We start from the raw sequence: 69,646 nt of genomic DNA on the forward strand, positions 1-69,646 counted from the left end.
ATATACAAGTTTGATATGAATAACCAATAATTAAAATGTGCTAATATATTAGAAGTTTCTTCAGTTTGACATCTTAATTATGATCAACAAGCTTTGGTTTGGTTTACACAATACCAAAGTCATTGTCCAAAATTTTTTTATTGAGTGATTCAGTATGAAATTAGTGTGCGATATATACTTAGAGAAGAAAATAACAGCCGAAAACCCAGTGTCGTCTCCAAATCAAGACTTAAACTCAATATGAAACTAGTGTTGAATATGATTTCTTCCATTAATTACACTAAGTGGTAGTGGAAAAAGGTGCGTCTTGCATAAAATTGAAAGATTATGACATTTTCTTTTCTTGACTCGTGAACGATTTGACTAATCTAATGATTATTTGAAGAGTATTTCTTGCTTTCAAGTGACAACGCTCTTAATTAATAACTTTACCACACCACCAATACCTTCATACATAAGCAAACTTAGTTTGTTGAACTAATTCAAACATCAATCACCAGATCTACATTGTAAACGTCCACGTTCGAAACTCTTCCATCACTTAAATCTCTGAAACTTTTATTTTCAAAAATTTGGAAAGTCAGTGGATTAGGTGAAATTAGCTCCTCCAGAAGCATGGCATATTCAGAGAAACCTCTTATAACACTACCTGGAAACCACAACATGAAGTAGAGATTCTTTGAAAACCAGTTCTGAGTTTTGCTACATTCAGTTTTAGTGCACGTTCTCAAACAATTTAAACCAGTGACTTGCTCATTTTTCTTGAAGCTCTGTAGAGCTCAAACCCCTCAAGAAATGCTTGACTGCCCCTGGAGTAGTTATTTATCTTACAGTCTAGAATAATTGGTTAAATGGTCCAAAAAAACCAGAAATTTTTTATTAATAGCCATCCCCGTTGCTTCCATGGTAACAAGTTAGCTGAAATTCACATTATTATCATGGGAAATTCATTTCAATAGCCAGCCATAAGTATTTCTTTGGTTAGTCAAAGCACACTTCACTGGGTGCATATAAGTGCAGCAGAAAGCCATTGCCTTTGCCTCCTGCCATCACAAGGAGACGAGACTAAACCCCGAGTGTGTACTCGGTACTCCTAGTCCTCTTGTTGGTTGAAGAAGTTAAGAGCCATACTCCATTAACTGGGGAACTTATTCACTGGCTAAACTTAGCATTCATAACATTCTCAGTGACCTTGCAACAGAGAGCAACTCAAACTCCCCGAGGCTCAACAAACACAGATGTTGTCCTCGCAGGCACAGTAAAGCATTCTGAGCCTGTGTCATAAGTTGATCTCTTCACTATCTCGTCATTTGATTTAACCTGCACCAGGTTCATCATAAGGAGCCATGAGAAAAGAAAACACTCGACTATCTGAAGCAACTTCAACTCTTCAAGAGATATGAGAAGAGGATCAAACAAATTTCTGATTGAGAAGCTTGACACTCGTCACCATATTTTCCCCGAAAACTCTACAATGCTTCCTTTGATGGCTCGAAATTGAGCAATTTTCAGTCTACCATTAAGTGTACACAAAATACAATTACCTGTACAGGATGCAACTGGAGGGTCCTAGCCCAAATAGAAGAACTTGTAAATGACACCTCAGTTGGGCGAGCATTGACAATAACCACGATATATGAGTAGCTGCGCACCAAAAAGTTTACAAATGCATTATTCATTCCATCTTGGCATCATCAGAACTAATAATTACAATGTAAGTATACCGACATTGGATCCAGTTGAGATAACCCGGGTAGTCCTTCATGCCCGTCTTCAATGCTCATTAGTATGAGACCAGGGACTGATGAAGGCCCAGTATTGTGGAAACGTATGCGTTCCTAGAAAGTAAATATCTGGGGGTAAATTTGGTTTGTCTCTTATTGTTTGAAACTGGTCAAGTACTTGATAACAGTTGAAGCCCCAATGCAAATAAAAGGTAGAATATACTAAAAAGGAGATTACAAAGAAACAAATGATGATTATGGATTTATGGGTGAAAAAGAGCCTCTCAAGTCTCACCTGAATAGCATTTGCTGTCCTCAGACGGAAAAGTGGTGAAGAGTACCTAATACGTAACAAATCTGAAAAATTTTCTACAGCAGCTTGGATGTGACTCTTATGAGGCTTGAAGGATGGGTCTGCTAATCTTGGTTTCATTCTGGAAAGAGAATCAACAGGATATTATCAGTTGCCATATAATTCTACAGAATGAGAAGCACCTCTCGGAAGGGTCTTTCCACCACATTTCAACATAAATAAGATAGATATATAGGATCAAACGATTGTGGAGTACATCCGTTCTTACAGTGGCCAGCTCTTTTCATTTTTCTCTTTTGGAGGAAGGCCTACACCCCAATTGTTGGAACTATAAGTGAAGTCAATCCTAGAAATGAAAACAATCAAATGTTAAAATGGAGAGAAACCCTCTTACATCTAGCAATTATTCCTTATTCAGACATGATGATTTAGGAGTAAAATATCCATTATTGACCACACAAGTGTTCGACCTGGTAAATCAAAACTAATATTGTCATAGAGAAGATCACATACTCATTTACTCATTCTACCAGTTAAATTATGATTGTGCAAAGTCTGACTTGAATTAAATACTGAGTGAGACTATTAATAATACCTGTTGAACCAATCACCGGAATTATAGGAGTCGCGATCAAGTGATTTGGACCTGAGAATCTCATCGCCACAATGGAAAAATGGTATACCCTGTAATTTTGAAAATCATTTCAATAATGTTATACCAAAAATTAGTTGTATGACATTACAATTATTAAACATTATAATAGTAATAAAACCAATAGCCTATGAATGCAGGAATTGAGAGGTCAATGTTCCAAGTTTCTAGCCAAGTTCGGTCAAACTTGTTAAAAAACAGTGAATTAATGGATTTCAGAAATAGTTAGTTTGAGGGTTATTTTACAAGTGTTGGAGCAATTTCACAACATGTGAAGCAAAGCCTAAACAATGGATCCCTCCATTAATTAACACAAATAAACAAACTCAATAATCATCTATTACTTATCCTCCGCAATGCGGTAGAAGATAATGACCTTGATAAAAATATGAATCCTGAAAGAAAAACAGTTCAGAAGATATGAACTTCATTTGTAGATTGCTAGACCCAACATATTTGGTCCATTTTTGCACAATTGCACTATCTTATTGATCTCTAATAGATATAAAGTGTACATACAATAAAGGAAAAATGCAAGTCTCTCCTGATTTGATTTTGAGAAGACTTGGTCCATTTTGAAAATGCAAAGAGATGCTCTCGGCCTACTCAGAAAAGAACAACATTATCATGCTGTAAGAAAACTCTCTTGTAAGTTGTAACCGGTCATAAGAATATAGGATAAACTCCCTCCCTTGTCACAAGTCAGTTTGTAAATGCATTACATAACCTTCATAATCTATAGTGATTGGAATTGTATAAACAAACACACTTAGAGAAGAATGAAAGAGTACATGAAGAGCTCTTATCAAATAATAGTATGTGATACCTGTGATAGAGCAATTATACTTGTCGCCAGAAGATTTATCCTGCATCTGTCTTCTACAGAAATTTCAAATGGAGTCTACGTGTATTGGATAAAAATTAATCAGAGGTTAGAAATCTGAAATAAATGAAGACACTGTAGAAGTATGTAGACATACCTTCAAACTCACGATGTCAAATAGAGTTTCGTTGTCATGAGCAGAAGCATAATTAACCTGAAAAGCAACAAAAGTTGCCAATTCCATGGCTTTTCCAAGTCAAGTTTGTTATTCTAACTCTAAAGGATTAGTGTCTACATCAGTAATAACAATGTCAACCAATGAAATCAACATGTCGACTAAAAGAATCCTAAATATAACAAATCCGAGTAACAAATATAGTGTCCAGAGTTGGGTTTGTTAAGAGGCCATTTGTGCATTAATTCATGATCCCTTTAGAGCTTCATGATCTCTCAAACCTCAACTAGGAGAAGTTGCAATCATTTTTCAAGTAAGGTACTCCTGCAATTTCCACATCTTTAAATGTATAAATATGGGACTGTTGATGTAACACTAGTTCTTCTGGGATCTGTATGCCCAAGGATTTCTCAATTCGAGCCTGATCATCAATGTTTCCATTTCTCACCAGCTAGCATCAAATTACACTCTCAACTTCCTAACCCACTCAACAACCACTGGCACTCAAACACTTTGAAATGTCTAATTCAAACATTCCACTTGTTGCCAGAGGGCATTAAAGTGTGGCTCAAGATATATCATCCTCAATGGAAATAAAAAGCTCATTAGAACTGGTGTCATACAAACAAAAAAGGTCATATAAACAAAAAAGTCACAAGTACCAAACTTGTGAAGTCTAATTTAGATCCTTACTGTTTCAGCAGGATCTAAAGCATATGCTACACTTGCCCCACCATATGTCAATACTTCTGATCCTTTTACCTGAGAAAAATATCATATAAAACTGCCAACGTTATACATTTTAAGCTAAAATTCAATTTACCTAACACTTTCTCTTGTTAATTTCTACATAAGTGCGTTGTAATTTCAAGTAGTCATTGATACTAGAGATAGCTATACAAAGTGTGTTGCCCATTCATTCCTATTGCATAATCAATGCTTAAAAAGGAACCAACCAAGCTAAGATATACCAGCTGTATAATTTTGATGAATATATAGTTGAAATTGATGTTTCAGTAAATGCTCAAGTTGCAGCCTGGATCAGACCATTACAAATGCAAAGAGCAACTTTAGATGTGTAAACAACCACACTAGAATTATCCTATAGAATCAAGGTATACCTCTTTCCCTTCACAATTGGTTATCACAAAGTCCCTCAAGTTTGCAGCCATGCCGACCTGAATTATTGCACTCCAATCAACATTAATCCCAGAAAAGAAGAAACCAAAAGAAAAGGAGAGATAGGATGCAGATCTATTAGTTACATTATATCTAATAAATGGCTGACAGATAAGCCAACTATAAGCAATGCAGTTAATGACATGATGAAGAAAATTCAAACATTTACAGAGAACATTGTTACTTATAAACTATAGTCCCTAACAAAGCCTAGAAGAACTGGCATAAATTTGACAGGCGATACTGCATCCAGGGCAGAGATATTCCCAATCTCAGTTTTATTTGCATCAATAATGTTTTCACAACTGATATGCAAAATGGACCAGGGAAGATAAGGTGTCCAGTGTCTGACTATGTGTATGCCCAAAGGTAAGCACTATAAATACAAGAATGCATCAAAAACCTGAATGTGATCCTTTGATTCAGCAAGCATGCGTTCTGCAACAACTTCTGGGCCATGATCGTAGCCGTTAGGCTATAAAAGAAAGAATAGATCCTTTATCCCAAGAATAAAAGATTGAATAAATCAACAAAATCAGAGGTCCCATATGCAACAAAGAAACCTTCCCCTTAATGATAGTCAAAACAAGTAATATACAGATTACAACGTCACCAATACAAAGTTTTACAATAGTTTCACCGTAGTACTTAACAGCTTTAGGCAACAAAAAGGTACTGGAAGACTTACTTGCATATCAATTATAAAGAAACAATCAGCTTATATATAAAGAAGTCCTTTGAAATTAGATATCACATACCTGTAATAGTAGACCAGTCACAAATCCTTGCTGAAGAGGATGGCCAAAGGGAGAACCACCCAGAATCGCATCCCGTATACGATCATTAAAACTGCATTAAATTTCCATTTATTCACAGAAGTTATCCCAATAAATCACCCAGAATAAAAATGAAGCCCTTTGCTAAGGTGATTCTCTCAAAGATAACTTCTAATTGTAGGCAGTAAAACAAAGATACAGAAGAATGGGAAAAGTCAATACACAGTTTCCTCACATTCATTTGATTAAGATTGCTTGAGTGAAATTGTAGTTTAAGTGTGTGATGTGTATCTATTCCAATGTGTCGAGTATTTGGAAAAGTAAATTAATTGGAAGCAGGTGAACTAGTCTTCAATAGTAAAACAATGAAACTAAAAACTTGATGAATGGTTTCAGAAGCTTAGACTATAATTGAGCATAGAAATAAGATTCTGCAGTATTGACATTTTTATTTTGGTTACAAGGAGGCCAAAAACGGCATGAGAAAGAAACCTCCCAAGAGAAGACAAGAGTTTGGACCAATGATGATGCTACTGTGGCCACAATATAGATATTAAGACTCCATAAGATGGAAAAGAAAAGGATTACCTCCCAATTCCAGTACCACAAATATTGAACTGCGAAGCATTTACTCCACGCCCATTGTTGGCAACTTCACCAAAATCCCATCCTTCACCATATCTAGATAATAGGGGACAAAAGGGAACATTGTGCCAAAACCATACTAAAATGTAAGTAGAATAGGCAGAACAGCAACTCTACAAATCAATATCCAAAGATGTAATAATAGTCTCTTAAACAAATTGCTCAGCATCTCCAAACTCACATATACATCCTTGAGCCATCAACTCCATCCTTATCCTTTGCAAGGCTGCAAAGTGCATCTTTTGCTTTCACCTGTACGCATATTAGTAATTTTAGGCAAATGGCTAATGTATTTCGCCTCAGTACGGCATGCAAAATAGCCAAGAGTTACATACCATTGTTCTTTTCATTATATGACCCATAAGGTCAAACCGGAATCCATCAACCTAGCAAAATAGCCATAATATTGTCAGTAAGGGAAACATCCCAGCTCCAACCTAAAAGCGTATCTTCATTAATCCACCATTGAATCTGTAAAAATTATAAAGATGACAAAATGCCATATTTCCGATCAAAGGGATTGGAAGGGAAATAAATATTCACTGTTAAGATTGCCGGGGGGGGGGGGGGGGTTTAAATTTGGACCTATTCCCACAAACAGAAGAGAAGAACACGGCCAGTTGGTACAAGTTTCAATTTCAAATGTGACTTTAAGAGACTGGTTTGAGGTATTCAAAGCACAAATTAGAAGAGTATTATTACCTTATAATTAATTGCCCAGTGCAAAAGATCATCAAGAATTAAACGCTCAACCATAAAATGCTCGCTAGCAGTGTTGTTCACACATGTACTGTTCTCGATAAAACCATCATTGTTTCTTCTCAAGTAGTATCCTGGAACAATCTGAAACCAAACATTAAGTCGCAACATTCAAGAAGACATAAGATAGGCAAGCCACTCAGGCTGGCAGTAAGATAGGACCGCTTTCTATCTATAGTGGGATCTTATAAACAAGAATAACAAACCATGACCTTATCAAGAACTGAATTTGCATCAAATGGCCCACTTCCATGCAAATGATTGTAGACAACATCCAAGACAACACGAAGGCCCATACGATTAAGTGCCTGCAACCGATGTAACATGAAGTCATTAGTAACTCAAGTAGACAAAGGGCCACCAATAAAAAAGCACATGAAAGTTCGGGGGGAGAGAGAGAGAGAGAGAGAGAGAGAGAGAGAGAGTAAAAGAGCATTATCATCTTATATATGTAGCTCTCACACGACATACTATAAACAAGATACTTGAAACCTAATAGTAAAGTGATAGTACAATTCCAGACCTGAACCATCTTCCTAAACTCAATTGCACGGTACAAACCATTTGCATTACTTGCATAGCTTCCTTTAGGGACACCCCAGAGGACAGGGTTGTACCTTTAAACACAAAATAAAAGAATGAAACAAAATAAATATTATGCCAAAACAAAATAGCTGAAAATGATGATGTAAGAAAAATCAGTAGGATCATACCCCCAGTTATAGCCATCATCATTTTGGATAGCTGTAATGAGAGCTTGTTGCTCGGAGGAATCTGGAGGAAACTTTTCAAGAGTCTGTGAATCTGGCCATGTGTTATACACACATATGAGGTGACCAAACAAATAACAATTCAGCCACTTTCAGTCTAAACAATTTAAACAGTATGAATATTTACACACACACCCAAAATCAGTTATACTACCCATGCAGCATCACAGATAATAGCATACTGTATCACACATTAGTATGTGCCACCGTATGATATCACCAACTCTGAAGTCGGACAAAATAATTTCTAAGAGTATTGTACTGATGTAATTGTATCAAGGCGCAAAACATTTCTACAAATCTACAAAGAAAATAACCTTGGTCTGTTTCTTTTTCTTTTCTTTTTTTCCTTTCAGGCAATAGAAAGCATGAGTGAGAGACAACAGTGAAATCTAGTTTTATTCTCTTACCTACGCACTTCCAGTTTGCCTTCTCATCATCGACACCTGCAAATTGGAAGGCCGGCAGTAGATGGACATGAGTGATACCAGCATTTGATAATTGCTTCAAATGAGATACACCAGCTGAGTCCTGTGAAACAAACATGGATATATATATGATACTCTCAACACTTTTTTTTATGTACTATCTATAGAGGAGCGTGCAACTAAAAAGAAGATTTTAAAGAAGATCAATCTGCAGCAATACATATGCTTTTACAAGATACAGAAATCTAGGAAAGTAAGCATTATAAGTTCTGGAATAAAATGGTTTCGCATTAGAATACCGCGCACGAAAAATGTTCGTATGAATTTGAACTTCAAATCTTAAATTTGGAAAACTTAAGTGACATTTAATTGGGGCTCTCTTTTAGTATCTTACCTGTACAGTGAATGCCAGATATCCACCACGAAATTCAGGAGGCACTGTCTCGTCATTGGCACTGTAACGACAAATCAGAATAGACTCGGTGCAATACCCAGAATATAACCATTTATAAAAAAAAATTATAAAAAAAAAGAGCACATGCTACTCGTAAGAGTTGAACAAAAATTATATCAGTTAGAGCTCCCTTTAGCAAAGGGAACAAGTGGAATTTTATACATCTCAGGATTTAATGTGGCAGCAAAAGCATGGGACGAAGAGAGACATTGAGAAGAGATACAACAGCTTAAAGTTTCTAATGGATGAGCATAGTCTCATGTGAGACTTCTCCCTAATGCAAAAACTCTATTTAAGTATTTAGTATCTTCACACTACGTATAAATCATATAATGTGTAATCTATAATTCTGTGTATTGCTTCAGGCTTTATGTTAAAACAAGAACTGAAGATAAATTCTCCCTAACACTATCAACAGTGAAACTAGTCATTACCTAAAATCTCTTATGTGCAACTCGTAAATACTTATGTCCGAAGGAGAAAGTATTTTGGGTTTCTCATCCACCAATTTATCCCATCCTTCTGGTTTTATATAGTCAGAGTCAAGATTGATGAACAACGTCCGCCCGCCATCTGATGAGAGCCTACTCCAGAAAAATAAAAATAGAAAAGTTAATCATGGGAAGTGTTGACATAAACTAATGTATTATTTGTACATAGATATCCAAGATTAAAAGTATACTAGCAGACGGTAGGGCGGCATAGCTTAGACATGGAAACACCTTAGCTATTTTCGGTAACTGTTGGCTAAATGAGACAACCGGCATACCCTCTAGCATATGGATCATTTGCGTAGCATTTTTCAATTTTTAAGGTGCTAGGATGGTATACAGACACTTCATACACATAGTAGCATCCTTCCCAACTTTTTGGTCCTCTAGTATTCCAAACGCCATTAACTTCCTCAAGCTGCACAATTTCTAAGGGATGTCCACCCAATGGCTCCTTATAGATCAAAACAGATACTGCCTGCTTTGAAAATATGCATGGGATTAGACAATTAGAAATCAGAAAGCATGGCTAGTAGATAATATTAAATACCTGAGAAGTAGGAGCCCAAAGGTAAAGTGACACGGCTTCCTTTGAATACACTGCACCAAGGGGACCTTCATACGAGAATAATTCGTCTAGAATGCCCGGTAACTGCAGACCAGTAGCATCGCTGCACCTTCCATCAGCTGTACAACACAAAAGCAGACAAACCACATAATCATTGACTAATTCAAAAACATATGACTCCTTAATCCAACTGCATTAATCATAATCCAAGAGCAACAGCATTCTTACAACTGAAAGCAGCAACTGCCAATTGGGATTTCAGAAGAGATTTGACATCCAGATCAGTGGAGACCCTGAATGCTTTGTAGTCTTTGATATGAGGAAACTTTTCTTTCACCTAAAAACATTCATTCCAATGCATGATCAGTTCCAACCAAACACAACAGTAACAATCATCGGTAGAACCAAAACAAATAGAAGAAAAAGGTTCACATTGCTCCCTACATTTTGCGGTAACCCATGTCTATCTTCTTGAAGCTCAACTTTCACATCCCCACCTGTCATTACACAACTCACATTATCTTCAACTCTCATACATCTACATAGAATCAGAACTCAGAGAAATGAGTTCATAATACTATACCGGACACTCCATCACTAGTTAATGACAGCGCCGCAGTTTTACTTGCAAATAAGTAACACGAATCAATTCCCTCATCCACATTCCAAGCTATGATTGATTCACTAACCCAGAATGCCCTTGATTTCAACAGGCTACCCTCCACCTGTCACACATTGATCACAAATTTCAAGGACCTTTCATCATACAAAATGACTCCTATGATTCCTAAACACACCAAAGCAAATCTAAGCCATACAATCTTTCATCCCCCATTAAAAAATTCAATCTTTATCAATAATCTTAGTAAAGTTCGAATCTTTAACCCAAAATCACCTTTTTAAACAGATTCGACATTTAAACATTGCAAGTAAAGTTTTGATTTTTTTTTTCAAGATCAAAAATTGAAACGCAGTGTTTGATTATTGAAATTTGAAACCTGGGGTGGTGAGGTTGAAGAAGAGTCCTGCTTGGCAGACATGGCAGGCAATGACGACGAGCATTGGAGTCTGGATGACTTGGCGGAATTTGGCGGGAATAAGGAGAAGGTGGGTTTGCGTTGGGAGGTGAAATGACGGCGTATGGAAGATGAAGAAAAGGCGTGGCGGCGGTTGACCGTTGGAGGAGGAGGAAGAAGAAGCGAAGTAGAAGTATATAAACTCATCGGAAAACCAAATGCTTTGTGTTCAGATCCTTTCTGCTGCTCCACCTCAGTGTTACTCTAATATATCTTGTTGTTACTTTGTTGTTTGAGGGCTGATCTCTTCGTACGTGGTCCAATAATGACATGACATGTGTTAATGTGTTTTTTACTGCATTCACTCTAGTATAAGTATTAAGTAGTATTAGCCTCAGTTACACAGCTTACACTGGACATGTCCATCGTTAGCCTCACTTGCCGGCCACCCCTACCTTTAGCCATCTCTCACGGCTAAGACAACATCTGCTTTACTCTCTATGAAGTCTAAGCCAACCGTAGTGAACTTTGTACCATCATGCATACTTGATCTTGCAAATGGGAACTTTGATTCTTGCTGAATCTAATTTGGTGGTTTATGAAGGGCTTGATCATAAATGTTATTAGGTGCACCTTAAGAGCATTATAGCCAGACACTCATTGTGAATGGTAGGTATGCATGCTTCACAAAAGGGAAGTCTCTCTGGGTAGATTTATGATTGTTTTTCATGCTCTTACTTTAACAATCATTATGCTACTTTTATGGCAGAACAAAATCAACAAAGCAGGAATGAATAGCATGAGCACAATTATGGCTTCCAATTAAATCATACCAACTCTATAGAAATTATGAAAAAGGAGATCTTAAGTCTGCATCTGATGATCCGACTAATGCTATAGAAGTTAGGATTTCAATTCTAAGACTTCGGTGCAGTCTGAACATTTCTAGCTCATAGTAGTATTCCTCCATTTCTCGCTGATACTTTTGCTTGTTTGATAGTAAGAAAGAAATGGGGAGCCTTAGAAAATCATGTACACATGCATTAGTAGCATAATTGGTCAATAGAGAACAATCTTTTGATACTTGGTCTTGGGTGAAGAATCAGAATTAGAACCAGAACCATCACTATGCACCAACAGGCTTCTTTTGCTTCCGAAACTAGTGTTGCTACTAGTACTAATGCAGGAGTCCTGGTGCTGCAGAAGTTGTGGTGTTGGAGGAGAAATAGTCACTGGTGGAATCTCAGTTGACTTGAGCTGGGGAGGTGGATGTTGCCATTGAGGAAGAGATCCGGCCAGCAGAAGAGTTTGAAGGAGCGGTCCGGCATCAATTACTGCTTGTAAAAGCTTCCCTTTCTCTGGCAATGCCTTCTGATCAACTAATAGTTGTGCTAAGACATCTTGTGACATAACTGGCTCTGCTGCATCTGGAGATGAAATGATGTTCTCATCGGAGTCGGAAAAAGCTGCAGCAAAGTAGTGCCTGCTAGAGTCACTGCCTTTCGACTCATCCTCATGATTTTGAGGAGCAAACACTTCTTGTTCTTGTTGTTTTTGCGGTTGTTGTTGGAGCATGAGCTTCTCCAACACTAGCCTTTGGCATATGGCTTTGGCCTCATCTCTCTCTTTGATGACTCTACTTAGGAGATCTTTGAGATGAACAACTTCTTCGTCTCTCCTTGAAATCTTCTCTTTTGCTGATGCAATTGTTGTCTCAAGCTCCAAGGTTGTGTACAGAAGAGAATGCCTTAAATGATCTTCCATTCCCTGCCAAGAGTTCAAAATTGACATCAGAAACTAGAAGCCATGCCACATGAAAAATTAAGCAGTACCTGAATTTACTTGAAAAATAAATATGCCTACCTCTTCCTCATAGCAAAAATCCCAGCTGAAAGGATTGCACTGATCTTCCATCACTTGCTGAGTGTTGAAATGGCAAAGACTCAAAGGCTAAGGCTAATGATTTGGGAACCTTGCAGGCTTACAAGTACTTTTGGTGTACGTCTAGCTACGTCTTTCTCTTGTTCTCTCCTTGTCTTTCTATTCCTTCATGTAACTTTAGGATGTACATTCTAAACAGAAAAGGCCTAAAGCATTTATAGAAGGTCAAATTGGCGCCAAGTAAAACTTTATGCAATTGGAATCTGACAAGTTATACCTTGTAGGAGGGAATGGGAAATCTGCAATGGTGTTCATTAGTCTTCTTCTACTGCCACCCTTTTCTGCAACATGTGACCGTATGAGACAGATTCAAAAGAAGTAGGACAGTATCGAAATAAGCCTAATTCGATCTATTGTGTTACATTCACAAATTTAGACAAAGGAAAAAAGTCATGTTTGAGGAAATATTAAAGCCGTATGATCTATATCACTTTGTTCTCTTTAAAGTTGAGCTCAGGTGGTCTTTTTGACTCTTAAGGTGGAAATTTGATTGGTTATATATGTACTTAAATTCCATATATGCGCGTTATAGTAAACTTGACAGGATTTAGTCTTGTCTCTTTTACTTTGGCCGCAACATTGTCAAGCCTCAAAGTTTGATTCTACTAACTTGAAGTGATAATCAAGAATATATTGTGTGGATTAGGTATTTAGGTTGTGTTTGTTTCATAGAAACATGTCCAGAAAAATATAAGGTTGTGGACATTCGTTGCAGTATCAAATATCCTACCAAATTAGGTTAGAAATGGAACCCAATTGACACTTCCAGAATCAGAAGTTCAGAACGATGAGATGCATGTTTTTACAATTTAAAGTTTTAATCGTTTTCTCTTACTAATGTTGTTTAGATGAGCAATGAGTTGCTCTCATCAATCTCTAACCATATATATTATATAGTTTAGACTTTAATCCAGATAGTGAGATAGGTATGCCTTATGTCATATATATGCCATACAACTAGATCAAGTTTTTCTTTTCTCTGCTAGATGACAATGTGTGCTTGCAGATCTTCTGTGTCTTCCTCCTCTAGCTAGTTCATATTTACAGTCAGAGAAGGGAGCATAAAAGATCTTCAGAAAATGGCCAAAGAAGATAATGGTAGGGTCCTAGAGACCACTCTTTAGGGGAACAAGTTCATATCTATTCTTTGAAAAGATAGGAGCATATATTGTTTCCAAATTTCTAATTTGTTAATTTGGAGAGTGGTCCATCATGTGGGTCTTCATGTAATGATGAATCTACCATCTTCAATTCCTCATGCATATTCTTCAATTCACATGCAGAACAGAAGGTTGGATAATGTGTTCTTGATTTCCAAATTGTATTTTTCTTCTCAATATTAGATCAATCGTCGAAATTAAAAAGTATTTTATGTGCAAAAGTTGTGGTTTTTTTTTCTTATAATATAATGCAAATTTTGTTCACTGTTTAACCTTTCATGGCACCAAATCTAGAAGATTATGAAATTGAATCGAAGATAGCAAGCTTTTAGCATTGGCTAGAACCTCACACATTGAAGCAACTTTGAAAATGTGAAAACAAACTTAAACAAGTCTCTGTAATATAGCATTCATGGTTTAAATGTGCAATGCTCAAGTCAAGATGGTACTCACAATTCCGGAATCTAAAGCAAACTTAATGTCAAATCCAAGCTTGTTTTCTTCCTCTAGTTGGTGTTGGTCACAAATTTGTTCGTGCAGTAACGCGGCATTCGAGTTGTAAAGGATGAATAAGATGTGAGAATCGACCTCTTTTGTCATTTGCTTCTCCTTCTGCATGTGAGAATGAGAAAGTGATCGGTGCTGCTGGGCCATAGCCTCGCATTCTCTCCTAACATTTCTTTGAATAAGATCTCTTACAAAAAGTTCGATACTTGTCTAACATGAATTTTTAATTAGTCCAACCATCGAGCTTAACAGTTAGGCTAACAGTGATCTTATCTTATCGAGCTGGATACGATCACTGTTAGCCGCTTCCGGGGGCGCACAAGGGTTCATCGAAACACCTTGTTGGATTGAAGAAATGGGAAAGAAGGAAACTATTTTTGACCGAGAACCCAGGTAGTAGTAATCAAGAACATGCCTTTATTTTGTTATTATTGAGATTGCCACTAAGATATGCACATGCAAAGGAAGAAGTGCTTGCAAATAATTCTAGCTCAGTGCTTCAGTCATGACTCATGAACATGCAGAATCTTATCATTAAAGACAAATAAACAGCAATATGTCACAGATTGAAATTATTGTAAAACATAGAGTAGGCTAGATGCTGATACTGTGATGAGAATTTTGTGTTTTCTTTATAGCTGTAGAACTATAACTACAAATCAAACAGATTTCACAGTGCCACTTCAAGTTGTCAAGCAACGTTGGTTCTTCAGGCAGACTGGATAAAACCAAACCTAACTGCAGTTATATAATGCTTTTACAAAATTACTCCGACATGTTTTACTATGAACAGCTCAAAAAGGCGAAAAGAAAGTACATGAACCGTTAATCAGTTCAGGTAATAACCTACGCCCCTAATTGTTGTATGACATAGGACTCCTGCTGGAATTATTAGTGACCAGTTAGTGCCAGTTCCAACTATACAACACAAGATAAAGATCACAGATACAGACAATTATAAAGTTTGGCATAGTGATAACAAGGATTGTCTTCATCCTGTAGCATGAATGCAACTAAGGTTAGGCATCCATGTCCCCAAGTTTATCTTTCAAAGGCTGGCCAACGTAGCTCAGATCTAATTCAAGCACACACACACTGATGAAAAGTAGTTCTATAACAGTAGCGTATTTAGAAAAAAAAATAGAAAGCTTAGAACACGTGTGTATGCACCCCATGAATTCAAATATCGGAAACCAACATAAAGAGTTGCTCGTGATATCAAAACGTATTCATTTTAATTTTTCAAACAATAAATAGATCAATGCTATCGGATAATAAATTTCTACTATTCACAGTGAAACACGTCCAAATTACCACAAATCACCATAAGCAATTCACAATAATGATATCATTTCGACTTTCCAGTAACTATGGAATAGATTAGGCAATAAACAATCATGAGAGAGAGAAAGATCATAGAAATTCATACTCAGATGTATAATAACTAAGTTGTTTTCTCGGTGCTTAGCTTTTACAACGTTATGAATGAACAAATCATCTCTCAACTATCATCTTCAATCTTTACGTTGTTAGAAGCATCTGTCCTTTCAAGGATTTATTTGTATAATGCAGCTACACAAAAAACACATAGAACAGGACTTGTAAATTGACTACTTACCTTCTCAGCTGCCAATTAATGTCGTCAGATTGTCACCTCGGCGCATCTTCACATTGATTGGAATTTCCTTGTATGACTTAACCTTCTCAGCTGCTCGGCGCAGTGGCCTTGTAGATGATTTTTGAGATTCTTGTTCTTCAGATCTTTCCCCATCCTCAGTTTTCACTAATGAAAGTGTCGAGTCACTTACATGAACCACATCACCACACAAAGGAGAGACAAGAAAATTGTCATCATTGATCTCACATAAGCCCTCAGTAACTTTTGTTTCTTCAATTACTTCTGGCTTTTCAGTTTTAAACCTTGCAGATTGCCTTCTCAAAATTCTATTCAGACATGACAAAGAACATGTAAGTAAAACAACTCACTAAAAAAATGTACTTGCAGAGAGAAATTAAACACACACACTAACCTTATGTTCTCATTTTTACTCTCAGACAAGTCTTCAGTTGCTTGTGGTTCTTCGGTTTTAGCACTTGCCAATTGCCTTCTCAACCGTCTGTCAGGAAACCATAATGCACAGTAAAGTGAAAACTAACTGACAACACATAACTGCATGCAGTGAATTAGCCTATACACATACCTTTTATTGTCATCTTTTATCTCGAATGAGTCTACAGTTGTTTCCTGGTCTTCCATTTCAAAGATTGCAGATTGCCTTCTCGTTCGTCTATTAGGGACCCAGAATTGCACATCAGCACATGTAAAGTAAAAATCCAAAGAAATAATGAGAAAACTTGTAGCAACGAAGAAATTAAAGATAGAAAAAGAGATAACCTTTTGTTGTCAGCCTTCTCGTTGTTTTGGATGGCTTCAACAATAGGAGGGCCTAATGCTGCATGCAGATCAAACAGAGTTCTGTTGGTCAGTATACGTGAAACATAGAAGGGGGAGCACCAAAAATTTAAAGATAATGTCATGTTATAATTATTACCTAGATTTTGTGGTTGCCATTTCCTGTTAGTATTAAAATTTTCATTGATAGCTTGTGCATATTCATCTGGTTCAACACACTTAGCTGAACCTACCTGAAAGTGTAAAACAAAATATGTAAAAATACAAAAAGTTAGGAAACATACCACGCCATCCAAATATTATAAGAAATCACATAGGATATCGGCATAAGTACCTCCACATTTGTCATATATTGATTTCTTACTCGTTTGGTTTTTGCCTACATTATCGAGTTTAGAAATCAACAACAAAGTCTTATTTGATTACCATATGGACTTGTACACTAATGAAGTAAAAAGTAGCCAAACCTTTTCCTCCACTTTCTTCACTTTGAGCAAGGCATTTTGGCATCCAAGTGCATGTTGAAGTACCCTTAGCTGAAAAGACACAAAACATGGTTGATTGTTCATGTCAGTTCCCTTATATTAGAAATGGCACTTTTCCAACTTCATCGGTAGAAACTAGTACTTACCCTATCTCGACTTGAAGTGACTTCCTACAAAATTGAAGAAGAATGTTAAAAAAAAAAAAAAAAGCTGCTACAAGTTATCAGTCATCTAGAAATTTGTGAAAAATTAGCAAATAAATCTAGCGAAAGCATACCGCTAACATTTGGCTGTTAGCATAAGCAAGTTGAGAATTCTGTTGCTGCACTTTCTCAAGATTGGCTCTCAAGTTCTGTAACTCTGTTCTGCTCAGTTCAATAACTTTACTATCAACTATTAAGAAAAACGTCCAGGCCAAATAAATGCTTAACGAACAAAATCAACCACAAAAGGATACTTTCTGTCTGAAAGAAGTTTCATCAGTGCCATATTTTCCTGAGAACAGATACAAAACGCCCAATTAAGCTCAACCAACTAGTAATTAATTACAAATACTTCAAGCATAAAGGGAAAGACTAGAAACTAATAACATGCCTTGGTCAGATTCTCAACATACTTCTTCGTGGTAAGTGAATCAAACTCCTGCTTTACATGCTGGATAGCTAGTTTATTTTGGCGCTGCTGAATGTTACTTATATCACCAAGTGTCTTCCTCGCACTCCCAGCTAGACACCCCTTTCCCTTCTTCTCCTTCTTAGTTGTAGCACCTGATACCAACACCAAAATCCTAATCACTCAACACAGCCTATAACCTTACAAACTAACCACATTCCAAATCGGCAGCCCGATAAACCAATACACAAGTAAAAGAAAGCATCTGAATCACATAAAGCTACCGAAAACTACGAAGTTCCACTACTTTTACCACATTTCCTAAGCAATCGAGCACAGTGCATAACTCGACTTTCTAATTCAATCTCTCAGAAATTGGAGAGGACCTTAATCTGTATATAACAAGCTTCTCAAAACCGTTACAAACCCTAGCTACCTAAACCCCAATCAACACCACAGTTTCGTCAGAAACCCTAACCCCCAAATCGATGCCACACAATCAATAGCGAAATTGATTCAATCAACACGAAATTGAGCTGGTTATGGACTTTAATTAATCTAATATCGACCGAAATGACGAATCAAATGGAGGAAAATTGAAAACGAATTCTCTGAAGGATTCAAAATGAGAGAGGAAGGTTACCTCCAGCTCCGCTGTTCTCCGATTCATCGAATAAGAAAGCGTCCATGGCGAAACCCTAGCTCGCCTCCGCCGGCAGGAGCTTCTCTCTCGCTCTAGAACCTCAGTGGCTCTGAGATGAGTGAAGAAGAAGAAGCGGTGTTGCTGGAAATTGAAATGAGGAGGGAAAGAGAGAATGAGTGGCTACTGTGAGGGTATAATCGTAAATTCGAGCGACATCCGAAGCTGATCCTAACCTCTTTGAAGCATGTAAGAGTGAGTCCAGTTAGTTTGGATGAAAAACTCGAACCTGCCCCATTTGGGCTCAAATTTCCTGTGTTAAGTTAAAATGTGTTAAAAGTAGGATTTAGTTGAGCACTTGGGCCTAATCCTAGCTTTATAATTTTATGATGTGAATTGCTTTAGAGTTTTGTTTAATATTAAAGAGTTGTGAGTTCAATATGCTATGCTATGCTGCAAAGTTGAAACTTTACATTCCCTCTATTAAGTCTAATCATCCGGTTCTAAGGCCCCGGCCCGCCCTAATGCAAGACAGTCTCAAGCTTTTTTCGAGTAGGACAGGGTAAAAGTTGTTCAATTAAAGCCCGGTCTTATCCTACGGCGCAGTCCTAATGAGCTTTTTAGGACTAAGTCCAGACCGGCCCTAAAAACCCGTCCTTTTGGGCCTAATAATAACATATATTTTTTCTATTTTTTAAATATGTTTCTTCTATTATATATACAATACAACTTATCTTTATTTTGTTATTGATTTTATAGGTTTTATTTATATTTATGTTTTGTTAAATAACCATTGATTTTGAATGAAAGTTTATTAAATATATGAATATAAGTATTTTGGCTTATATTTATAAATCTCTTAAGCTAAATCAATTATATCTATGTATGTAAAATATGATTATAGATTAAAAAGAAGAGTCTTACATTATCTATATAATTATATAGCTAAATTTTGAGGAAAAAAAACTTTAATGTATTTAAATCAATTGTTTTATAAACCTAATGCGAAATTTGGCCCCTTTTTAGCCTTATATGGATGGCCGGCCCTATTAGCCCTAAAAGAATGAGCCGTTAGGGCAGGCCGAGGGATTGCATATTGTGGCCTTAACTCGGCCCTACCCTAAGTCCTAAATTTTAGTGTAGGGCTAGCCCAAGCCCGGCCTGTGATGACCCATACCCTCTACGTTGTATATTATATAAATAAACAAAATGTTTATTGGATTAAGTTCACGCAATCCAATTTTATTTGTTTTATTTAAACGCAATCACAATCCACAACTAGACGCGTAATAATATAGGAAATTACACATATCATTACCATTCATGATCTACTTATAGGCCTAACATCTTTATTAGTACATTGTAAGTTGGGTTAGGTTCCGATATTATACAGTCTTAGTTGCGTTTAGTTTTTTGGTTCCAACCGCAAAAGCCTACACGTTATTGTTTTGATTTTCACCTCCAAATACATTGCTAATAGAAAACGAGTATGATGTTTATCTACAACGTGAGATGTGATACACATAATTAGTATGACCATTATGACGTATCGTAGGTATAGCATCCGTCCAAGCTAGATGGAACAAATTGTATTTTGATACACAAGTTGTTGAAAAAAATGTGCGATAGGGCACAAAATAGGTCATCTCGGGGGCCATCCGAACCTTAACCTAAATTTGACTCTAGCTTTGTTGTGGCCAACTTGGCCGGATAATCAAGAATATTTTTGCATAATTTCAATTCTTTTGGGGATTCGGATAGTTTATCCAAGCATGACAATATCTTTCCTTTGCTCGTTGGTTTAGAATCTTCCCATTTCAAAAGGCCAATAGTTTCGATCATATCTCCCACGGATAGGCTTCTATTCCCTTCGTTTTCTAACTCAAACTAGTCCATTTCATGAGCTAATCAATTTGTCACAAAAGCTTTGTTTTTTTGGTGTTTTATTATGTGGCTTGGATTGAAAAGCAGTTTGATTTCTCCTTAATTTCATGGGAAATAAGCTTTAACCGAGTCATATATGCAATGGATCGTACCTTTTCTTCCTATTAAGACAAATGCAAGTATGGGTTAGGCACAACTTGCACATTAATTAATCTTTACTTATCCCAAAGACGAATTGCATTTTCTCCTTTTATGATTAAACCGAATTTTGCATCCATACATTAAAACATTCATTGAGTAAGTATCGAGCTGTATATATATAAGAACAGTTTCATACTCTCGATTGATCGTTCAGTTTGACCAACAAAGCGGTTTCAATAAATTGACTGTGGAAATTAAAATTTCAAATCTTCCACGGTTGGCATAATTTCATGTAAGGTTTTTAGGATGCCCCCTTATAACAACGATAAGGCAACAACGACGTTTTCGTGTCCACGATTAACATAACATTATCTCTACATATATATTGATCCATCACGAGATCACGTACATGCATTTTCTATGAGCTTTCATTTTTAGTCAGCATAATTCCAAGATGTGATTAAGGTAATGTTAATATGAGTTGAATATTTCCGCAATTTTGGGATTGGAAAAGAAAACGAACGTGTAACGATTACAACAATATAAGAATAATAGTTTGTGTGTATAAGTAGAAGTACTGTAGAACAATTAAAAGTAGCCGTCTTTGATGTATTTAGTTGAGCAATATTCCATCTTTATTAAAAGATAACGTCTCTCCTATTTGATCACGGAAAGCACTTATTCAAAAGAAGCATTTTCTTTGCTGGTATATACTAATCGAGGACAGAAAATCTAGCTAAAAGATTAACTTAAATACGTAATCGGATATAAAGAATGCAATTTCTTCATCTATACTCTTTCATAGTATAGGATGCTTTACTCATTTTCTCTCTTAAAGTCGGCTTTTTTATGACTAGTTTCTGAATTAATTAGCTCCATCTTTATGACAAAAAGATTTTGATGGAAAATAACGTTCATTTCTTGTGAGAAAGGGGGCATGGCTAATATTAGCTAAAGGTCTAGTTTTCGTTGCATGCATGCATTAGTACTGAGGCTGCTGGGCCGGCTTGCACTAGCTAGCTAGCTGCTCTATAGTCGCTATCACAGTTCAACGCTCACTTAACTTGACTCATAATCTTGACATTAACATAAGAGCTAGACATTTAAAATGACATGCACCGAGAGCTGTTTTAGAGAATTACCAGCTCGCGATGCGATCGATCAATACTTACTGGATGATATCTTTTGAAGTATTGCAATTACTAGATGAGCTAAAAACTCTAAACATCCAGAAATTGACGAACAAGTTGCTAACAATCCTAACATTATCTTTTGAGATTTTGCATCGACAGAAACTATATATATAGAACATCGGACGAACTCGAGCACGTAGTCTTAAGCCATCATTATATTATGGATCATATTTGGCTAACTTTGCTCAGATCATGATCATTTTGGATCGCCATAGCATTGTACGTACCCGGCCACAATATATTTGTATACATTCTTGACCTAATTACAGAAAGGACCTTTGGGCTCCTCACAAGTCATATCATACATAACAGGAGCAACAGCTAGATGCCTAGATATATAGATATATCATCAGCCAACAATTACTCTCAAGTAAAACAAGAGGGTCTCTTATAGAAACATATTCCATAGATAATTGTTATCAAATTCATAGTGTTATAAAAATAAAGGGAATCAATCTCTCTACCGATCTGCTTGAATCTCCATATTTGGAATTGAAAATTGCATTAACAAAACTATAGTATCCGGGGAGAAGGTCGGTCCGAGTAATGATAAAATAGTATGACATTAATAAACATACCAACCTATATATATATATGTGGAAATAGATTATTCTCTAGTTAAGAATTTCATAGAGTGTATGCTTGCATGATTCCACGGTGTTATTTAGGATCATCAAGAATGTCCAACTCGATCGTATGTCAAATATTCCCAGTGTCGAGCTAATTATCAATAGGATTGTAAATGAAGTAAGACTTTTCTACGAGTTTTTTTTTAAGATGGAATTGAATTATAACTTGAAACTCCTGGAGCAACTAGAGTTTACAATATTAAATAACAAAACTCTAGAAGCCTCCCTAGGAATTTCCTCAATCTAACAAGCCGGTGAGGAATGACCTAGATCAACTAGAGCATCAGCAATAAAATTAGCTTCCCTAAAAACATGGCGGAAGCTAATGCATCTAAATTGGGGAGCTAGGGCTTTAATATCCCTAATAATCACAATGAGCCTCCAAGGAGGTTGTGTAACTCCATTAACTGCATCAATGACCATTTTCGTGTCACCTTCAACATCCACCGAGTGAAAAGCTACATTCCAGAGTTACTTTCAAAATGTTCCTCAGCGACATAGCTTCAACAATAGGAACCGAGGTGCGTCTGAAAGAAGTAGCTGCTGCATAGATTGGCTGACCGTCTTCACCCCTCAAGATAAATCCTCCAGCGGCTGAATCATTTCTAACTGAACCATCGAAATTTATCTTTACTCTGTTTCTAGGAAGATTTTGCCATTTAATAATGGCCGAGGATAGTTGAGATATAATCCCCCTAGAAATGGAGTTTTCAGTCAAAGCTCAGCAAGAAAATTTGTTGCACTCAAATTAACAACATTAGCATTAGGCCTGGTCCTCCCCTGAAAACCAAATCATTTCTTACTTTCCAGATGAACCAAGCAACTGTTAGAACCTTTGCAAATAGGTCCTGATCATAATTTTGGACAAGGAACATGTTCTCCAAAACCTTAATCAAACCATCAGGCCAGTTAACAGCCTGGTTGATACCAGCCAAGTTCCAAACCTGTTGAGCAAACCTACACTCACCAAAGAGGTGGTTAGCATATTCATTATCTTCAATACACATGGGACATGAATTATCATTAAGTAAACCAAATATTGAGAGTCTATCTCTAGTCTTAAGACGACCCCTGGTCAAAAGCCAACTAAATAACTTAATTTTTGGTTGGACATCAAGCTTCCACATTTTATTTAGAAGCTTTATATTCAGCTTGTTAAGATTATCATGTTGGATCCAAGTAGCAGATTTAATGTAGTACTTGTCATTAGTAGCATGTCCCCAAATAACTTCATCCTCTTGCTCACACAAGGGTATAGGAATGCTGAAAATACTTTTCATAATCTCACGGTCAAGGACCAAGTTTAGTTTATCCTTGCACCACTTACCATCCTCAATATATTCAGTCACTTAATCATCCAAGGTATGTTTGTTCTCATATGAAGAGGAATAAAATTGATAAGAGGAATATTAAAAGCCCAATTAAAGTTCCAGAAGTTAATACTCTTACCATTGCCAACAATCCAGACTTTTCTAAGAGTTGAGTTGCATTTTATAATGCAACACTTGAAACAACGTCTCATATGTGTATATATGTTACTTAACCAAACACCTCCGTCATAGGTTCGAAAATAGTCCAAGAGCGAAATAAGTAGTATGGTTGAAAGAAGGTTGAAGATGGGAGAATGATGTGGCTAGTCCCTATAAGTGATCGAGTGACTGATCATGCGCCAATGTCGCCAGTGCAGCTTAAAGACTCGGTTGTAGAAACTGTTTATGATTTTATCACAGTTGATTGCGATTTAATGCCGGATGAAATTGATGCAGTTAATCTTTAAGAAACTATTTAGCGCAATGTATGACGAAATAATAAGAACTACTATTATTTTCAAAATAACTACTATTGACATCTCCATGACTTATTTAGCTCTTATGGTTCATGGTAGCACGGGGCGGATCCATCGGATTTCAACCAAATTTGTGCCCAACGTGACTGAGAGTGATATGTTAGTTGTTGGGTCCAAAACTTCAAATCCTCAGTACCCAAATCCTTGAACAAAACTTATAATTTTAAAGCGAGGTCATGTATGTTAAGCTGGAGGACTAATTGTAAAATTCAAATTATATTTTTTTTCTTCCGTTTATGAGGAAGATAGGTCATTTTTTAGTCTTCACACTTCCTTAATGGGTTAATCTACTATACATCATACATTCGACGATTAACAACATATATTATTTTTCTGACCCAACTCATAAAATAAATAATATCGACCGTCAGATGTGAGATGCATAACATATATTGAGGTAGAGTAAAATTTTCCCTTCTCTTATTTGAAACCCTTTGATAAAAAATATATATATATATAGTTCTTATCCAGAGTGAAGCTTCATTCTGAAATTACGGAATGAAGTTCTAATTTTGATACACTTTTCGGTCAAATATTTTCACTAAAAGTGATTCAATATTTAGGTATGTTATTCAAGATCATCTCTACAAAGTTTCATCCAATTTGACAATAGTTTGAGCTTTTAAAATTGAGATTTACACGAACGGTTCACGTTGAACAGTTTTAATTCATTAATTGATTTAATCATATTTCAATACCTTAACGATGTCCGAATTAGCTGAAATTTTGTAAAAATGATTTTAAATAGCATACCTAAATATTGAATAGCTTATGGTCAAAATTAAAATTTCATTATGTAATTTCAAAATGAAACTTCATTATGGATAAAAACTATATATATATATATATATATTGAAAAGCACACGCCCTGTTAAAGTGCCTTCATTTTTCACTTGACCAAAATAAAATTACTCAAAGCTGCAAGTTCATCTTGATTACCTCCTAATCACACCACCAAATGCAAAAAGAGTTATTGTCTACACGACTACACCTGAAGGTGGTTTATAAGTTAGAACAAGAACATTCATGCCTTTCAGCAAAGAATCTTAATCCGCAGGCAAATCTAGTTTTAGAGAACAAGAAAGAGTAGTAAAGAAATAATGGTCTTTTTTAGCAGTTCGGATAAGCTATTCCCCACTTTTCTTCCTAAATTTTTCCTCTTGTGCAACATTTTCCATCAATCCCTAAATTAACATTTTCCATCAATCCCTAAATTAACAGACAAGGTAAGAATGTGAGTGACTGAAAGTATCTGCAAGCTATAGGTCTCATTCCCTCCCCTACTCCCTCACCTCCATGGCCAAAGCTACTGCGAGGTCTCCATCACAGCCGCAACCCAGCCACCACCCCAATCGTCATTCATGTCCCTTCGCCAAAACCCTCCAAACCCTAAACAGAAAAGCGACCCCTAAATTATCCCAATTTAAATTATTGCAACTCTCAATATTATAATCCTGGTTTATTATATAAACCCACTTCACATTACCCCAATTTTGCAGACTCCAAAGTTTCAAGGGTTTGTTGGTGTTCTTGTTTAACTGGGTGGGGAGGGCATTGGAGAAGCAAGGAGCCCCTTAGGCGTCCATCTCAAAGAAGACTCTTTTAATTCCCACAGAGGAGAGGAAGAAGAGGCATAAAGACACCCACCAACAAAACACCATTTGCCTCTTCTCACAACAATGCTCTCTTCAAGGATGCCTCCTACCACCTGCATTCTCTTAATTTGCCTCTTGAGCTCTCTCTCTTCCCTCACCTTAGCTTCTCTAAACCTCAACCTCACCCTCCCCCATCAACACCCCAATCCTGAAGCTGTGGCTCAAGAAGTTCAAAGGTACTGTTCATGCCCCTAAATCCCCATCTGGGTTTTGCTTGTTCTTGAGTTTTGCAAAAAGAGTCTCTGTTGCCATCTTCAATTTGCTTGGTCCTCAGCAGCTCAAATCTCTGTCTGGGTTTTCCCACATTTTCAATTTTAATGCCATGGGCCACTGTGTTTCTACTAACACCAAATGAAAATATCTTCAAAGCTTTGATCTTTTAGTCCATTGTTCAATCTTTCACCACTACATACCTCATCTGGGCACCTCCAATCGAATCCGGGTTCTTCTTCTTTTCAAGTTCCACAAAAAGGGCTGCCCACATTTTCAATTATTAGCTCATCCCACAGCTCAAATCGCTTTCTGGGCCACTCTCCTTTTCAACTTACTCAACACAACCACACTCATTTCAATCATCCTCTTCCAACATTTCCAATTTCATCCACATTACTCTGTTTTTCTCTGTTTCACACTCTGTTTTTTTTGCTCTGTTTGTCACTCTGTTTTGCTCTGTTTTTTTTCCGACAAACACAGGAGAGTCAATGCCTCCCTATCCCGCCGCGAAATACTGTCGGAATCCGACCAGCAATGCGCCGTTGGGAACCCAATCGACGACTGCTGGCGCTGCTCCTCCAACTGGGCCAACAACCGCCAGCAGCTCGCCGACTGCGGCATCGGATTCGGCCAAGACGCAATGGGCGGCAAAGGCGGGCAGATCTACACGGTCACCGACTCCTCCGACCGCGACCCGGCCAACCCAACTCCGGGAACTCTCCGCCACGCTGTCATCCAAACCGAGCCCCTCTGGATCATCTTCTCCGCCGACATGACCATCAAGCTGAAAGCCGAGCTCATCGTCAACAGCTTCAAGACCATCGACGGCCGCGGCGCCTCCGTCCACGTCACCGGCGGAGGGTGCATCACTCTCCAGTACGTCTCGAACGTCATCATCCACAACATCCACGTCCACCACTGCAAGCCTGCCGGCAACACCAACGTGGCTTCGTCCCCGACGCACGTCGGGTGGCGGGGGAAGTCCGACGGCGACGGAATCTCCCTGTTCGGCGCGCGTAAAATATGGATCGACCACTGCTCGCTGTCCTACTGCGCCGACGGCCTCATCGACGCGATAATGGGGTCGACGGGGATAACGATATCGAACAACTACTTTGCGCATCATGATGAGGTGATGTTGTTGGGGCACGACGACAAGTACTTGCCGGATTCAGGGATGCAGGTGACGATTGCGTTCAACCATTTCGGGGAGGCGCTGGTGCAGCGAATGCCGAGGTGTAGGAGAGGGTATATACATGTGGTCAACAATGACTTCACGCAGTGGGAGATGTATGCTATCGGAGGGAGCGCCAATCCGACGATTAATAGTCAGGGCAACCGGTACACTGCTCCGATGGACCAGAACGCCAAAGAGGTAAAAACTAGTGCATCCTTTTTCTTTGTTTCTTCTGTGCGTTTTTTTAAATCTTTAATGTTAATATTTTAATTGGGGGGGGGGTGAAAAAATATAATCATTGGTTGCATGATTTGCGCGCTTCCCAAAGACTCTTTTTGACCTATGTCAAGGACATGATTCCGCATTTCTTGTCCCCTAATCGCTCATGGCGGCGCGTGGTTTGCACGCGCTTCCACTTGGTCATTCCTGTTTGGATGTATCGTGATATCTTTTTGTAATGGGCAATGGTATTGCTTTTGGTGGCGCGTTTTTGTCACGCACCTTGCGACGTGATTGCTTTCGTTTCATGGGTAATCGGTGGGGGGTTACATTATCCCTCTTGCTTTCGGTCGCGGTTGCGATCTTAAACGCGCTTCCAGTATTGGTCTCAGTTGTCGCTTTAACTAGAAGTCTAGAATAACTAGTCCTAATTCCTAAACGATCATGAATTATTACAGATGGGGCTATTGGTCTAAAAACTTTCTTTAGATTTGGGATGTTGGGTGGCGCGTGATAGTTGATTATTTTACGCGCGTCATTCCCTCTTGATAATTGATAGGAGATTGAATAATGCGAGCCTTGTGAAAGAGACATATGGTCTGGTAGTGGCTGACAGTGCGGCATAATCTTCATTTTTTTTCTTCTAGCTGTATATTTTTGGCGCGATTAGATGACCGTTTGGAGTGTGTGAGTAAGTATTAATAATAGTACTACTAGTTTTACTGAGCCATGAGCTGTGTGAATCAACAACAGGTGACAAAGCGCGTGGACACGAACGAAGGGAATTGGGACAGTTGGAACTGGAGGACGGAGGGGGACATAATGGTAAATGGAGCCTTCTTCGTGCCATCAGGTGCGGGCATGAGCACCCAGTACGCCAAGGCCTCAAGCATTGAACCCAAGTCGGTGGGACTCATTGACCGCCTCATTCTCACCGCCGGTGTCTTCGGCGACCCGAGGTATGTTCTTTTACAATTCTACCCCTGCTCAACTGTATTACCTGTCTTGTTATAACTCTCATTATTAGGCAAATCTAATAGGAAAAGATTGATTCTTTGGGGACTATTAGGGAAAACTGAGGTGGATTTAGTAATAATATATAGGCGGTGGGGGAGTAGAAAGACGGGAGCTTTTTCAATGGGTTCACGTGGTGAACATGTGTGTGATGATGACACTTCAGCTCTTACAGATCACAGTTCACTTGTGCTAGTCTAGTCCTTTTGTCTTTCCATTCTAGTATAAATCTGTGCTCTTCTTTTGTTTTTGTTTTTGGTAATTATAAATTTATAACCTTGGGATTAGATTAAGTATATCCCACCCAAGCATTTGGTTGTTTCTGTTTTTGTTTCTTCTGATTTAGAGTTTGACTAATGTGGTGTGGGAAACAGAGCGCTTCAGCTTCAGCTTCAGCCTAGATTACTGTTAAGGGGATGATGGGGTTTATAATATGATACTATGAAGAAGTCAGATGTGCCCATGGTGTTTGATGGGAGGGTAGCTCAGAGTAAGGCTGTGCAAAGGGGTAGGTTTGTCTTTGTGGTGGGGGTCATTACCAACCATGGTACTGTTTAAAGAGGGAAAAAAAGGCTCCAAGTGGGGTTTTTTCTTGGGGGGAATGGCTTGTATTGGAGGACAGTGGAGGGGGAGGGGGAGAGGTGACCCTACCCATGGTTTGGTGTGTTTCTTTGCATTGAGAAAGGTGCCTCAGTTTTTATTCCCTCCCCTACATTTGCTTTCTCCAAGCCAGTAAGTGTATGGTCCTTTTCCTTCAAAAAAAAGGTGTGGGGTCTTTTTTTGCAATCTTACAGAAATATGTGGGCCCCACCCCAGATAGGTGAGGAGATATTTTATATGAACTATAGACAACAGAGTGAACTAACCCCATGCTTGGACCAAGAGCCTTACTTGTGACTATTTTGGTGTCTCCCAATTAGAGTCATGGGTCTTTGGCTGATTAAAGAATGTGTCTTTGGGTCATGGATCAAGGGTCAAGGGGTTGTGGGTTTACAAGCAAGTGATATTGGTTGTATTTGGGGTTAAAGTTGTGGGGAGTATCCAAGTGGGCACCACTGTTTTGTAAGTTTTCCCTTGGAGGGGTAAGTAAATCAGAAGCTGGAAAAGGGTGAAACTTTGAATCAATCTCTGGGATATTGTTCTGTTGTTCTTATTCTTGAACTTGCTGGATGGTGACAGTGTGCTTCTCATGCATGTAGTTCATTTAATTGGGAGCTCTAAACAGAGAGATAGATTTGTTCTTCTTTCACAACCGCACATTATGAGAAACTCATCTACAACTAGTAGTGTATACAGGGTCTCCAACTGGTTTTTACACTTTCAGATAGAGATAGTTTCTTAATCCGTCAAATTTTCGACAAATTCCCAACCTTACTTTTCCTCGGTTGTTTTGCTAACAATGGTTACCAATCCTTTCATCTTAAAATGGTAAATCTATCTCTAACATTTTTAGAAAAGGGTTTTCCAAAATAGGTGAGCTCATCACTTCTCCCACATATCCTATGTGAGACCAACTCCTTCCCTTGTTCTTAAGTTCATTTATTTTTCGGTGCTCCATGCACTGAAGTAACTGTTTGGAACAAGCTCTTTGCCACGGGGATCATATGAAATCTGTTGCAACTTCATTTTCAGTTCCATTTTTTTGCGCGGATTCTTCTGTTAAACCACATGTCATCATTCATGTCCGTATGCAATTCATGAACTTAATTAATTTGGTTTTCAAACTGTTGTCATTGTGCAGGGACAGTAGTAGGAGCGAATCATACCCTGGAAACAGCGGCGGCGGGACCATAACCGATGGCACCACCAACACTGGAAGCAGAGGCGATGGTGGTGACGACTATTTTGGAATGATTTTCGGCAGTGGTGCTCAACCATCATCATCATCTTCAAGCACAATCTTGTTGTCTCTTCTAATTATCTTAATTTTGTTTGTTACAACCAACCATGGTGGTGTATTATCATTACCATTATTCTTATTATTATTATAACACTCGATTCAAAGGAAATATCATTATTAGAACAAAGGGAAAAGAATTTTCTCCGTCACTTATTTGCTCCATTGGTCCCATATACTCTACATTACTACTTCATTATAGGTTTCTGTTCTTATGATCCATATCTTTTTGCTCTTTTTAGGGTTCTATCACTGCACAAGTATTAGATTTTGACTTTTAAGCAAAATCTACTTGGAAAGTTCATGTTTTAGGGTGTAATTGGTTGAGGTTTGGGTAGGCTACCGTGGATATAATGCAAAAGATGCCTAGATTGTGAGAGAATCTGGGGATAGGATATGGTTGGCCGCTGATATGGATTTTCAGATGGCACGTCAATTTCAGAGCCTTTGCTTATTTTGATTTCTTCTGCATCGGCCATTTTCATTGATTTTTAGTGCCTTTCATTATGTGATAATGATGTATTTAACATGGCATGTTTCTCAGTGTCGTAGAAGTTTGCTAAAATTTGAGTGTTCGTGCTCTTCGAGTATCTCACTTGTGAGAGGCCTTTTCTTCTTTCATGCCGAAGTTCTGAATACAGTGAATAGCTTCCAGGTTAGCACCTGATCATGTCAAACACAAACAGAAGAAATGAAGAGTTCACTAGTAGAGCATTGGTTTCCCAGAGTTTGATTCCTGTCATCCGCCTCGTAACATTTTACGAGCATGATGTGTATTCTCCTAGAGGAGAGCCATAAATACTATTGAATTGTATAAGAATTACATGGATTGACCTTCACTTGCCAAAGCAGCAAGTAAAAATAAAGGATAAGAAAACTAAAACTCTTGCTCCACACAAGTGACACCATAAGCATGCCCTGCTACCATGTGCTGTAGTAACAGCACCCCTCAGAATATGTACCTCCACAATCCACATTGAGCCTCAAGAACAAGTCTAAGATTACCATATATAAGCATTAAGCCCAAGAACTGAAGTATTGAAGCGTCTATGATGGCACAGCTGGTAGCTGCCTCAACCAGCTGAGCATTTTGATGGAGATACTGCAACAGAATTATGTTCCAACACAAAGTTCAAGTTGCAGCCCAGAACTTCAATAAATTCGGGACTAACCAGCCCCTGCAACGGTCTGCTTCCACTAGCAATAAAGGACCCAAAAATGCCAAAACCGCCGCGATTGTAGAGCAAACCCAACAATGGGATTCCTCACTTGATGACTTGAAGGCAACCAAAATCCAGAAGACATTTATAACACTTAATCATGAAACCAAAATATCAATATCTATATTACACCTTGCTACAATATCCATATTTTCTCCGTCTAAAGTTCCAAGTTAAGGCCTTGATAGGAATTTGATATTGGAACAAGTTTGGGGGGAAAAGTAGCCACCGGTGGGTGGAAAATTTTGCTATTTCTGTCATATATTTAATTAATTAACCAAAACCATATCCTCGGCCCCTGCAGTTGCGGCGACTGCCTCTATTCTCTTCCATGTCAATTCCCGTTGCTCTGCCAATACTCTGGCCCTGGTTATTTTCTCTAAGTATTGCTCCTGGCACTCTTTGAACAATTTTGAGTCCATTTCCTGGAACATTCTTCTTACATTGGCCGTCAGATCGTGTATACCTTGGTTCCAATGACCCTGCGTGTTCTTCTCTAACGCGTCAAAGATTAATGGTAATATCACAGTCCGGTTCTGAGATATTAAATTTACAACATGCTCGCTGTTCCACAAGTATAGAGCTTGTTGGGCAACCTGCCAAGGAACTTTATATTAGAACACTTTTCAGATAGAATAGAATTACAACATTTTCATTATGCTTTATGGCTAAGAAGAATTCGGTTACATGATGTCAGGGAAGATGCATAAGTGCATTTGATATCAACAACAGAATAAGCAGTGGTAAAACACAATTTAACTAATCCACTAGAGATGTATCAAGCTAAAGATGACAGAACAATGTGAAAGCTAGACACTGCCAAGCTTTAGTACACCAAAGTATCAACTTATCCACTAGAGAAATATTCCCTAAAGATGAGAGAACAATGTGAGATAGACACCGGCAAGCAGAGAAACCATGGTTGAACCACACTTATCTAGTGGCTAACCCTTTCTGTGGGCAAGAGCAAACAAAAGGTTAGCAACCGCCGACATGAGAGCAAAAATAACATTCGAAACAACCTATCATTGGGCTCCTCATTTACCTGCTTTGTACACTGGACTGCAAGATGGAAGCAAACTCAATAGAAGGTTTTTAACATTCTCATCATGTTAAGTATTCTTATAGCAACCCACGAAGGGAGAGAGATCAACCTCCAGTTTTAGTAGGATATTTACACTAAGTAAGGTAAGGTGCTCTGCATTGGTTTAACTCATGTCTTGACAAAATACTAGAATGACAGCGAACATCAAATCCAGCACAATCACTCGTTATATTAAAATGTAACCTCCTAAATGTAACAAGCATATAACACATTGCATTCACCTGAAAGTGCGAGCTAGTGAGGCACCGTCCAATCTGTCGAAAGAGGGGCAGCATACACCTCTGGAACTCGGAAGCCGGAGTAGCCTCCAAAACCTCCTCCAGCTCTGCAAGAAACAGAACCTCCTTCTGACAATTGGTAACCGGCCAGTACTTCAACAGCCCCCTGATGACCAGCTCCGAAAGCTGATGATCCTTATCAACAAACTGTATAATACAATACGCCAGCTGGTGATGATACTGCCAAAACCCCTTGGGCTTATGCAGCGGAATAAGGGCCCTGAGGAGGAACAGCTTGTGCTCCTCCTTCATCGGCAGCGCGAATCCATTGATAATGCTCCCCAGTATCTCGAGCAATTCGCCAATGCCGCAGTGCCGCTGCGTCTCGAAGATGAACCTGTAGAAGACATTGTTCATGGCCTTCCTTATAAAGGGCCTGTGCAGCATGAACTTGCCGTAGATTCGGTGGAGGAGGGTCTTCAAGTAGTCTCGTTCTCTCGGGTCTTGGGAGTCGAAGAGGTCGATGAGTTTGGAGACGAAGGCGTGGTCGATGAAGCGCTTGGCGAGCCTGGCGTCGGTGTGGGGGGAGGCAATGTAGCGGAGGAGGAGCTCGTAGATGAGGTGGAGGTGGGGCCAGGAGGGGTCCTGGTAGGGGTCGTCGTCGTCGTCGGCGAGGTCGGAGGGGGGAGGGAGGCAGCGGAAGAGGTTGAGGGAGACCATTTGGATGAAGGCTTCTTGGAGATGAGGGGTGAGAGCGGTGGAGGAGGAGTCGAGGAAGTCGGCGAGGTCCAGTAGGGTTTGGCGCTTGAGGTCGATTTCGGAGGCTTCGGGGTGGGAGAAGTCGGAGAGGGAGGAGCAGAGGTGGAGCTTGCGGAGGAAGAGGGCGGGGCGGTCGGAGACGGCGACGGTTTGGAAGAGAGGGAGAGGCTCCATGGCGGCGGAGGAGGAGGAGGAGAAAACCCGGAGGCTTTTTTGTTTGTTTTAGTGCAGAGAATTAGAGAAAGAGAGAGACTTGGAGATCATGTTGAGAGAAAAGTGCAGAGAATTGAGGAAGGAGAGTTTGAGTTGAAGAAGCTTCTCTCACTTATCTGCAGTTACCTTTTTTTTACCCTGCTCAGATATGAAATTCCAAGTCCACCTTGGCTATTTTGGGCACCAGGTAGACAATGACATACATGACTCAGAAGCACAGTAATGATTGCATATGTAGACAGATTGTAAAAAGAAGAAGAAGAAAGATCGCTAAGCAAACACAGAAGCATATATACTTGATGCATAGGAATTTCACAACTCATCTACATGTACAGATTACTTGTGAGCATCAATAACTGAGCCACTGAGGAGTTCTAGTACGACAAGTACTTAATGTAGGTAAGATCTAAACCTTGAGCACCAAGTAGACAGTGGCGTACATAACTCAAAAGCAACAACAGTATTTGGTAAGAAATATGGTAGAAGAATATCACAAAACGAATCTAAGAAGCAGATACTTGAATCAGAATGCCTGCGAATTTCCCAACTCAAAAGAGCATTTTACCAACCCGATAGATAAAACAGACAACTTAGAGAGAGCATCCATGAGTGAAGATTTCTACTCTGATTCTGTACCTAATGTTGGAAGAGACTCAGAAGCATGTGGCATGCTCCGCGTTCTTCGCAAAAAGATGCAGGGGGATAAATTTTAACTACTGTCAACAGACTCGGGGGATTAGGACCCTATCATCTGTCCATTAGAGCAAAAGAAATATATCTACAGAGCTGAAACGGTTTGTTGGTTCACTTAGGTAGATTATATGATTGATCACCACCCTCCAGAGCCACTTCCACCATCTCCCTTGCCCCAAGCACTTGCTGACGGCTTGCTCCATGGATCAGCAGGCTTTGCTTCATCACTAGCTCCGCCACTTGAATTATCTCCATTACCCCAGGCACTTGCTGATGGCTTGCTCCATGAATTAGCAGGCTTTGCTTCACCACTAGCTCCGCCACTTGTACCATCTCCCTTACCCCAGGCACTTGCTGACGGCTTGCTCCATGAATCAGCAGGCTTTGTTTCACCACTAGCTCCACCATTTCCACTATCTGCTGCAGTACCCCAAGAGCTTGAAGTGGGTTTTGCTCCACCATTGCCACTTCCGCCATCTCCAGTACCCCAAGCACTCTTTTTCCATGACTCAGTGGGCTTTGCTCCACCACTGCCACTACCGCCATCTCCAGTACCCCAAGCACTCTTGCTCCATGATTCAGTGGGCTTTGCTCCGCCACTGCCACTATCGCCATCTCCAGTACCCCAAGCACTCTTGCTCCATGACTCAGTGGGTTTTGCTCCGCCACTGCGACTTCCGCCATCTCCAGTACCCCAAGCACTCTTGCTCCATGACTCAGTGGGCTTTGCTCCGCCACTGCCGCTTCCACCATCTCCAGTACCCCAAGAACTCTTGCTCCATGACTCAGTGGGCTTTCCTCCCCCATTGCCACTTCCACCAACTCCAGTACCCCAAGAACTCTTGCTCCATGACTCAGTGGGCTTTCCTCCACCACCAAAGCCGCCATAGCTACCACCTCCCTGAGAGCAGTCCCTAGCCATGTGTCCAGATTCGCCACACTTAAAACAGTTCCCACTTCCAGCCCCTCTACCACCGCCACCACCCTGAGGGCACTCCCTAGACATGTGTCCTGATTCACCACACTTGTAACAGTTCCCACCTCCACCACAGCCCTGAGGGCACTCCCTTGACATATGTCCAGATTCACCACACTTGAAGCAGTTACCACCTCCACCCCCTCTACTACCACCCCCGCCTTGAGGACATTCCCTCGACATGTGTCCAGATTCTCCACACTTAAAACAATTACCACCTCCACCCCCTCTACCACCACCGCCCCCCTGAGGACACTCCCTAGACATGTGTCCAGCTTCACCACACTTGTAACAATTCCCACCTCCACCTCCTCTACCACCACCACCCTGAGGACACTCCCTAGACATGTGTCCAGCTTCACCACACTTGTAACAATTCCCACCTCCACCTCCTCTACCACCACCACCCTGAGGGCACTCCCTGGACATGTGGCCGGACTCACCGCACTTGAAACAATTGCCGCCTCCACCCCCTCTACCACCACCACCACCTTGAGGGCACTCCCTAGACATGTGTCCAGCTTCACCGCATTTGAAACAGTTACCACCTCCACCTCCTCCACCACCCTGAGGGCACTCCCTAGACATGTGGCCAGCTTCACCGCACTTGTAACAATTCCCACTTCCACCTCCTCTACCACCACCACCCTGAGGGCACTCCCTGGACATGTGGCCAGATTCACCACACTTGAAACAGTTGCCGCCTCCACTACCTCTACTGCCACCGCCACCGCCGTCCTGAGGACACTCCCTAGCCATGTGTCCTGACTCACCACACTTAAAACAGTTTCCACCTGCACCCCCTCTACCAACAGAACCATCGCCATAGCCACCACCACCACCAGACCCTTGATCCCCACCTTTACTCCAAGAACCACCAGCATTCCAAGAAGAGCCTCCATCTTGTTTATTCCAGGCAGAAACTCCATCTTCCTTCATCCATGATGAGCTTTTATTGTCATCTACACCACCTGGGTTCTTCCAACTGTCTTTCTGATTATCATTACCAGATCCACCTTGAGCTTTTGCCCAACCACCTGCATTACCCCAGCTCCCATTCTGATTCTCTACTGACGGTGTTGAACTTTTCCACCCTGCATCACCAGTATTTGAATCGACTTGCTTACCCCAGGAGGATCCTCCAGCTTGTTTACTCCAAGAACCTCCCGCTGGCTTATTCCAAGCAGAACCTCCGCCACCACTATCATCTGCAACACTTGGTTTCCGACTATCATTACCGCCCCAGACAGAACTGTGATCCTTGTTATCAGCTGTTGCTGCAACACCCCAGGAGGAATTACTAGCAGGTTCTGATGCTTTTTTCCAACTATCTGACACAGTGCTGTCACATCCAGCCTTTGCACCCCACCCAGTACTGTGATCATTGTTATCTACTGGTGCTGCCACACCCCAGGATGAACTAGCAGGTTCTGATACTTTTTGCCAAGTATCTGACAAAGTGCTGTCACCTCCAACTTTGGCGCCCCAAGAGTTGCTTTTGCCCCACCCAGTACTTTGATCCTTGTTATCTACTGCTGCTGCTACACCCCAGGATGAACTGGCAGGTTCTGATGCTTTTTTCCAAGTATCAGAAAGACTGCTGTCATCTCCAACTTTAGCGCCCCAAGATGAGTTGTTATTTGAAGCCACGTTCCTCTCCCATGAACTATCCTCTACATCCACAGATTATGATAGAAAATAAATGAAAATCTCCGGACAAGAGTCAAACTTTTTATCAAAGGCATTGCCTGTTCGAAACTTGGAGAAGTGAAAGTACCCTTTTTAGCACCATTTCCATCAGAATCAAAAGGATTCGCAGAGCTTGACTCAGGCTGAAGCTGAAGCATCAAAAGACATGCTGATTAGGTTACTAATTAAATACACACATAAAGACCATTTCATTTTGTGTGTGTGTGTGTGTGAGAGAGAGAGAGAGAGAGAGAGAGAGAGAGGATTAAAAATATCGTGCGGGATCAAAGACTTACTGAATTGCCCGAGGCCGAGAAACTTGGCCAAGCATTCCTGCAAGAAAGTGTGCATTTAATACTTTCAAATTCAAAGTTACCAGACAAAGTACTAGATCTGGATATTAATCACTACACTGAGTACACTAAGGCCACAATCAAATGAAACATCCTGGTGCCACAATCAAATTTGGAACACTTTCTAAGATCTAGTAATTTGTCTATTTACCAAGGTGGTTTTATCAAAGAAAAATTGAAGCACTTCCCTAACACATATGAATGAGACTAATTAAGGTCGATCTTAAAATCAAAATAAACACATACACACAAAAAGGAAACATCAAAGTGCTTTAAGGAATATCATCTAAATGAACAGTTTCTTTATCCGTTAGTAAGAATGGTGTATACATAGTCACCAGTCGTGTATCCCACTAACGAGTGTATTATGTTGAGATATTAATGTTTTATCACGTACTACTACTTAAAACATTTAGTCACTTAACTTATGGTGTACACAAAAAAAAATGTGCCAGACTTCTGTTAACAATTTTAAGGAAACATTGAGATCCTTGAGAGAAACTAGTAATGCATCCACATTTCATATTAAAATACCAACCAGTTGAATACAAGGCATTCACTGATTAATGTTGTACATAGAGAGTGCATAAAAAGGTATCAAGAGTATATCGAGTGCATTAGTAGGCAGGACCAAAATCTTACCCTTCACCAGATGACCCTCCAGCATTCCACCCTTCACCCCCAGCTGATGTCCCACCTCCATCTGTCCAATCTGCAAAAACAACAAGGAAATCAATGTTCATAAACATTCTACTTGAACATCTATAACAAAATTGGATGCAAAATGGACGACAAAGAAACAATCTAGGATGCCGTCTATTAGATTTTAAGTTTATGTTGAGATTCACAGTTAGTCAGACAGCACAGCATGTCAGACTGTCTTCAAGAGAACAGTGTCCTATAACTAGCTCAATGAACTAACAAATCAGTGCACAGAAAACTTCTTCCAAAGAGATACACACCGTGACCTCCTTCACCAAGCATATCAAATGGTTTAAGAGAGCTAGACTCCAGATCCTCACTGACATAGAGTAAAATTAAATCAGTAAGTTTGAATAGATGGTAGGTAACAACATCTTGATACAAACAGTTCAATGAATGAAAGAAGTACCTAAGAATGGCAGAGCTCTTTGCACGAACCTCTGTAAGATGCTCAGTTTTAACTGCAGAATATTGAAAAAAAAATGATACTACCAATAGATTCTCATCCACTGGATCAAGCAACCAAAATACACCAGGCATTTTATTGAGATTGACAAACCTGTAAGAACCCTTTGCTGAGAATCAATTTTAACAGTGATATCAGCACGGCGTATGACCAAGACACGACAGAGGTATCCCTTTAATGGACCAACACGAATTCTTAAAGTTTGACCAATTGAGAACATTCCATCATCACCCTGGTTGACTGCAGTCCAAACAATATTATCAACCTGACTCATAAACAATGATATTACTGTAGAAAACCTACAATAAACTGAATAAAGCATTAAAGACTCATACGTACAGTTATTTTCCCTTCCTTGCCATGGTTTTTTTGGAGATAGAGGGGAATTAGGTGATAATGTGAAATCTTCAAAACCCAGAGCACCAGAACCCCCATCCTGAATGAGAAAAGAATATGATTGGGTAATATACTCATACTAAAGTATAAATCATTTACACAAAATACTATCTCCCAAATAATAAACATGTGCAGTCAACCTGTTCTGGGCTGACGTCAATGGAAAGCTTAATTTTCTCACACATTTGAGATTTTGAACAGAAATAACCACCATATTCTGTCTCATTCTCATCAAACATGAATATCGTGCCCCTGTAGACTTGCTTCACTATTCCTTGCCTGTCCTGAAAAGTGAGATAAACTCTTTTTAAGTTTCCACTGCCTTCAAAAGCACATGTTTGTTATAACGCTTTTCTAATGTATATGATAAATGATCTCAATTTAGTGCCAAACCTTCAATGGTCCTTCCAAAACTTTAACTTTATCATTAATGCAAATGTTCTTCTGGTGCTGATCTAAAGCAGTGAATTTTACATCAGAAAGCACAGTCTTTATCTCCTTCTGTGGAACTGTCACAACAGCAGATCCTCCCAAATCCTCTTTCAGTATCTAGGAAACATACAAGAATGTAAGTATCAAGTACCTAAGCTCATTGATTAGATTAAGTAATCAAAGCACATTAACTGTATTATGTACCTTGTAAGTATCATCTTTCGCAACGCCTAAGACAAGACCAAAATCTTTTTTGCTGCAATAAACATATAAGTAAATATCCAAGCAGCTTATAGTGAAAACACCAAGGCCAACAACTTGAACGGACTCACCCGAAACAAACAAGAGCATACAGCTCATAGAGACTCCCACCATGCTCTGAAGAACCTTCTCCTTTCCCAGTACACTGTGAAGAACCTTCTCCTTTCCCAGTACACCGTGAAGAACCTTCTCCTTTCCCAGTACACCGTGAAGAACCTTCTCCTTTTCCAGTACACCCTGAAGAACCTTCTTTCCCAACTGAAGGACCTTTTCCTTTGCCACTACCCTTTGATGAGCCTCCCCCTTTTCCAATACACCCTGCTGAACCCTCTTCTTCATCACTGCCAATGCTCTTCCTTTTCTTATTGTCACCATAAAGTTGTGAAAGCCACTCCAGATCGGCAGATTCATTGTTCTCAGAAGACTTGAATTTCAGTATCTCCTCTTCAGACGGCATGACACCCCAGCAATTTAATGAATCTAATGACACTTTTTTGTACAGATATCCATCCTTAAGGAGCATACCATCAAGACACAGAAAACGCAATCCAGTATCCTTATCCTTCCTGTCCTGAATGAGAGGGCGGAACTCCCTACCCAAAAAAAAAAGTTAGCAAACCAGCAGCTGGCATCACGCAATAAATTTTTGTAGCCTCTTGTTCCCTTAAAAAAAACAGAGAGCATTTTGTGGCATACTCAAGTTCGCTTGTACTGATCAATCTCGGTGCTGGAGTGGGCAGCTTCTTTCTAGTAAATCCCCCGCCCTATAGTGTAAAAGGAACCAACATTCTTAAAACATCTTATTGAAAAGTTGCAGGTCCACAGAAACATGACAGACGGTAGATCCAATTAGCAGCAATAGAAGCTAATTACTGGTTAACTATAAATGATATAATATGAGAACTTTTTTTACTATAAGGTTAGAAATTTGCATTGATCTCTAAAACTAAATTACAAATAGAAGAATGTACACTTTTTAAAATACTAGACTCATACCCGTGCAATGCATGCGTTAATTTATCACACGAGTTATAGTGTAAATATGAAAAAAACAGATTTTATTTGTCCTTACATCTGTTTTGATTTTATAACACATAATCCTTTTATGTAATTGTGTTTAATAAAAAGGGTATTTTAGGCAAAACACATTTCGGTGATTTTTAAAGGGTGTTGGCTTTATTCAGTCCCTACATTAGTAAAAGTAGCTAAAGAGAACTCTCTGAACTCAAAATCAACCAAAGGAAAGTACACAACTTCATTCTGTCCAACAAAAAAGAATTTGGCCTTCTTCCCACCAAATAAATGTTTCTTGCTTACCAAAGAATATAATTTCGGCTAGTAAAACCACAGAACGAAATTCCTTTTCACCATTCCATTTACAACCTTCCTGTAATGGGAATGATTGAAAGGGAGAAATCTGTGAGGGGCATCTATAGCATCAGAAATCTCCCACCGGGGGACCAATGGCAATAGATTGCAAAAATGCTTTCATTACAAATGTTTTTAAAAAAAAGCAAGAGGGAAGCAGCATTTCAAGAAAATTGAAAGCGCATCAATTATGTCATTGTATGACATGTGCATAATCGCTTTTACAAAATAACATTCTACCAGCTCTTCAAGGCAAAAGAAGCATTTTTACGCTAAACAGGTGCTTTCTAATCTAATAATTCAGCACCCAAATTGTTATTTAGTATAAAAATTGAACTGCGTGAAACAAGGAGCATCAAGTGAAATCACCCATCTAAGGTACAATTGTAAGATATTTCAACAAAAATATATATGATTTCCTAATGACTTTTGAATGTGTATTCCCCAAGTGTACTTCTCCATGTTGATTTATGATAATTACCAGTTGCCAATTCAAAGATATATCTTGGTTTGGGCAACAAAAAAAAACAATGTACAGATAACAAAACAAAGACAAAAGACTGGCAAAGCAAATCACAAAACAGAAACTAGAGACACAAGCAATTCTCTTACGTATTTGGCAGCCATTGCTTGTAGATCAATTCTGGGTATCAGCTTCACTGTTGCTTTTTTCTTTTCATTCACAGCCACAACCTACAGAAAAAAAACTCGGATGAGTATCAATTGGCCAAAGAACACCTATCCAACTTACGACATTGACCAACTTAGGATATATCATACCTGTCCCAAGTCACCCTTGTAGTTCCCACTCTTCACACGGGTCCAAGTACCGACAGCAATTTCACTCTTCCTAGTCCGAGGAGCCAGCAAATGAGGAGCTTCATTTTTAGGAACTGGTGTCACACGGGATGCATAAATATTACATAGTCCTTTACAGGCCTAAGAAAAACAATGTTAAATATTAGTTATTAATAATATAATTGGCCCAAAAGAGAGCAACTTTATTAATTAATAACGAGCAAGTACTACAAGTCTACAACACTGGAAGCATAGATCACCTCCTGTACATCACATAGCTTATCAGCTTCAATGAAAACAAAACCCTTGATGTGATCAACAGCAAATGCAGATATCATCTGCAGCTTGGTACCCAATGATCGTAAGTCTACAAACTTCTGCATCATACAAAAAGCTGAGTGCCTCTCGCGTCCAACCTAAAGCCAAAACATTAAGTGAGAAAAGATTCTGGTTCTTCTTTAGACAAATAAACTATCTTAAAAGACATTTATATATATTATACAGCAGTAAGAAGTAAGGAAACATCTGATGCATACCGCACACTTTACTTTCCAGATAACAGGATCTTTAGCAGAAGGCTCGAGCACAGTTCCATCAACTGATCTTTTATTTTCAAAATTATCTTCAGTGTAGGTAACATAGGTAGAACCAGTTCTGTATCGTTCTTCCATCATTCTTTCAAATTCTTCCTCATCCACAACCTCCTCTTTAGGAATAAATGGAGGGATATGGGCTTTCTCAGGTTCACTGTTGACTACAGGTTCTGTTTCAACTTCTTCCATAAAATCTGTTTGAATATTTTGAGAGAAAAGGCCAATGTGAATACTGATTTCATGGGTGAAATAAAAATTCTGCTATGATCTATACTTTTGCACATCCATACATTGTGTTGGTAAGAACTCTTAACACCACAAAGTACACTCTATTTCATAAAGTGCATGTTAAGCCATAATAACAGTAAGATACTTCACAGAAACATCTAACCATAGACATAATCATCGTTTATATTGCATTTGCAATACAAGCATCGAGACATGCAATTTTGTGTTGTATCTTTACATGCAGCAACCTCATATGCAGCTAGTAAATCATCACTCAAGTATTTACATTAATTTAAGTCCAAAGTTTCGCAAATACACTGCAAAGGCTTTCTCCCATGAGATCAACACGCAATGCCAACAACCAATTCCATACATCTCACTGGAGGCACTGCATGCCCAGCAGCAGTGTACCACATTTGACACCAAATGCAACCTCACTAGCACATGCAGGGCACACCTTCACACAATCTCCAAAATGACACGAAAACTCAACCATTCACTCAAAAACAACATCACTCTCATCACTGAAAACACAAAGACAGGTCCCCAGGAAATGAGGCGAAACCGCTCGAAGGCCTCGCATGGGCCTGGAATGAGCCCCTAAAAGAGCTTCAACAATCACAGGCGAGTATCCTCGAAATCCATACCAAACCACACTCCAATAAGCTTAAACAAACACTCCGAAAACCTCATTTTTAACCATCTCTACTTTAAAAAGGGTCCAGATTCAAAAACACAGACCCTATTTTCGTAAAAACAAACAAGAATCAGGCATTTCAAAACGTCACAGAGCTTTAACAAACCAAAAAATAAAAGAAGGAACAAAAAATTAACCAAATTTCTCACAGAAAAAGCAAGTCACATATACAGAGAAACCTAAAAGTAAAATCCACGTGCAAACCCCCTTGAATTTCGAAACGCCTAAGTCAAAATCCGACGTCGGAGAGAGAGATAGGGGAAGAGAGAGACTATACCGTCGATGTCGCTGCCGTCGGAGCCGTCGGATTCGGCGGCGGAGTGCTCGAAGAACTGGAGAACGCCGGGGTTCCTCCGCTTCCGGCTTCCACCGCCGGACTTGTCATCGACGGGCTTGCGCTTGCCGGCGGCGGACGATCCGCTTCCGGCTATCGCCTTCCCCTTATCCATCTTCAACACAATGCTAGGGTTTTCTCAGAGAAACAACGCCTGAAATTGCATGAAGAGAGAGAGAAGCTCTCTCTGGTTTTTGATACTGAATAATAGTGACGAAGTTCTGCAGGCTAAATTGTGTGTTGGTGCCAGTGAGCTATTTGGAAATGACGAGAATGTCCCGTGATGTGGGTGTGGGTTTAGCGTTTTATGGGGCGAGTGGCGTAATTTACGACCCGTTTGGTTTTGACCTTTTCGGTTTTCGAAATTTTAGTTATTTTTCCTTTTTCTGATAAATGGTTACCGAGGGAAATGACTATTAACTACCTGTATTGGTGGATTGTGGGTACACATTAGTACACTGCAGGTCCAATAATTCCTCAATTTATTTTGCAAAATAATTAAATTGGGGATTTTGGTGAAAATAATAAAAACAATGACTTTACACAAGGTTCTAGATATTAACTAACATCTCCAAGAGACTAGTTATTTCAAAAAAAAAATATCTGAAACTTAGTTAGTTTTTTGCTAACTTTGATCTCAAACAGAATAGCTAAAAAGTACATAAGTTTACTTTTAGCTAAAAAGTATAGCTAAATTTATAATTGAGAAAAAAAAAAGTTTTCGTTAATTTTTCTAACGTTAAATTTATAACTTAATTTGAGTCTAATTATCTGCTTGAGCATAACTTATTAACAAGTTACATATAGTTAATTCTTAGTCATTTATAGATACTAACATAACTCTCATTATTATAAATGCCCTAGGTTCCTCTGAGTAGCAGGCAGTTTAGGAATCGGACTAATATGTACTTTTCATTGTTTTATCTGATTGAAAAAGGTGGACTAGCTAACCTATGAAGGTCGGGGGGGGGGGGGGGGTGTTGAATACGACATTGGCAACTTTTTCGTTTTGAGATTGAGTTTAAGGATAGCAATATATTGTGTTATTCTGAATTACAAGGATACGATTATAACAACATATATTTGCAGTAACATAAATAACACAGAGATGTTTTTTACTCGTATAAACCCTGCAACCGGGGAGAAAAGCTGTGTGCCTCTAATTTCTTAGAGACAAATTTTTCCACTAAGTAAACTCACACAATTACAAGTTCGTTGCAACACAGTGATAGTAACCACGTTACCTATCCTGACTTAGACCTCTAGTCTCTCGTCAGTTATACCTCACTTTATCTCTCGTGTGTTTACAACAATGAAAGATACACTGAAATTTCACCTATAGAATCTAGCTAGCACCTAACTAACTCACTATGAACACTTCACGGGTTGATGCACTACTAATCACGATCTCATGGTATGCAAATGCAACATGGGTTTTGAAAACATTTTGTTCAAGCTTAGAGATTTATATTCTCATGAAAGACTCTAAGCACCAGGAACAATGCAAACACAAAAGAAAACTCAGCCCTTAAGAAAATGTACAAAGATAAATTCAACAATCAATGAGCTAAGAGTTTTTTCTCTCCATTTATATAACAAGGGGGCACAAGCGTGCTCTTCGAAACAGCTAAGGAGTTGCTTATGACTCAGTCAAACTAAGTTAACAAACTTAGTTAGGGTTACAAGGAACCCTAGGCAAAACATTCCTATAAAAGAAGTAAATGCAACTAGTAGAGCAAAGATCTCATTAGCTAAACTCAAAGTACCGAGCTTCATTAATGAGGCATGTAGATGTGCACTCATGAGGCATGTAGATCTGCATTCAAAATTCCTAAGGAATAACAACAAATCTTTATCGATCCTACTGACAATTAGGAGAAAACTTTTATTAACTTATAAACATAAGAGTTATACATAAGTGATTACACTTAAAGAGAGTGCATGCCTAATAAATGATCTGAACACAGTTAGGATATCAGACAGTTCTTCTATTCTCAATGAAAATAATGAAATGCATATGTATGAATTACCTGTTTTACCATGAGATTGTGACATGCCTTTAACTTGATCTAGGGCCTTGATTCATATAGACTTGGGTTTACTCATATAAATATGTGTTTTGTTCAAATAAAGAATTGCCAACACTTTTTATACTTACAACCTACAAAGACAACTTTTTTCTGGGATATACATGATAAATGATGACATATCAAATCTCCATGAAGGAACTGCAATGATAAGGAGATTATTTTGTCACAAAAAGGTTCTTCTCGTTCTGGACAATGTGAACCATTTGGATCAATTACAATATTTGTTTGGAAATGAAAAGTGGTTTGGTTGTGGAAGTAGAATTCTCATCACAACTACAAATGAAGATCTATTACTCAAGCATGGAGTGAAGAGAAAAATTAAGGTCAAGGGACTTAATAGTGATGATGCTCTTCAACTTTTTAGCTGGAAAGCTTTTGGAAAGGATTACCCCGAACCATATTTTGCTGTGTTGTGTCTAACCTTGTTGTGAATTATGCCAAATGTCCATTAGCTCTTGAAGTTCTGGGATCCTTTTTACGGGGAAAAGGGAGAAGTGAATGGAAGAGTGCGTTGGACAAACTAGGAACAGTTTGTAGTGTTGACATTCTGAAGACACCTGAAATAAGTTATGATGGTCTAAATGATGATGAGAAGAAAATATTCCTTCACATCGCATGTTTCTTTAATGGGAAGGACAAAGATGAAGTGATGGCAGCTTGTGATGTCTCTGATGTCATTGGAATAGAAGTCCTCATCGAGAGATCACTCCTAACTATTTTGAATGGAAGAGTACACATGCATGATGCCCTACAAGAAATGGATCGGAAAATTGTCATCAGAGAATCTCCTATTGAACCAGGCAGGCGTAGCAGGTTGTGGTTACGTGAAGATGCCAATCGTGTCTTGAGCAAGAATACTGTAAGTGATAGGCAATAAATGTTTTTAGACTTGCTTTGTCATAATCACCTAATGTGTTGTAATTCAAGTTTCTCTACATACTCTACGTTCTTAAGTTAGGAGCTTAATTTCACTATTTTATATTCATGTTTATCAGGGTACAGAAGCAATAGAAGGGATAGTTCTGCACCCAACTGAGCCAGGACTAAAAGTGCATGCGAACTCCAAGTCCTTTTCAACGATGAAGAACTTGGGATTCCTCGGGATTGATAATTTGATCCTTCCAAATGGGCATGAACACCTTCCAGACAGTTTACAGATTCTTAAATGGACTGGATATCCCGCAACTTCTCTCCCATCCAGTTTCAATCCAGGGAAGATACTCGAACTTAGCATGTGTCCTAGTTGCATTTATCATTTTCTGACTGGAATAAAGGTATCTTGTCACTTATCTCTGATATTACTACTGTAGAAGTTGTTGAAGCATCGTAGCTAAAACTTTTCTTTGGCTTTATACTTGACAGCTTTGTACAACCTGAAAATCCTCAATCTCATGTCCGGAGTGCGGAAGAATAAACTATAGAATAAAAATCTTACAACCACAAACGGAAAATAAAAATGATAGAGAACACCGAAATTTAACGTGATTCGGCAAAATACATACATCCACATGTAATAATAATAAAGAACATCCACTATACGAAGTTACATCCACATGTAATAATAATAAAGAACATTCACTATACGAAGAAAAGTTACACCGAGAGATATATTATTTCAAGACTCACACTTAAAGGGATATACTCTCACATATTTTATTTTGCTACACACACAAAAGTCTATACTTGAAGTTTTCTATCTATCTTTCACTCTTGATCACACAAAAGATGATCTCTCTTTTATTGTTCTTCTATGTTTATTGCACCACTTCTCATGCCTTTATATGCAAACATCTTTGTGCATTTGCATGTAACATGCATGGAAGAAAAGTCAACATTCTTCCTTGATTCATGCTCAATGTTGGCATGCTAATCAATACATTCTTCTTTATTTGTCAAACAAATTAGACACATACCACCATAAGGTTGTAGATTTGTTTCTTACCTTCAATAAAGGCTGCTCCAAGTTTCAATAAAATCAACTCCATCAATTAACCAAAACAATAGGTGTGCTTGATTTACTTATGTGAACATCACATAGTTTCTCAGTCATTCTCTCAATCTTCTCAGCATGCCCAACTTCAGAGCTCTGCCATACCTTGAGGTTTTTATTCTTGAAGGATGTACAGGGTTGTTTGAGGTTGATCCATCTATTGAAGCTCTAGAAAGACTTGGTTTAATGAACTTAAAAGATTGCAGAAACCTAGTGCATTTTTTAAGCAGCATATATGGCTTAAAGTCTCTTAAAGTACTTAACCTTTTAGGTTGTTCACAGCTAAATAAGATGCCAGAAGAGTTGGGTCTTGTAGAGTGCTTGGAGGAACTTCATATGAGTGGCACTGCCATAAGAGATCTACCATCCTCTATTGGAATGCTTGAAGGTCTTACTTCGCTGGATTGAGAGATTGCAAAGAACTTGTGAGTCTACCGATGAGTCTATTCGGCATAAAGTCTCTTAAATTTCTTAATCTTTCTGGTTGTTCAAAGCTTGAGAAATTGCCGGAAGAGTTGGGTCATGCAGAGAGTTTGGAGAGGCTTGATTTGAGTAGAACTTCCATACGAGAACTGCCTTCCAGCCTTTCCCTTTTGAGAAATCTTAAAGTTTTATCTCTTCAAGGATGTAAGTATTCCACAACTTTCTTCTACTGATCTCCAAGGCTTTGTCATTACATTTATTATTTATCTGGTTTGCATTATATAAGAAAGCTGTATCACAGTGGCTGCAGCATTTCTGAAGTTCTTGAGCACCTCATCAACATCAAATATAAAAACCATCTTATGAAATGTCTTATTCTATTAGATTCAACAAAGCAACATACTTGGTTAGATTTGAAACCTGGAATTTACTGTGTGTTGCGATCCATGTAGCACATTTTATAAGTCATTTCACCTCTTTGGCACTAATGTGCAATTTCATTCAAGTAATGATGAGCAAAATGAACAATATCACCTCCAGCACAGAATGCTCTTTCTTTACCTTGAGAATGACCACTTGCCCTTTGCATAATTCTCATGGGCAAGGAACAATTCCTTTCAACCAAGAGACCACTTGATTTGAATGCTTGTCTAGGCCTGTACTTTTAGTGTTGATATGCTCGCAGATGCATTAGGCTCTATGTGCTAGCACCTTCTGAAATAAGCCATATCCGAATTTTTAATTGCACTGAGAATTGGCAATGGAATAGTAGTTGTGTTCTTACCTAGATTGAGGTTTAGGTTGCTCATTAATCCGGCAGCATAATAGGTTTGTTTTCATAGAAAGATAGAAGTTCATTTAGATTTGAAAAGGCATCATAATCTGCTGTCCTCAGCTCTCAGTACATTAAGAAACTTGAACATGTAGTAATGTAGTATTGCACATTGCTCACTCTGTTTATATCTACATTAACTTGCACTAAACATAAATCTCCCAGTGAAGCACAATAAAAATTATTTCATAATATTTGCTTATTCCAATTGTTTATCCCAGGATTTATACCTAGCACCTTTAACCTAAGAAGTCTTGAGATTGGTTCATTCTGTTACCTTCCAACTTTTGCTTTTCTAGTCCAATTTGGTTTCTGGCCACCACTGTTTCATACTATGCTGCTTTGCCCTCGATCTTTGAACTTCTTATAGATGTCACTGCTATAGAACTTCCTAGTCCTGAGCACCAAAACAAGTGAGAAAAGCACACCAAGCATTGTCACTCAAGTGATTATTATGAAGGGTAATTTGTGGCATTGTCCCCCACTACAATTTAACCCCTCCCCAATCTTCCTCTTCAATCCCAAAGCTTTCAATTGCTTCTCTGCCTCCTTATCATAGAGAAACCCCGTCACCCTCACATTGATCAGATATGATCCAAGGGCAAGCCATTGCCCCAACATTGTTCAGAGTAGAGCAGTACTTAAGCCCAAAATCTCGGAAGTTACTGAAAATATCAGTGGCCACTGTCCACCAAAGCAAAACCCGATGATTATTGAAGCCACGTAGAGACCGTTAGGGACGTCGAATGCAATCAGAAGATAACCAATGCATGATAGCAAGAGGGATATAGTGAACATGAGAGGTCTGGGACATTTGTACTTTGTCATGAAGATATCTGAGAGCATACCCACCATTACTTCCCCTGGGTAAACCCATATGCTTGTGAGTGACACAAATGTGCTTATACTTCCCAATGAGTACCCTAATGCAGTTCCAATCTGACCCCAAGTTGTCCATCATTGTTAACATCCCGCCTAGGCCGCATAGTGTAGTCAAGAACAGAGCTAACATTTCGATGCTGAACACTGCTTGGAGTATGGTGTAGTCCTCTCCTATCTATGGCGGACTAAATATATGATTCTAGTCCCAACAAGAAACTTTCCTGTCATCATTAGGTAACACTAATGACATTGGGGGCGAAATTATACTCAGCTGGTTTTCCCCTGATGAACCAATATGTTCTGCAGTACTAGTTAGTTGATTGTTCCTCCAAATACTTTTCTCTTCAGCTACAACAACAGCGAGTGCGAGGAAGAGCAAGAAAATCACTACAGCTGCACTGCCACTGTACTGACTTTGCGTGAAGTTGATTTGCTGCTCTACTATGATTATTACCAACAAGAACATGGCAAGTCCAAGTGAGATATAAAAGAATTTATACAACACATTACAGTCATTTTTGCTTGGCATAACGGTCATGATTCTAATGGTCCGGAGAAATATCAAAGAAAGAGTTGAAGGAAGCCATGCGACGAACAATGTGAAGGACTTAGTGTCATCACCATAAAAAGCATGGTAGAGCTGCGCGATTACTGCTTCACTTAGACCAGTGTAGCTATTCAAAAGGCCTAACAAGAGTCCTCGGCTTCTGGGGAAATTCTTCACGCAGGTGGCAAGAGCTCCAGTGTTGATGAAAGTGAGCGAGTTTGCCCCAGTTGCTATGTACATGCACATGTGCCAAACTTGGGGCCTGGCTATTTTTTTAGTCACGGCAAGCCAAATCATGAAGTAGCCAAAGAAGTTGAAAGCCGCACCTATTGATAACACCACCCATGGGGGAGTGACCTCGTTGATTAGGCCTGAGAATATGCCAATGTTGGCGCCCAAGTCCATGAAGATGCTGATGAGATTGAGCGTCGTCTGGCTGTAACCGAGTGAGGACTTGTTGTCGTTCAAGTAGAGGCCGAACATGTAGCTTGCACTGGCACTAGCCATCATCAGAAATGAGGCAAACAACATGAGCCACCTTCATGTAAGAACTTGAAGGGTGAAAGCCTTCATGTCTATCCAACTACCCATTCCTCTCGATTAGAAGTACCTCCGAAGCAAAGTCTGCTTCTGTTTGAAGTGTTAGAATCTGTGAAACACATGATGATCTAGCTTGAAATTTTTTGTTGTACCATCATGAGATAGCACTCATAGCAGTCACTGTAAAAGAGAGGAACTGAATAGGCTGAAGAGATGATTTCCATTTTATACAACAGTGATAGCTTTATACAAGATAGCCTACATTTGGATCCTGTAAGTTAGGATCTGATTACAATCTAAAATATACAAAAGGAAAGATACAACTCAAATACATCAATCTACTTCAATGACAGATTCATTTCCTAACACTCTCCAACTTGAGGGAGAGTGAATGTCTTGCACTCCTAACTTGCGAATCATAGGAACAAAAACATATTTTCCCAAAGGCTTAGTGAGAACATTGGCAAGTTAGTAAGCAGAGTTTACATGTCGTGTAATCACAGAACTATCCAGGATTTTGTCCCTAATATAGTGACAATCAATTTCAATGTGTCTTATCCGTTCATGAAAAACGGAATTAGCTGCTATGTGCAAAGCTGCCTTGTTATCACAAAATAATAAGGCTGGTTTGTGAAGTAATAGACCCAAGTCTTTAAGAAAACAACGTATCCAAGTCAACTCACAACATGTGCCTGTCATAGCACGATACTCAGCCTCTGCTGAAGATAAGGATACGGTCTTTTGGCGCTTTGACTTCCAAGAGATTAAGGAAGGACCAAGGAAAACAAAGTTACCTATTGTAGACCTTCTTGTGACAGGACATCCTGCCCAATCTGAGTCGCAATAGGCTCACAATCTCATATCACTAATGGAAGAGAAAAACAGACCTTGTCCAGGGGCACTTTTCAAATAACGCACCACTTTTAATGTTGCCTCCCAATGTATTTTTCTTGGTTGATTCATAAATCTAATGAGGACATGAACTGCATAAGTGATGTCTGGACGAGAGACAATGATATATATAAGACGACCAATCAATCTTCCGTACTTGCCGGGGTCTTTAAGTAACTCATTGTGATTAGACAATTTCAAGCCTTTTCCCATGAAAGTGTCTACATGAGCAGCACCCAGTAAACCTGCTGATAGGAGCACAAAGTGTGACGTTCTTAATGTATATATGCCCTATTCTTATGCTTTGTTAATTCTTATATAGTTGTTTTAGGTTCATATTTGTCATTTCTATGTTCTAAAGAGAGCTATTTCGAATTTAGATGAATTGATGATGAAATTGTGCTAAGTGTTAGAACTCCTTATTGAGCTAGGATTCCTTACTCGACTAGGACTCTACTTTCCTATTTTCATTCTTTCATATTCCTTAATCGTCAATTTCTTTTCAGGAAAGACAAATCATACTTTGAAAGGAAGTAGAGATGCCGATATGCATTCCTAGTTGAACAAGGAAATCATATCCGAGTTGAAGAAGGAGAAGAAGAGACCGGCCTAGCTATTCCTAGTTGAACAAGGAGAGATACCGTGCAGCCCATATATGTTTCCCTATTGGATTTGGTTTCCTACATCAAGTTGGATATGGAGTACATAAATCAAATCCATAACAAAGAAGATTTCAGTTTCCCAATTGGATTATATCTCCTATTTGGGACGGCAAAGAGGGTTTATTTTCTCCTATATATAGAGGCTCAGCCTCCTCATTCATTCATCATCAACTTAGCACACAAGCACAAGCCTAGCTCTGCCGAATTAATCCCTCACCCTTCCAAGAAATCCTAAAATCGATTCCACCATTCCTCACCAATCAATAGCCTTCAAGCACGCTTGTGAAGAAGGTTTCATCCATAGAAGTCACGGCTATACACTTGTGGATTGCTTGATTTATAAAGTGTAACCATGATTCTCTCTATGTCTATTTCGGTTTTGGTTTTGTTCTTGTTCTTGGATGAAGCTTGCGATTTGTGTAGTGTAATCTTGTTTCGATTTTGTCTATGAGATAGTTACTTGTTTAAAATCATATAAAGTATCGATTTTAGGTTTTTAGTTCTATGATTTTAGTTTCTGCCGTGATCTATTCTAGAATGATTTCGAAAGTATCTATGTGTTATGCATACGCTTGTAGCATGATATTTAGGTTGTTGGATTTATGACTTATGCTATGAACATGGTTACTCTTTTATATGTGAATTTCGAATTGCATGGTTGTTGGTTAAGTAGGTGACATACTTAATGAATTCAATATGCGTGGCTTTGGAGTTGCATGGTAGGATAAGTATGTTAGATTTCGATTAAGACTGCTTGGTAGTGATCGAATGTGTTAAGTGTCTATGTGTTTAAGTTACTGCTTAGGACCCTAATTGCATGATCCAACCTTAGTTATTCATGATAGTGTCTCGGCATGATTCATAAAGGAGGACTAGAACTTGATTTTCGTTAGCTTTATATGAATTGTTTTGGTGATTGTTTATGTGTTGGTTGGTTGATCACATGTATATATTAGTTTAGGTTTTATTTTCTGTTTTATCTTTCAATCCGAACCTATATCAAAAATCTTTATGTCTCTTTATGAATTCGTTGTTAAATGTTTGTGATTCTAAGCCCTGGCTGGATCCTCGGTTTGTGAACGATATCCTCTTGCTTTATACTACTAACTATGCTTACAGGGTTAAATATTGATGTCGAGTAATCGAGTAATCATCAAATGGCGCCGTTGCCGGGGATCCATAAGAGATGGATCACAAATCTTTTAATTTCGAATTCACTGTTCATATTGTACATTTGTATATTCTTATCTTATTTTCTTATATCGTTTAGTAATTTTATCTTAGGATGTTGTTTTGATGATTGACTGAATGATTGTTGTAGGTTGTAAATCGAACGGAATAGGTAAAGTCCCTTTTGTTAATATTAGCCTTAACCCCTCATGTTTTCTTCCAAAGTTTTTGCATGAGGTTGAGGGCGGCTTTTATTAACACTTGGAGATTTGTCTAATACCCAAGTTTGTTTCTAGCTGAGTAAGGGGCACGCTATTTCATTACCCTGGTGCATGGGACCAAAATTGGATCTCAGAGAACTATTGACTGACATACATCTCGGTGATGGAGTCGATAGAGGGTTTGCCCTCCGTAGTTCAACAAATGAGTCCTACCATGTTCACTATCTCTGAATTAGCTATCCGGCCTTCTGAAACAACGATTCAAACTTGTGTCTAGGCATCCATACTTAGGCCGCACGTCCACCTTGGTTTACAACTTAGAATCAATCGATCATTTAATCGTTTGAATGACTTAAGATTGTAGAAGTATGCAATTGATTGAAAAGAAATTTGTGAAAACTTTTTGAACAAAACCTTGTATGTTTCTTGTATGATTTTTGTATTCTTTTATACGAAGAGTGAGAGAGTTCGACACTCTTATGCCACTACCAAAGAAGGCCGTGCCTTCCAATGACAAGGATGCCGTGTCCTTGCCCCAATTGATCATGCCGTGCATGACAAAGGTAAGTTTTCTAACTTATGTGGATTAGTTTCAACTAATGTTCTTGCTTGTGTACATTCCCCAATAGGTTGAAGCTACCACCGATGCTTAACGGATCCATGGAGTAAATTAAGAGATGACAAGATCAATTCCTAGTTGGATTAGGAGAGGAGTGGCCATGACACTCCTAGTTGAACAAGGAAAGCGGCCGTGTGTCATCAAGAAAGAGATTCCCATCCGGATTGGGATTTCCAAAGTAGAAGGAAATATGGATTCCTAGTTGAGTTAGAAAAGGGAAGTTGTTGTGAAAAGAAGTCCTAGTTGAAATAGGAGAAGCCATGCCGTGTGTTATCAATGAAGAAGTCCCATTCGGACTTGGATTCCAAGTATGAGTGGGAGAAGGTTTCTATGTCCTTGTAGGTTTCTTTCTACCTCATGGAACATGATTGAGATTGCTCTATATATAGAGAGCACGGGTTCAACATAATTATTCATTCTTTTTCCAATCACACACGAGCTCATAAGAATGAGAGAAAGGCTATCACATTCGGTTCAATTAATTCACTAGAAGACTTTCAAGTGTGCAATGGAGGTGTTTGCGTTTCGTGAAGACAACATGTTTCCAGAGAGGGATAGCCCTGCGTTTCATCCTAGGTGCATTGTGTTGCCGGCTCTTAGGCATAATCATAATCGTATGGAGGTCACATACAAAATTCTGAAGACCATGCCGCTCTTCAGAGGGTTTAAGATTGAGAAGGCTGATGTCCATATATTTCTTTTTGAGTCGAAGGTGCAACAAGCTATTCAGTCCATGGAGCGTGGAGACTTGGAGTTATTGTATCTTGAGGTGTTTCCTTTCACTTTAGTTGACAAAGCAAGAGAATGGTTGCACTCAATTTCAGAGAATTCCATCCGATCATGGGATGAGCTAAAAAAAACATTCCTCAAGGAGTTCTTGCTCACGGCAAGAAGAGCAAGGATGAGAGAGATGATTCAAGCATGTAGACAAGAAGATGATGAGCCCTACCACAAGTACTTAAAGAGATTTCAAGAAGTAGTAGCATCGTTAGACCATGACATGAACCAACATGCGTTTACTAGTACTTTCTACCAAGGTTTGCTAAGGGATTATCAAGAGTACATTGATTCGTTTTCACCAAGAGGCTTCATGAACCTTGAGGTAGGAGATAGGATCATGCATATTGGAGTACTTGGAGAAAGAAGGGATAGTTTGGTTTCAACGTCATGCTCTAGGGTGAGTGGTACTTCTCGGTTCAAGGGAGTGGAGATGGATGGAAGGAAAGCATAGAAGTGTGGGAACACTCGAGACTATTTGAAACCTCTGTTTGGCATGAAAAGGAAAGGTAGACCGGCTAGAGTTAAGACTACACCCACAAGAGCGGAGCACTGCCGAGACAAGATGATCAATGAAATGCAACAATCGATTTTGGAATTGGCAAAATTGCATAGGGAGCTAAAGGAACTTGTGGAGGAGATTCGTGCTAGCTCTAAGGAAGAGATCAAGGTACTTACAATTGAAGAGGGGGATTCTTACAACCGTGTCAATGAGGAAGATGAAGAAGAAGATCCGAGTTTGAAGGAAGAAGTGGAATCAGATTCGAGCTACAAGAGTAGTGATTCGGACTCGAGTGAAGATGAGGAGGATAATGGCGAGGTCATGATCATATCTTCAGATGATGAGGAGGATGAACATGTCGTATTCTTTTAGCGGATGCAAATGAAGAAGTCTAGGATATAGACTCTAAACTTAAGCCAATGAAGGAGCCATCAACGAGTGTTTGCATTTTCTTATCCCTTATCTCTTTTTAATTTTCGTTGCTTATCATATTGTACATTGAGGGCAATGTAAGTTTTAAGTGTGGGGTGGGGTATACATCATTCGTTGTATTCTATTGTTAGATGCTTATGTGTTTCGATTTTGTTGTTTTGTTTTTCGAATTTTAGTATCATTTTGGTTCTGTTTTTCGATTTTAAGTTGTTTTGTTTTTGTTTTGAGTCCTAGGTATGCCTTTAACTGTCTAGGATGAGTTGATCTTTGAATTTATAGTTGATAGATGATTATGATATTGAATTGAACTTCATTGTTATTTGATGGTTAATCGATGTGTAGATTTTGTACGAACATGTAGTAGATGAGGATTTTGAAACTTAGGTACAGAATGAGCATGTTCTTTACTTGTTTGAATTCATGTAACCTATGTGAGATTCAAGCCATATATATGTGCCTTTCTTTGGAGAGTTTATTCTATCGTTTCTTGGCTTTATAACCTCATTACATCTATTTTGATCAATTCATATGCCATAGAATTGCAATGAGCTAGAGAATGCTAGAACTTACTTTGTGAAACTTTCGAAGCTTTATGTCATATATACTCTGATTTTGAAAAGGATTGTTGGATCTTTTTAGGATTTCCACCACTTAAGCCAAAAAGCCGTATATCCCTATTTGAGCCCTGTTTGAGACACCTTAGTGTTAACCCCTTTGAGCCTACGTTAAGCTTTTTCTTTCATTACCAACATATTATATCCTTGCTTAGTATAGTTATATCTCTACCTTGTCTTTGAGGCTTGGCATAGCCGATTCTTGGATGTTAATATGGAGTGATGATTGGATTCAAGTGTGGGGTTATGCTATTGTATGTTATGTCGTGAAAAGAGTATGAAAAGAGGAAAAAATCTATGATGCCGTAAAAGAAAGAAGAGAAAAGATTCATGATACACGGCAAGAAAAGAAAAAGATGAATGAAGAATGATGAAAAGATCTCGGCATACATGTTGTTTTTGGTGAATTTGGAGTTGTGATGTATTTGTTGAAGGCTCAATAATGTTATAACTTAGCCTTTGTTCGTTTTCACAATGTTTAAAGTGAAGAATGAGTCCAACATGATGATATTTGGCCTTGTTTTATGGAGTATGGCGACATAAGGTGGATGTTTTGCTCTGCTAAGTCTTAAGGATGACATTTGTGATTCCTTTTTCCTTGAAAATATATCAATGCCGAGCCTAAGCCTACATTTTATAAAGATCCGCATGATTCTTAAAATGAGTAGCTCTTGATTTGTGGAGTTTGTTTCATGAGTAAACATATGGTTTGGGTTCATTTGTGCATATGATTGGTATCTTTCATGAGGTTTTCGATTTTCAATATGTTCATAACTCTTGTGTGTGAAAAGCTTTTAAGCATATGCCATGTTCTTGAGAGAAAAGATTTGGAGTGCATATCCCTTGTGAGTTGAATTTGAACTTGTTTTGAACATGTCGAGCTTAATTTCACCTTTGTTCCTACCATGTCTTACTTGTTAAACGAAATTTCATGTTTATTAACCATTGAATTCATCTTATCTATTTCGATGGAAGTGTTATTCTTGATGCTATGAATTTAAAGATCTCTCAGACAAAATGTTGAAGGCATTAGGTGTTGTGTCGTTAGTTTTAGTTGCTTTGATTTCGTTTACTGTTTTGATTTTCTTTTTTAGTGTTTGCTAAGAGACTAGCAAAGTCTAAGTGTGGGGTTGTTGATAGGAGCACAAAGTGTGACGTTCTTAATGTATATATGCCCTATTCTTATGCTTTGTTAATTCTTATATAGTTGTTTTAGGTTCATATTTGTCATTTCTATGTTCTAAAGAGAGCTATTTCGAATTTAGATGAATTGATGATGAAATTGTGCTAAGTGTTAGAACTCCTTATTGAGCTAGGATTCCTTACTCGACTAGGACTCTACTTTCCTATTTTCATTCTTTCATATTCCTTAATCGTCGATTTCTTTTCAGGAAAGACAAATCATACTTTGAAAGGAAGTAGAGATGCCGATATGCATTCCTAGTTGAACAAGGAAATCATATCCGAGTTGAAGAAGGAGAAGAAGAGACCGGCCTAGCTATTCCTAGTTGAACAAGGAGAGATACCGTGCAGCCCATATATGTTTCCCTATTGGATTTGGTTTCCTACATCAAGTTGGATATGGAGTACATAAATCAAATCCATAACAAAGAAGATTTCAGTTTCCCAATTGGATTATATCTCCTATTTGGGACGGCAAAGAGGGTTTATTTTCTCCTATATATAGAGGCTCAGCCTCCTCATTCATTCATCATCAACCTAGCACACAAGCACAAGCCTAGCTCTGCCGAATTAATCCCTCACCCTTCCAAGAAATCCTAAAACCGATTCCACCATTCCTCACCAATCAATAGCCTTCAAGCACGCTTGTGAAGAAGGTTTCATCCATAGAAGTCACGGCTATACACTTGTGGATTGCTTGATTTATAAAGTGTAACCATGATTCTCTCTATGTCTATTTCGGTTTTGGTTTTGTTCTTGTTCTTGGATGAAGCTTGCGATTTGTGTAGTGTAATCTTGTTTCGATTTTGTCTATGAGATAGTTACTTGTTTAAAATCATATAAAGTATCGATTTTAGGTTTTTAGTTCTATGATTTTAGTTTCTGCCGTGATCTATTCTAGAATGATTTCGAAAGTATCTATGTGTTATGCATACGCTTGTAGCATGATATTTAGGTTGTTGGATTTATGACTTATGCTATGAACATGGTTACTCTTTTATATGTGAATTTCGAATTGCATGGTTGTTGGTTAAGTAGGTGACATACTTAATGAATTCAATATGCGTGGCTTTGGAGTTGCATGGTAGGATAAGTATGTTAGATTTCGATTAAGACTGCTTGGTAGTGATCGAATGTGTTAAGTGTCTATGTGTTTAGGTTACTGCTTAGGACCCTAATTGCATGATCCAACCTTAGTTATTCATGATAGTGTCTCGGCATGATTCATAAAGGAGGACTAGAACTTGATTTTCGTTAGCTTTATATGAATTGTTTTGGTGATTGTTTATGTGTTGGTTGGTTGATCACATGTATATATTAGTTTAGGTTTTATTTTCTGTTTTATCTTTCAATCCGAACCTATATCAAAAATCTTTATGTCTCTTTATGAATTCGTTGTTAAATGTTTGTGATTCTAAGCCCTGGCTGGATCCTCGGTTTGTGAACGATATCCTCTTGCTTTATACTACTAACTATGCTTACAGGGTTAAATATTGATGTCGAGTAATCGAGTAATCATCAAATGGCGCCGTTGCCGGGGATCCATAAGAGATGGATCACAAATCTTTTAATTTCGAATTCACTGTTCATATTGTACATTTGTATATTCTTATCTTATTTTCTTATATCGTTTAGTAATTTTATCTTAGGATGTTGTTTTGATGATTGACTGAATGATTGTTGTAGGTTGTAAATCGAACGGAATAGGTAAAGTCCCTTTTGTTAATATTAGCCTTAACCCCTCATGTTTTCTTCCAAAGTTTTTGCATGAGGTTGAGGGCGGCTTTTATTAACACTTGGAGATTTGTCTAATACCCAAGTTTGTTTCTAGCTGAGTAAGGGGCACGCTATTTCATTACCCTGGTGCATGGGACCAAAATTGGATCTCAGAGAACTATTGACTGACATACATCTCGGTGATGGAGTCGATAGAGGGTTTGCCCTCCGTAGTTCAACAAATGAGTCCTACCATGTTCACTATCTCTGAATTAGCTATCCGGCCTTCTGAAACAACGATTCAAACTTGTGTCTAGGCATCCATACTTAGGCCGCACGTCCACCTTGGTTTACAACTTAGAATCAATCGATCATTTAATCGTTTGAATGACTTAAGATTGTAGAAGTATGCAATTGATTGAAAAGAAATTTGTGAAAACTTTTTGAACAAAACCTTGTATGTTTCTTGTATGATTTTTGTATTCTTTTATACGAAGAGTGAGAGAGTTCGACACTCTTATGCCACTACCAAAGAAGGCCGTGCCTTCCAATGACAAGGATGCCGTGTCCTTGCCCCAATTGATCATGCCGTGCATGACAAAGGTAAGTTTTCTAACTTATGTGGATTAGTTTCAACTAATGTTCTTGCTTGTGTACATTCCCCAATAGGTTGAAGCTACCACCGATGCTTAACGGATCCATGGAGTAAATTAAGAGATGACAAGATCAATTCCTAGTTGGATTAGGAGAGGAGTGGCCATGACACTCCTAGTTGAACAAGGAAAGCGGCCGTGTGTCATCAAGAAAGAGATTCCCATCCGGATTGGGATTTCCAAAGTAGAAGGAAATATGGATTCCTAGTTGAGTTAGAAAAGGGAAGTTGCTGTGAAAAGAAGTCCTAGTTGAAATAGGAGAAGCCATGCCGTGTGTTATCAATGAAGAAGTCCCATTCGGACTTGGATTCCAAGTATGAGTGGGAGAAGGTTTCTATGTCCTTGTAGGTTTCTTTCTACCTCATGGAACATGATTGAGATTGCTCTATATATAGAGAGCACGGGTTCAACATAATTATTCATTCTTTTTCCAATCACACACGAGCTCATAAGAATGAGAGAAAGGCTATCACATTCGGTTCAATTAATTCACTAGAAGACTTTCAAGTGTGCAATGGAGGTGTTTGCGTTTCGTGAAGACAACATGTTTCCAGAGAGGGATAGCCCTGCGTTTCATCCTAGGTGCATTGTGTTGCCGGCTCTTAGGCATAATCATAATCGTATGGAGGTCACATACAAAATTCTGAAGACCATGCCGCTCTTCAGAGGGTTTAAGATTGAGAAGGCTGATGTCCATATATTTCTTTTTGAGTCGAAGGTGCAACAAGCTATTCAGTCCATGGAGCGTGGAGACTTGGAGTTATTGTATCTTGAGGTGTTTCCTTTCACTTTAGTTGACAAAGCAAGAGAATGGTTGCACTCAATTTCAGAGAATTCCATCCGATCATGGGATGAGCTAAAAAAAACATTCCTCAAGGAGTTCTTGCTCACGGCAAGAAGAGCAAGGATGAGAGAGATGATTCAAGCATGTAGACAAGAAGATGATGAGCCCTACCACAAGTACTTAAAGAGATTTCAAGAAGTAGTAGCATCGTTAGACCATGACATGAACCAACATGCGTTTACTAGTACTTTCTACCAAGGTTTGCTAAGGGATTATCAAGAGTACATTGATTCGTTTTCACCAAGAGGCTTCATGAACCTTGAGGTAGGAGATAGGATCATGCATATTGGAGTACTTGGAGAAAGAAGGGATAGTTTGGTTTCAACGTCATGCTCTAGGGTGAGTGGTACTTCTCGGTTCAAGGGAGTGGAGATGGATGGAAGGAAAGCATAGAAGTGTGGGAACACTCGAGACTATTTGAAACCTCTGTTTGGCATGAAAAGGAAAGGTAGACCGGCTAGAGTTAAGACTACACCCACAAGAGCGGAGCACTGCCGAGACAAGATGATCAATGAAATGCAACAATCGATTTTGGAATTGGCAAAATTGCATAGGGAGCTAAAGGAACTTGTGGAGGAGATTCGTGCTAGCTCTAAGGAAGAGATCAAGGTACTTACAATTGAAGAGGGGGATTCTTACAACCGTGTCAATGAGGAAGATGAAGAAGAAGATCCGAGTTTGAAGGAAGAAGTGGAATCAGATTCGAGCTACAAGAGTAGTGATTCGGACTCGAGTGAAGATGAGGAGGATAATGGCGAGGTCATGATCATATCTTCAGATGATGAGGAGGATGAACATGTCGTATTCTTTTAGCGGATGCAAATGAAGAAGTCTAGGATATAGACTCTAAACTTAAGCCAATGAAGGAGCCATCAACGAGTGTTTGCATTTTCTTATCCCTTATCTCTTTTTAATTTTCGTTGCTTATCATATTGTACATTGAGGGCAATGTAAGTTTTAAGTGTGGGGTGGGGTATACATCATTCGTTGTATTCTATTGTTAGATGCTTATGTGTTTCGATTTTGTTGTTTTGTTTTTCGAATTTTAGTATCATTTTGGTTCTGTTTTTCGATTTTAAGTTGTTTTGTTTTTGTTTTGAGTCCTAGGTATGCCTTTAACTGTCTAGGATGAGTTGATCTTTGAATTTATAGTTGATAGATGATTATGATATTGAATTGAACTTCATTGTTATTTGATGGTTAATCGATGTGTAGATTTTGTACGAACATGTAGTAGATGAGGATTTTGAAACTTAGGTACAGAATGAGCATGTTCTTTACTTGTTTGAATTCATGTAACCTATGTGAGATTCAAGCCATATATATGTGCCTTTCTTTGGAGAGTTTATTCTATCGTTTCTTGGCTTTATAACCTCATTACATCTATTTTGATCAATTCATATGCCATAGAATTGCAATGAGCTAGAGAATGCTAGAACTTACTTTGTGAAACTTTCGAAGCTTTATGTCATATATACTCTGATTTTGAAAAGGATTGTTGGATCTTTTTAGGATTTCCACCACTTAAGCCAAAAAGCCGTATATCCCTATTTGAGCCCTGTTTGAGACACCTTAGTGTTAACCCCTTTGAGCCTACGTTAAGCTTTTTCTTTCATTACCAACATATTATATCCTTGCTTAGTATAGTTATATCTCTACCTTGTCTTTGAGGCTTGGCATAGCCGATTCTTGGATGTTAATATGGAGTGATGATTGGATTCAAGTGTGGGGTTATGCTATTGTATGTTATGTCGTGAAAAGAGTATGAAAAGAGGAAAAAATCTATGATGCCGTAAAAGAAAGAAGAGAAAAGATTCATGATACACGGCAAGAAAAGAAAAAGATGAATGAAGAATGATGAAAAGATCTCGGCATACATGTTGTTTTTGGTGAATTTGGAGTTGTGATGTATTTGTTGAAGGCTCAATAATGTTATAACTTAGCCTTTGTTCGTTTTCACAATGTTTAAAGTGAAGAATGAGTCCAACATGATGATATTTGGCCTTGTTTTATGGAGTATGGCGACATAAGGTGGATGTTTTGCTCTGCTAAGTCTTAAGGATGACATTTGTGATTCCTTTTTCCTTGAAAATATATCAATGCCGAGCCTAAGCCTACATTTTATAAAGATCCGCATGATTCTTAAAATGAGTAGCTCTTGATTTGTGGAGTTTGTTTCATGAGTAAACATATGGTTTGGGTTCATTTGTGCATATGATTGGTATCTTTCATGAGGTTTTCGATTTTCAATATGTTCATAACTCTTGTGTGTGAAAAGCTTTTAAGCATATGCCATGTTCTTGAGAGAAAAGATTTGGAGTGCATATCCCTTGTGAGTTGAATTTGAACTTGTTTTGAACATGTCGAGCTTAATTTCACCTTTGTTCCTACCATGTCTTACTTGTTAAACGAAATTTCATGTTTATTAACCATTGAATTCATCTTATCTATTTCGATGGAAGTGTTATTCTTGATGCTATGAATTTAAAGATCTCTCAGACAAAATGTTGAAGGCATTAGGTGTTGTGTCGTTAGTTTTAGTTGCTTTGATTTCGTTTACTGTTTTGATTTTCTTTTTTAGTGTTTGCTAAGAGACTAGCAAAGTCTAAGTGTGGGGTTGTTGATAGGAGCACAAAGTGTGACGTTCTTAATGTATATATGCCCTATTCTTATGCTTTGTTAATTCTTATATAGTTGTTTTAGGTTCATATTTGTCATTTCTATGTTCTAAAGAGAGCTATTTCGAATTTAGATGAATTGATGATGAAATTGTGCTAAGTGTTAGAACTCCTTATTGAGCTAGGATTCCTTACTCGACTAGGACTCTACTTTCCTATTTTCATTCTTTCATATTCCTTAATCGTCGATTTCTTTTCAGGAAAGACAAATCATACTTTGAAAGGAAGTAGAGATGCCGATATGCATTCCTAGTTGAACAAGGAAATCATATCCGAGTTGAAGAAGGAGAAGAAGAGACCGGCCTAGCTATTCCTAGTTGAACAAGGAGAGATACCGTGCAGCCCATATATGTTTCCCTATTGGATTTGGTTTCCTACATCAAGTTGGATATGGAGTACATAAATCAAATCCATAACAAAGAAGATTTCAGTTTCCCAATTGGATTATATCTCCTATTTGGGACGGCAAAGAGGGTTTATTTTCTCCTATATATAGAGGCTCAGCCTCCTCATTCATTCATCATCAACCTAGCACACAAGCACAAGCCTAGCTCTGCCGAATTAATCCCTCACCCTTCCAAGAAATCCTAAAACCGATTCCACCATTCCTCACCAATCAATAGCCTTCAAGCACGCTTGTGAAGAAGGTTTCATCCATAGAAGTCACGGCTATACACTTGTGGATTGCTTGATTTATAAAGTGTAACCATGATTCTCTCTATGTCTATTTCGGTTTTGGTTTTGTTCTTGTTCTTGGATGAAGCTTGCGATTTGTGTAGTGTAATCTTGTTTCGATTTTGTCTATGAGATAGTTACTTGTTTAAAATCATATAAAGTATCGATTTTAGGTTTTTAGTTCTATGATTTTAGTTTCTGCCGTGATCTATTCTAGAATGATTTCGAAAGTATCTATGTGTTATGCATACGCTTGTAGCATGATATTTAGGTTGTTGGATTTATGACTTATGCTATGAACATGGTTACTCTTTTATATGTGAATTTCGAATTGCATGGTTGTTGGTTAAGTAGGTGACATACTTAATGAATTCAATATGCGTGGCTTTGGAGTTGCATGGTAGGATAAGTATGTTAGATTTCGATTAAGACTGCTTGGTAGTGATCGAATGTGTTAAGTGTCTATGTGTTTAGGTTACTGCTTAGGACCCTAATTGCATGATCCAACCTTAGTTATTCATGATAGTGTCTCGGCATGATTCATAAAGGAGGACTAGAACTTGATTTTCGTTAGCTTTATATGAATTGTTTTGGTGATTGTTTATGTGTTGGTTGGTTGATCACATGTATATATTAGTTTAGGTTTTATTTTCTGTTTTATCTTTCAATCCGAACCTATATCAAAAATCTTTATGTCTCTTTATGAATTCGTTGTTAAATGTTTGTGATTCTAAGCCCTGGCTGGATCCTCGGTTTGTGAACGATATCCTCTTGCTTTATACTACTAACTATGCTTACAGGGTTAAATATTGATGTCGAGTAATCGAGCAATCATCACCTGCGTCATCAATAATCTTCACGGCATATTTACGTTGACATATAAAAATACCACGTTTTGAAGTAGACACTTCAATACCAAGAAAATACTTTAGGTCTCCAAGATCTTTAAGACGAAAATGGCAATGCAGAAAAGCTTTAAGGGCAGCAATAGCTTTCAAGTCATTCACAGTAATCAATATGTCATCAACATAAATCAAAAGCGCAATAAAAGGATTCTCATGTTTTTCTAGTGAACAATGAATAATCAGCTTTAGATTGAACATAACTGACTGAGTGTATGGCATCAAAGAATTTCTCAAACCACTGTCTCGAGGCCTGCTTTAACCCATACAAAGACTTGTGAAGGCGACACACTAGATTCTCCTCCCCTATCGCCGAAGACCAGGCGGAGGAGACATGTAAATTTCTTCCATCAAATCACCATGGAGGAATGCATTGTTCACATCTAACTGGTGTAATGTCCAACCCCGAGCTACAACCAAAGCCAAGACATAGCGGACTGTAATAATCTTGGCAGTTGGAGAAAACGTTTTCTGATAATCAACACATTCCAACTGAGTAAAACCCTTGGCAACCAATCTAGCCTTGTACCTTTCAACAAAACCATCAGCCTTGAGCTTCACCTTGTAAACCCAACGACAACCAATAGGGATCTTTCCGGCCGGAAGTGTGGTTAAAGTCCAAGTGCCATTAGCTTGGGTAGCTTGCAATTCAGAAGACCATGGCCTTTGGCCATTTTGGATTTTCAACCGCCTTAAAATAAGAACGAGGCTCAGTGTCTTGACTGACATGAGCTGTGAAGGCTTGATGCTGAGGCAAATAACGATGATAAAAAAGGTAATTGGCCAAAGGATAGCGAGTGCCCTTATGAGGACCAGGCATCAAGGATGGCGACTCATCGGAGTGAACAGAGCTCACAGTGTAGGTGAGACAATTCAGCGGCCTAGTGGTGCGACTCGAGCGACAGAGAGGGGTAGGGTCGGTGGGTGGAGGTGGAGGAGAAGGGTCGGCGGCCGGTTGGACTGGGTTAGACTGCTCGGTGGTGGGGAGATTAGGAGAAGGGAGTGTGAGTGGTGGAGGGAAATGTACATGAGTTCGGATTGGGGTAGGGAGGGATGGAGAAGGCAGTGGAGGTGGTGGAAGGGGAGGAGACATCGGTTGAGAAGGGATGGAAGAGGGTGGAAGCTGATGGGATGGAGGCGGATGGGAAAAAGACGGAGGTGATAGAGGTCGGGGAGGGTCTGGGATGGGAGGAGTGGTATCCAGATCAAAGAGATCAAAAGATGGATATGTTTTAGGAGGGAACCTGATCAAATTGGATCAGAGTAGAGATTGGGCCGAGTTGTTGGCCCAAAAGATCGATATTTGCATAAAGGAAGATGTGTTCATGAAATTTTTCATGCCGACTGGTAAAGACTTTGTTTGTGGATAAATCATATAACTTGAAAGCCTTTTGACCGACTGGATACCCGATGAAGATGGATTGAATGACACGTTGATCAAATTTATGGGAAGGACGAACATTGGTAGCATAAGCTAGACACCCAGAAACCCGGAGATGAGAAAAAGTAGGAGGTTTGGAGTAAAGAAGCTCAAAAGGAGTTTTGAAGGAAAGTAACGGTGTGGGTAGCCTATTGATGATGTGGACTGTCGTAAGAACACATTCAGCCCAAAATTTTAGAGGAAGATGAGCTTGAAATTTCAAATCCCGAGCCACTTGAAGTATATGACGATGCTTATGTTCCACAACCCCATTCTGTTGGGGCATGTAAACGCATGAGTGATGGAAACAACCCCATTGTCATGAAAGAAAGACCGAAGAGACATAAATTCACTTCCATTGTCACTACGGAAGGTTTTGTTGTGGGACTCAAATTGAGTAAGAGCATAAGAAAAGAAGTTCTTGATAAGAGTTTGTGCCTCACTTTTATGACGCATTAGGAAAGCCCAAGTAAATCGAGAATAATCATCAACGATTGTAAGAAAATAATGAGCATTAGAGAGAGAAAAATGTCGATATCGACCCCAAATATCACAATGGATTATGTCAAGCGGTCTTACAGAAAAATTGAACTATTACAAAAAGGTAAACGACTCTGTTTTGCCAAAGGACATATATGACAAGCCTTATTGGATTGAATGGGAAATTTTAGGAAATGTGTTGCAAGAAAGCCTAAACATAGATTGTTCTTTCTTGCGGATCAAGTCTTGAGAACCTCTTAGTTGATTTGGATTCACCTTCCTTATTCAACTCAGATTCTATACAGCATCAGCCCTGAAATCTATTCCAATAAAGAATGTAATATTGCTCTTCGATAGAAATAACAATGCCATCGTATTTTTTTCTCAGTCGATCACTAAAATAGTTGAAGTAAATCTCATGTTATTGCTGATGTTCCCAAAAGACATTTTGGTTGTTGATTATTGCTTTGTTTCCTCTGAATTTTTTTTTTAAAATTTCTGTTTGGAAGTTAATTTCATCTTTCATCTATATTTTACTCAATAATGTTGTCTTCATTTAATGTTTTGATTTTTTTTGTCTGTGGTGTTTCAGAGAGCTATTATCTGGACATTTTTTTAGATGCATGTGGTACATTTGTTGAAGCTCAAGAGAGACATAGGTATGCATGATTTGCATCTTAGAATTATTTGATGGTTTATCCATCTTGACAATGGAGTGGTACGCTTCATTTTCATTTTTTTCTCAGATATAGACAGTAGTCAATTGTTAGGTGCTCTGACAGTTTCAGATCTACCTTATTTGAGGAATAGTGAGTTGTTTGTCGCTATCTTTTTTGGCTCAGGTATGTTATGTATATCAAGTGCTATTCTTGGTTTTTTTTCTTTTACTTTGCCGCTCTCATGGATAGCAATGTAGGCTACTAGGCATAAATCGTAATTTTTTCCTTTTATTCTCTCTCTTGAGCATCTCAAGTATTTAGAATTCTATCTATACAAAGCCAAACTCGGACAAAGCATGTATCATCTATTAATCTCATTTCGTTTTTAGAATACCCAGTTCTTGCTTACTTCAAATTCAGCCCTAGCATACGAGTATTGGTCTAAAGTTTATTATGATTTTGGGTGCTTTGGGTATAAGAGGTTTAATGTATAGCAAAACATATGATTACGTGCTTATAAAACGGAACCTTGATGTTAGAATATTGATTTATGATTACTTTACTGTGCTAAATTACTGCAAAGAAAAATAATGATGTTAAATTTTAGGTTCATTCTTAATCTTAATCTGAGGGCTTTTGCTTTCTGTACATATGCTTTACTTGATTTCCTATACAATACGTTTTAAATTATAGAAATTCTATTGAGTTGATACAGTAACAGTTGATATAACATTAAGTACTTAGCTTCGAATGGAACATTGGAGTTTTCCTCACAGTCGGACTTTTTGTGGTCATGATGAACATCTACAAGCCAAATGCTTTTCTTTTTTCTCTCACTATAACCTTTTTCTGCATTTAGATTTCAATGACATTATCTTACATGCCCAGTATCAACCAATGTTTGATCATGTTCCTTATGTTCGTAGTTTTTGCATGTTTTCTACAAAAGGGAATACTCATTGTTACTTTTCAAATTTGTAGATACAGTTACCACGCTGATGAATGACTCAAATTTAGAAATACTTCTTTGTAGGCAGCTTGGCAGGTGCATGGGTTATATGTGAAGATGAAATTGATTCGACAAACCTTTGACAACACAATTAAAGATATATTAGGTGCGTCGATTTTGTTACATGTTTGAAGATTGCTTGCATGAACTTAAAATTTTGACATTTTTTACAATATATAATTATCTGACCATCACTTGCCATGTACATATGTTACAAGAGCACAATAAACACACACACACATATATATATATATATATATATATTACTACACTGTATTAACTTTCAGTTTGACAAATATCTGTATTAATTTAGAATGTACACCATAATTTCTCACT

At 38.6% G+C, this 69,646-nt stretch overlaps 7 protein-coding genes and 1 pseudogene across 19 annotated transcripts; 2 read left to right on the forward strand and 6 right to left on the reverse strand.

Moving 5' to 3' along the window:
• Positions 1-854: 854 nt before the first annotated feature.
• On the reverse strand, positions 855-11,060 carry LOC126801625 (pullulanase 1, chloroplastic). 2 transcript variants are annotated; one of them, XM_050529043.1, is made up of 28 exons: positions 10,756-11,052; positions 10,341-10,482; positions 10,202-10,254; positions 9,986-10,094; positions 9,740-9,876; positions 9,468-9,667; positions 9,133-9,282; positions 8,639-8,699; positions 8,227-8,347; positions 7,760-7,850; positions 7,570-7,663; positions 7,259-7,354; positions 6,990-7,130; positions 6,623-6,673; positions 6,469-6,539; positions 6,231-6,323; positions 5,625-5,715; positions 5,270-5,341; positions 4,809-4,865; positions 4,381-4,449; positions 3,670-3,726; positions 3,516-3,590; positions 2,633-2,721; positions 2,306-2,383; positions 2,020-2,158; positions 1,729-1,838; positions 1,545-1,644; positions 855-1,320 (listed from the first exon to the last, which is right to left on the reverse strand). In XM_050529043.1, exons 1-28 carry the CDS (start codon positions 10,978-10,980, stop codon positions 1,210-1,212), a joined length of 2,883 nt encoding a protein of 960 aa, XP_050385000.1. In that variant the 5' UTR covers positions 10,981-11,052; the 3' UTR covers positions 855-1,209. The 2 variants fall into 2 exon arrangements, with proteins under 2 accessions (XP_050385000.1, XP_050385001.1); XM_050529044.1 differs by lacking the exons at positions 855-1,320; positions 1,545-1,644; positions 1,729-1,838; ... (1 more) ...; positions 2,306-2,383; positions 2,633-2,721 and adding exons at positions 2,729-3,084; positions 3,209-3,291 and having other exon boundaries at positions 10,756-11,060.
• Positions 11,061-11,651: 591 nt separating this feature from the next.
• Positions 11,652-13,145, reverse strand: LOC126802889 (uncharacterized). 3 transcript variants are annotated; one of them, XM_050530599.1, is made up of 3 exons: positions 12,932-13,145; positions 12,637-12,845; positions 11,652-12,540 (listed from the first exon to the last, which is right to left on the reverse strand). In XM_050530599.1, exons 2-3 carry the CDS (start codon positions 12,685-12,687, stop codon positions 11,833-11,835), a joined length of 759 nt encoding a protein of 252 aa, XP_050386556.1. In that variant the 5' UTR covers positions 12,688-12,845; positions 12,932-13,145; the 3' UTR covers positions 11,652-11,832. The 3 variants fall into 3 exon arrangements, with proteins under 3 accessions (XP_050386556.1, XP_050386554.1, XP_050386555.1); XM_050530597.1 differs by having other exon boundaries at positions 12,637-12,860; XM_050530598.1 differs by having other exon boundaries at positions 12,637-13,145.
• Positions 13,146-15,138: 1,993 nt separating this feature from the next.
• LOC126802795 (SHUGOSHIN 2) lies at positions 15,139-18,676 on the reverse strand. Of its 6 annotated transcripts, none has more exons than XM_050530501.1 (13): positions 18,535-18,676; positions 17,874-18,046; positions 17,737-17,774; positions 17,557-17,665; positions 17,426-17,449; positions 17,262-17,330; positions 17,129-17,173; positions 16,934-17,027; positions 16,777-16,834; positions 16,583-16,669; positions 16,412-16,498; positions 16,000-16,325; positions 15,139-15,260 (listed from the first exon to the last, which is right to left on the reverse strand). In XM_050530501.1, the coding sequence occupies exons 1-12, from the start codon at positions 18,578-18,580 to the stop codon at positions 16,004-16,006; spliced, it is 1,152 nt and encodes a 383-aa protein (XP_050386458.1). In that variant the 5' UTR covers positions 18,581-18,676; the 3' UTR covers positions 15,139-15,260; positions 16,000-16,003. The 6 variants fall into 6 exon arrangements, with proteins under 6 accessions (XP_050386458.1, XP_050386457.1, XP_050386459.1 ...); XM_050530500.1 differs by lacking the exon at positions 15,139-15,260 and adding an exon at positions 15,334-15,456; XM_050530502.1 differs by lacking the exon at positions 15,139-15,260 and adding an exon at positions 15,348-15,377.
• Positions 18,677-25,490: 6,814 nt separating this feature from the next.
• LOC126802723 (probable pectate lyase 5) lies at positions 25,491-30,553 on the forward strand. The gene is made up of 4 exons (XM_050530403.1): positions 25,491-26,055; positions 26,573-27,467; positions 28,242-28,447; positions 30,244-30,553. Exons 1-4 carry the CDS (start codon positions 25,904-25,906, stop codon positions 30,491-30,493), a joined length of 1,503 nt encoding a protein of 500 aa, XP_050386360.1. The 5' UTR covers positions 25,491-25,903; the 3' UTR covers positions 30,494-30,553.
• Positions 30,554-31,690: 1,137 nt separating this feature from the next.
• Positions 31,691-34,044, reverse strand: LOC126802724 (serine/threonine protein phosphatase 2A 57 kDa regulatory subunit B' beta isoform-like). Its single transcript, XM_050530404.1, has 2 exons — positions 32,946-34,044; positions 31,691-32,215 (listed from the first exon to the last, which is right to left on the reverse strand). Exons 1-2 carry the CDS (start codon positions 33,873-33,875, stop codon positions 31,889-31,891), a joined length of 1,257 nt encoding a protein of 418 aa, XP_050386361.1. The 5' UTR covers positions 33,876-34,044; the 3' UTR covers positions 31,691-31,888.
• A 333-nt stretch (positions 34,045-34,377) lies between these two features.
• LOC126802720 (protein RNA-directed DNA methylation 3) lies at positions 34,378-44,102 on the reverse strand. Of its 5 annotated transcripts, none has more exons than XM_050530397.1 (20): positions 43,844-44,102; positions 42,585-42,835; positions 42,309-42,464; positions 42,031-42,189; positions 41,863-41,943; positions 40,579-40,646; positions 40,069-40,475; positions 39,954-40,008; positions 39,826-39,877; positions 39,583-39,738; positions 39,330-39,473; positions 39,133-39,229; positions 38,887-39,033; positions 38,737-38,788; positions 38,588-38,646; positions 38,268-38,337; positions 37,569-37,605; positions 37,361-37,421; positions 35,967-37,256; positions 34,378-35,885 (listed from the first exon to the last, which is right to left on the reverse strand). In XM_050530397.1, the coding sequence occupies exons 1-20, from the start codon at positions 44,013-44,015 to the stop codon at positions 34,744-34,746; spliced, it is 4,656 nt and encodes a 1,551-aa protein (XP_050386354.1). In that variant the 5' UTR covers positions 44,016-44,102; the 3' UTR covers positions 34,378-34,743. The 5 variants fall into 5 exon arrangements, with proteins under 5 accessions (XP_050386354.1, XP_050386352.1, XP_050386356.1 ...); XM_050530395.1 differs by having other exon boundaries at positions 40,039-40,475; XM_050530399.1 differs by having other exon boundaries at positions 34,378-35,891; positions 36,213-37,256; positions 39,954-40,475.
• Positions 44,103-46,221: 2,119 nt separating this feature from the next.
• On the forward strand, positions 46,222-48,388 carry LOC126803683 (putative disease resistance protein At4g11170). The gene is made up of 4 exons (XM_050531442.1): positions 46,222-46,245; positions 46,355-46,849; positions 46,986-47,264; positions 48,263-48,388. The coding sequence occupies exons 1-4, from the start codon at positions 46,222-46,224 to the stop codon at positions 48,386-48,388; spliced, it is 924 nt and encodes a 307-aa protein (XP_050387399.1).
• A 1,086-nt stretch (positions 48,389-49,474) lies between these two features.
• On the reverse strand, positions 49,475-51,255 carry LOC126803684 (uncharacterized; annotated as a pseudogene).
• Positions 51,256-69,646: the final 18,391 nt, after the last annotated feature.

Source organism: Argentina anserina, chromosome 7 (assembly GCF_933775445.1).
Source record: "Argentina anserina chromosome 7, drPotAnse1.1, whole genome shotgun sequence".
Lineage (NCBI taxonomy): Eukaryota > Viridiplantae > Streptophyta > Magnoliopsida > Rosales > Rosaceae > Argentina > Argentina anserina.

Coding starts and splice junctions, on each gene's coding strand:
- LOC126801625 (XM_050529043.1), bottom strand. CDS start 10,980: ATGAGTTTATATACTTCTACTTCGCTTCTTCTTCCTCCTCCTCCAACG. Junction 9,668..9,739: donor TTTGGGCTCCTACTTCTCAG/GTATTTAATATT, acceptor TTTTCAAAGCAG/GCAGTATCTGTTTTGATCTA. Junction 3,591..3,669: donor TTGACATCGTGAGTTTGAAG/GTATGTCTACAT, acceptor CAATACACGTAG/ACTCCATTTGAAATTTCTGT.
- LOC126802889 (XM_050530599.1), bottom strand. CDS start 12,687: ATGGAAGATCAGTGCAATCCTTTCAGCTGGGATTTTTGCTATGAGGAA. Junction 12,541..12,636: donor ATTTTTGCTATGAGGAAGAG/GTAGGCATATTT, acceptor AACTCTTGGCAG/GGAATGGAAGATCATTTAAG.
- LOC126802795 (XM_050530501.1), bottom strand. CDS start 18,580: ATGGACGCTTTCTTATTCGATGAATCGGAGAACAGCGGAGCTGGAG. Junction 18,047..18,534: donor GGAGAACAGCGGAGCTGGAG/GTAACCTTCCTC, acceptor TGTTGGTATCAG/GTGCTACAACTAAGAAGGAG. Junction 17,450..17,556: donor CTAACAGCCAAATGTTAGCG/GTATGCTTTCGC, acceptor TCAATTTTGTAG/GAAGTCACTTCAAGTCGAGA.
- LOC126802723 (XM_050530403.1), top strand. CDS start 25,904: ATGCTCTCTTCAAGGATGCCTCCTACCACCTGCATTCTCTTAATTTGC. Junction 26,056..26,572: donor GTGGCTCAAGAAGTTCAAAG/GTACTGTTCATG, acceptor CGACAAACACAG/GAGAGTCAATGCCTCCCTAT. Junction 27,468..28,241: donor TGGACCAGAACGCCAAAGAG/GTAAAAACTAGT, acceptor AATCAACAACAG/GTGACAAAGCGCGTGGACAC.
- LOC126802724 (XM_050530404.1), bottom strand. CDS start 33,875: ATGGAGCCTCTCCCTCTCTTCCAAACCGTCGCCGTCTCCGACCGCCCC. Junction 32,216..32,945: donor TCACTAGCTCGCACTTTCAG/GTGAATGCAATG, acceptor GTTCCTTGGCAG/GTTGCCCAACAAGCTCTATA.
- LOC126802720 (XM_050530394.1), bottom strand. CDS start 44,015: ATGGATAAGGGGAAGGCGATAGCCGGAAGCGGATCGTCCGCCGCCGGC. Junction 42,465..42,584: donor TCTGGAAAGTAAAGTGTGCG/GTATGCATCAGA, acceptor TTTTGGCTTTAG/GTTGGACGCGAGAGGCACTC. Junction 37,606..38,267: donor GGAGGGTCATCTGGTGAAGG/GTAAGATTTTGG, acceptor ACTTTCTTGCAG/GAATGCTTGGCCAAGTTTCT.
- LOC126803683 (XM_050531442.1), top strand. CDS start 46,222: ATGAAAAGTGGTTTGGTTGTGGAA. Junction 46,850..46,985: donor GTGTCTTGAGCAAGAATACT/GTAAGTGATAGG, acceptor CATGTTTATCAG/GGTACAGAAGCAATAGAAGG. Junction 47,265..48,262: donor ATTTTCTGACTGGAATAAAG/GTATCTTGTCAC, acceptor GGTTGTTCACAG/CTAAATAAGATGCCAGAAGA.